Source organism: Sphaeramia orbicularis, chromosome 21, assembly GCF_902148855.1.
Source record: "Sphaeramia orbicularis chromosome 21, fSphaOr1.1, whole genome shotgun sequence".
Classification (NCBI taxonomy): Eukaryota; Metazoa; Chordata; class Actinopteri; order Kurtiformes; family Apogonidae; genus Sphaeramia; species Sphaeramia orbicularis.
The window spans coordinates 50,643,913-50,716,001 of NC_043977.1; the positions used below are offsets into that span (position 1 = coordinate 50,643,913).

Genomic DNA, 72,089 nt, shown 5'->3' on the forward strand with positions numbered 1-72,089 from the left:
CTGGTTAGCAGCAGTGTTGTGCCATGTAGTGTTGGAAATATGAGCCATTTGAGTATACATGTGCAGCTCAATGAATTAAAATATCATCAAAATTCAGTTTGTTTCAGTAATTCATCTCAAAAAGTGAAGATTGTGTGGCTCTGCTGAAGTGTTATGGAAGCCCAGGTTGCTCTGATAGCGGCCTTCAGCTGTTCTGCGTTGTTGGGTCTGGTGTCTCACATCCTGCTCTTCACAATACCCCACAGATCCTCCATGGGGTTTAGGTCCAGTGAGTTTGCTGGCCAATCAATCCCAGGAACACCATGGTCCTTAAACCAGGAATTGGTACTCGGACTCTGTGCCTCTCCTCCCTTCATCCAGACTTGCTTGAGGTCCAGTGTAAAGTTTCCCAGTCAGTTGTGGTTTGGGGAGCCATGTCATCTGCTGATGTTGGTCCACTGCGTTTTCTCAGGCCAAAGGTCAGCACAGCTGTCTGTCAGGAAGTTTTTGGGCACTTCATGCTTCCCTTTGCTGACCAGCTTCATGGAGATGCTGATTTCATCTTCCAGCAGGACATGGCACCTGCCCACATTGCCAAAACACCAATTCCTGGTTTAAAGATCATGGTCTTCCTGTGATTGACTGGCCAGCAAACTCACCGGACCTAAACCCCATAGAGGATCTGTGGGGTATTGTGAATAGGAAGATGCAAAACACCAGACCCAACAACGCAGGAGAGCTGAAGGCCGCTATCAGAGCAACCTGGGCTTTCATAACACCTCAGCAGAGCCACAGACTGATTGCCTCCATGCCACTCCATCCTTTCTGTATTAAAAATGTTGTTTTTTTAAAAAAAATTGGTCTTAAGTAATATTCAGCTTTTCTGAGATTTGATGGATTTTTGAGTTTTCATTAGCTGTAAGTTTTAATGGTCAAAATTAAAAGAAATAAATACTTGAAATGCATCGGTCTGTGTGTAAAGAGTTTTTGATTATGTGTGTTTATGTATATATATATATATATATATATATATATATATATATATATATATATATATAATTACATTATGACTGATAACTAATCATTATTTGCGATCATTGACCAGTGTGTATTTAACAATGTACATTTGTGCTTTTATACAATGTTATACATGAAATAAAATGTGGTATACTTCATTGTGGGATTGTGAGGAGATATCAGTGTCATTCCCACATACCCTACGGCCTTGTCCGAAACCATTCCTCAGTAACCAATAGTTTACTACCAAATAAACTGTTAAGTGCATATTAATTATGTAGTTGCTACTGAATAATTGATAGATAATGTAAGTGATTTTGGACACAAATGTTCTCGTTATATAGACTGCATATCAGGAACAGTACACTATATAGTATAAAAGGATCAATTTTGAAGAAGCTATACAGTATATTTAATATTACAGAATCAGAATATCATAAATGATCCAACAAAAAAAAATTCATAGGTTTACAACAATAACCATATTTGATTTATACACATACCCACCTTCCTGGAATACCCATCTATGCCGCCAAAAATAACAATGTTATATCTGCTGTGAGAGAGAGAAAAAAAAAAAAACATAAATTAACCAAGGTTAAAATGTACAACTTTTTTGCCTACATTGTATTATAACTGTATACACACAAGATCTTTCTTACCTAATCAGTTTGTGATTGGTGTCAATATGGACCAGAGACCGTGGACAGGGCACAGAATATGTGCGTCTTACAACACATCCCATTGAAGCCAGTCTTGTCAGCACACCTATGGTGTCCACTAGGTGCATTGCAGCCCTTACACGGTCCCACTGAACCAAGCAACCCCTGGATTCAAGGGCCCCTTTCATCATTCGGTAACCACAGTGTGGCAATGTCAACTTTATGTCTGCAACCATGGAATCCAACTCATCATCTGTCATTTGACTATACAGTGAAGTCACTGACATGTTGTTTTCTGACAGTCTTCTGTGGATTGTATGTCTTGACACTCCCAACAAGCTTGCAATAGTTGTGACGGATAAGGGTATTCCAAGAAGATGCTGAAGGCACTCTGGACTAAAATTAATCTTGGGACGTCCAGCATGACCTGTGCCAATTTGGACCAGAGGATTTGATTGTAGATTCTGGTCATATTCCTTTTCATCCCTGACCAACCGACACAGTTCAGATAGTGTGTCCATTATACACACTGGAATGTCAATGTTACTTGAAATGGCACTGCAGAACACAAGGTCTTGAGTGCACACAAATTCCATGCGGTCCAGATCTAATGGTCTATGGTTTAAAATTGTCATATCAGTACCGGACTCTTGTATGTTTTGTCTGTCTTGTGTGTCACTTCCTGTTTTATTTTGTTAAGTTTCCCTCATGTGTCTTGTCTGGTGGCTTTACTTCCTTTTTGTGTTCACCTTTTACCTGATTACCTGACTCATCCCTGATTGTCTCCACCTGTGTCCAATTGTCTTCCCGCCCTCTTGTGTATTTAAACCCTGTGTTTCCCCCAGTTAGTCGCCAGTTCGTATTCCTTCCTTGTGTTGTGATTACCTACCAGTGATTCTCTGAACCTGTTCGTCTGCCTGCCTGTTCGTTCCTGACCCGGATTGTTCCTCGTACCTCTGCCTGATTCTGCCTCACTGGTTTTTTCGACTTACTACCTGGACTCACGGTTAGTGCTTTTGCTTTTTCCCCCATGTACCGTTGCCTGTTTTTTGGATCCCCTGTGTATGACCTGGTCTGTCCCCTGACATTTCTCTGCTTATTCCTAGTCGGGTTCCCCTCGTGTGCTCCCGACCCGGGCAGAGAGATCCCCTTGCTGGATTCGGACGCTGTGACGAATTGACACAGTCTAATCTACGAGGATTCGTTAAAGAAACCTTTTTGTGAACTGTTTATCCTGTCAGTGTTTAATAAACACTCATTAACTTTATTCCTGTCTGTTGGTTGTGCATTTGGGTCCAAGTCTTGTGTCTCTGGTTCTAACAAAAATGTGTAGCAGTCGAGAATGTAGCCTCTCAAGAATGTTGCAGCGTAGAAAAACCTGTCAAAGATAAAGATCTGACATTAGGTTAACATACAAATCTTTTACAGTACACCTTTATGTAAACAATTTTGACAACTCCCAAACATAATAAGGCATGGTACACTGTTAATGAGAGCCCACTGAAGTCACTCTCTAATGCAGAGAAAAATTGTTACTTCATTATAATGAATTTATCCACCAACTAACTGTACAGCTAATGAAAGATGTAGATTTATTAGCCCAGTGTTTTCCAAAGCTGGTCCTGGGCCCACTGTCCTGCATGTTTCAGGCTACATTCATACTGCAGGTCTCAATGCTCAAATCCAATTTAATGCTCAGGTCTGATTTTTGATTGACTGTTTACAGTATATTTTAAATGCAGCCTGCCTTGTGTATAGATCACGCACCTGAACTGACCCACAATCACAGTCGAACAACAGCGCATGCACACAGGTGTTTACAAAGGTAAATATGGCTGGAGCCAGTGAAGTAAAGCCTAATTTACTCAAGTCAGCATAGATGCAACACCAGGAGTCAGCAACCCTGCCTCTAGGGCCACTATCCTGCATGTTTTAGATGTTTCCCTCTTCCAACACACCTGATTCAAATGATCAGCTCATCATCAAGCTCTGCAGAAACGACCCATTCGTTTGCATCAGTTGTGTTGGAGGAGGGAAACTTCTAAACATGCAGTATGATGGGCCCAGGACCAGCGTTGGAAAACGCTGCATTTGCCGTATTTGAAGTTGCAACGTATGTAGGCCTATATGAGTGTCACGAGTAACATTAGGTCACTTAATAATTACACCAAATTCACAAAGGATGTCATACAGTCATACATTTTTGTGCCTTCTCCTTTTAAAAGACCAAGAGTGAGGGAGTTAACAGCTAGTAGCAAATAGCTCTGTGCATTAGCGACATTAATTACCTAATATTAATCTATCCATGATAACTTCACATTTGTATTCCATTATAAATCTGTTACATTGAGTTTGTTTTTAAAGCTAAACATCGCTTACCCATGGATTATTCGTAGCCCCAAACGTCTGACCCGTCTCGTCGTTTGCAGCCATCTTTCCTTGCCCAGGTGAATCTTCTTCGATTTTTAGTGGGAGTTGGTGAACCTTGCAAGCACAACTCACGTCAGGTACAAGAACGAGCAAAGCCGAACGCAGCCGGAATGAGGCAGTCTGAGCCCAGGCACACAAACCCTGGTTTTACAGACAAATCCCACTACACATTTGTGGATCTCTCACGGCAGAAGTGTAGCAAAATTCACGTGTGTAAAGAGAGCCAATCGAGAAGCCGCTTGACTTGTAACCAATGATTTGTCTGTATTTCTGGGTCTTGTAGTGAAAATACTTTGACTTTTCAAATCTGATTACACACACACAAGTTGTTTTACACATTTGCAGATTGTTGTACAGACACACAAATCTCATCACGCATTTACAGATTCATTTACACATGTGCAAATCCGACTGCGCACAGACAGATTGAAATACGGACACTCAACTCTCCACAGGCATTTGCAAATAATATTGCTACAATAATGGCCCCATACTGATAGGTTTAACAGTGATGATAATAAGATGACTTCTTTATTTTTATGTCGGGAGGAGAGATTGATGACTATTTATCTTTGGAAGGAAACACATGGACAAGTTCAGCTTTACCGAAGTTCAGCCTCCAGACTAAATTTAGTTTAGTGCTAACAAGTAGCTTTCATTATGAAAGAACCACAGCGAAAAGGGAAGAAGACAGAACTGATCTACAGGTACCTTCATGTTTGGGTTCATAGCTTATCTCCTCTTGCCGGTATATGACTAGTGTGTGTGTGTGTGTTTGTGTGTATGTGCCCTTCCCGTGCGTGCGGCTGTGCGCGCCGCGGCCTTACACGGTTACGCGCCCGACTGCATAAGTGCTTTATTTGGACCCGTTTAGCATCTTATTTCTATCTGTGTGGTACAGTACGAAGATAAAACTGAATGAATGAGTAATACCCTTGGTATTTGCAAAGCCACTGTGTTTTAAATACCCTCAGAGAGTATCTGTGACGGAATATAATTTCTGTTTCAGTTGACGTAATTTCTTCCAATCAAAAGAGAACATGATATCGGCGGGGGGGCGGGGCACAGGGTTGTGGACGCAGGTTTGACGACGTACAGATTATTTTGGATAGAATATATGACATCATGGACACGTTTGTAGAGGAAGGTGCTGAAGTGGTAAGTACTGAGAGATGCGTGAAAAATAGATGGAGGTGGGTATGGCCTCTGCTCCAGGCAGAGCCTCCACCTCCTCTGCTCCAAGCTCCACTGTCCCTGCAACAACCTCCACCTCTACTGCTAAAGTGAAAGTTCTACTAATGTGCCATGTGTCTCTGGAAAAAAAACAGAACCATACATCCAGAATGACCAAGCTTGAAACTTTTGGTTTCAGTGCCAAAAAGCAGAAAAAATAAAAGATTAGTTGGTTAGGGTTACATTTACACAGACATTTTCCCCAAAATTCATGTGCTGTTGGAGTTGGAGTTATGTTTTAGGAGTTCCTAAATTGTTAAATAGTTTTTCACTCATTTTTTGCAGTAAGGTTTTCTTCTAGTTATTATTTTCACTTGCTTCAAAGGTTTTCATACCCTTTAAAATTAACCAGAGAGCACCAAAACTGACCTGAAGCTTTAAAAATTTTCTGGGGGAGGACCCCCAGACCCCCCACCAATACCACTCATGACATTTTTTCTATCCAGGTTACTAATCTTCTACACCTGTACACTCTCCCATTCAGTGTTTTTTACAGTATTGCCAAATTTGACAATATAAATTTGTACACTATAGTAGTATTGTATGGCATCATTTTTAACAGTGTCCAATGATTTTGACCAGAAGAAAATTTTCAGTCAGATGAAAAATGTTTGCTTTAATCCCTGACATATATGTATACACATACATACATATATACATACATACATATATTTATATACATATATATAACTTTTAAATCAACTACAAATTAGCTCATTTTAACAAATCATTTTAACAGATTTTTTCCATCAGTGCATCATTTTTAAGTGAGTATTTTTAACTAAAATATTTTAACAGTGTAATTCACAAATCTTGACAAGATCTTACAATAACTGGCCACAGATTGTTTTTTAACAGAAAGAAATTATAAATATTGTTTGATTAAATTAAATTAAACAGGTGACCCATTCAGCAAACAAATAAGATTCATCAGCATCTGGAGATTAAAATCACAGGCAGTCATTCTGGAGTCCTTTTCCTTGTACTGTTTCTCTGTTTCTTTTTCTTTACTTGCTTTTCTCATAAAAGTTTGTCCCGTCTGCCCCCGACACATGCACAGGCGACCGACCTGATCACAGTGTGATCGCAGATCTTATTCACCTGCGGAGGCTCGCTCACAGCGGAGCGATTGCCAGCACTCGCAAGTGTGCATGCGCTCCGCTGCACTCGCAGGTGAATACTCGCCGTCCCACTGAGGGGCAGGAATGGAGCACTTCGCGGTGCCTTAAACTCGCCGCAGCATTCATACATGTATTATTATATATAATAAGCCTTTTATAACCTCGTACCTCCGAGTTGAAGCTGAGCAGCCTGTGTGCTGAGAGCCGTATCAGAGTTGTGTCACTAATACATGGCTCCGCTTAACTGTTTAAAGGCATTAAAAGCTGTGGGTACTACAGTCTTGTACGGTGTCTTCATACTCGTTTGATGGTGACTGAATGAGCTATGCTACACCATGAGTTTTGTAAGTGCAGTACTCGAACACGGTTATCATACTAATAAGAATTCAAACAGTAATACTAACCATCGGAAATTTTACCGCGGTTAATCATTTTACCGGTAATCGTTACATCCCTAGTACAGATACAGCGGGTCTACAAATACACACAACATTTAATAACAGACTGAATATTGGAACTATTACACTGATTATATTCAGACAGTTGAGGTAAGTCAGATTTTATTTTAATGGATAGTTTGGAAAATTTTTCATGCAATGTTACTTTTTTACACTAAACAAAGAACAGTTTGAATGTGGAACCTGAACTAAACTGGTTTGAACATCATTCTCTTGTTCATTTCTTCAGTGTCATTTTTGGACCCGTGGGCCGGATTGGACCATCCGGCGGCCTGGTTTGGCCCGTGGGCCATATGTTTGCCACCCGTGTCCTAACCCGTCTGTTTCCTTCAGGATGATTCTGAGGTCCGACGTCAGACGAGGAGAACTGTTTGACCCAGGATGAGATCCAAGCCCTTATAGACCGGAACTGGTCCTTCTACAACAACCACCACCAGTACCGACAGCACCTGAAGGAGAAGTTCACCAACTACTGCCACGCCACCGAGACCACCACACCCACCTGCGGCCAGCGGAGGGCGCCTGTCCGCGGCAGCGAGTGGTTCTCTACCACCAGCGTCAACTAGGCACAGCGACGCCATCGTCTGGAAACACGAAAAAGAAAAGAAAAAAGACAAATCTTAAGTACAGTCGCTGTCTCGAATCATTTCTCCTAACAGTAAATGTGATTTGTACTTTTCAGTCTTTTTTTTTTTCTCTTTTGCACTTGTACACAACACGTTTCCATGTTATTTGTGTCTCACATGGAACCGTTGGACCACGCCTCCGGCCGTCTGTTGGTTCATGGGTAGAACCACGGTGGAGTCAGTTATCGCGCTTTGCAAACTGTGACTTTAGGGATATATTTAGGAGTCTTATTTTTGTCTTTTTTTATTTAGTTTCTTTCAGTGATACTTCAGTGTAGTCGTAAACATTGTTCTGATAAATGTACAGAAATTCTAAATATAAAGATTTTACAGAGAATAAACGTCCATTTGTAATAGGGACTTGGGTGTGACATAAAGAGCGCAATGTGCAAGATTTACTAAAGAAAGAATATTTATTAATATGCATCAGATGTTTGTCATGTGTTTATTGTATCACTGTTTTGAAGAGTCTTCAGATGGTTCTGTCTCACATTAGAATCCACACCACTTATCCCTATACGTGTCCTTCTGTCATCATTATGTCCACCAAAGGTTAAAAATTCATCTGGGAATGGCCAAAGAAGTATCACTTTATGGGTCTTTATGGGTTAAGAGCACATAGATACATGATTTAATGTTTTGTGGATAAGATTACTGTTATTGTTTTGTTTCTTGTGCAGCTAAAAATCAACGCCAAACTGAATAAGTTTGTTAAAACAGTTGCATTACCGAGGAAAAATGGAAAGATCCCAGCCAACACTAAGTGCTCTGTGAGTGGCTGGGGTAAAACTGGAGCCACTGCCGTTTCCTCTGATGTTCCGAAGGAAGCCACGGAGAAGCTGCAGTTCACCGAAGAATGCAAACACAAATGGCAGTAAAGTTTCAATTCAGCCACTACGATCTGCACCACATTTGACAAGAAAAATGGACGCATTTGTCAGGTAATAATCAATAACTGAAGAATGAATGAATGTGTCCATGTTGGTCATTTTTACCAGGTCACCACAAAAACTAGTTGTTCACTCAAATGCTTGTATTTTCATCTTAGATTTAATCCTATTTATGACTACAGTGTGGATGTACCAGTATCATTTTGTCCTTTTTCTTAAATATAATCCAAATAAGTGTTCAAAGAACGCAAACTTTCACCAAGCAGCCTGAATGGTGCACAGCAAATTTGTGGAGTAAAATAATCTGAAGTTAGGCAAAAAAGAGTGAAAGAGTTAAATTTCTGGAGTTCATTCTGTAAGTTTAACTTCAGCTGGTGTCTTTGATGGTGTCCTTTTTCAGGGTAGATTTACCAGGTGTTGAGGAGCATGATTGAACACCATAATGGGTGTTGATTTCTGGACAGAGCAACAGAGAAGACCAGTGTGCTCATGGACGTCATATGAGGCATCGTATAAGTACCATTTTACTTCTGAAACAAGGCTATTTATTAGGCTGGAAGTAACTTTTCTGTCAGCTCTGTCAGTATCATAATGTGTATATTTCTGTTCAGACCAGCTTGCTAACCAGCTGCTAAAATTAGCTCTTGCTGCAAACTTAGAACATCGAACATGCTAATTTTAGCTCGACGGCTTCTTGCATTGTAATCTTAGGTAATTCATACAATTCATACAAGAGCTGAGAGCAAAGCTGTTGAACAAATAGTGCATGTCATGGTGCAGTCCTGCATTGCCACAGACCCCTCCTTCAGACTCATTATTAACTTCACCTGCTGGCACCTGTCACACCTGGAGCAGATCTGCATGAGGAGTCCATAGAAGCACCTCCTCTGCTCTGGTTTGGTGCCAGATCATTGCTGCTGCTGTCACTGCTTCAGACCTCCATAGATGTTCATCCCATTTCACTTCAGAGCCATAACCCGCACACCTGGAAAGCACTTCATGCAAGAGCACTTTATAAGCATACAGCATGTGTTTGAGCACACTTAAAAAAACAAACAAAAACAACTAGTCATTATATGGTGTTTTTTGAGAGTTTCAGAGTTCACATAAAATTAATTCCAGGTGAGAGTTGTGTTTTAATCTACATGAGATTAGTTTTTGTAACTCCCAGAAGAGTTCAATTTTAACTCCTGAAAAGAGTTAAAAGATCAACTCTCTGAAAAGAGTTACTTTAACCCTGCTCTAGAGTGTTTTCAGTGGTCTCACATGTGCACTTAAAGCTATACCGTATGATGTGGCATTTTTACACTTTTCTTTTGTCATCTTAAAAAGCTCCTAATAAGTGTGTGTCAAACTAAAATGTAAAAGAAATCCACCAGGTATTGAAACTCAAAAATGTTTAATTCTCATATATTTCTAATAAAAGTCTGACCAATCATTTTAGTCGGTCCGAATGAAATAATTGGCCGAACCTGACTGAGCCTCCTGTCAATCATCCATTACGGCCGTCCAGCATCCGATCCATTATCGCCGTCTCACATCCGATATGTGTCCCTCTGAATCTGACGCTTCACTGGCGCTGCTTCTCCTGTCACTGACCACAGTCTACTGTCTGGGATGTGTTTGGATAAAACTGACATGTACATGTGGAAGGGAATAAATGGATGAACAGAAACACCAACTGAGGGGAACAAACAGGAGTCTGATGAATGAAGGATGGAGATAAAAGTCCAGAAGTCAGCTGTGCTGGACTGAACAGGTCTGCATAAAGCTCAGCTTTTCTGACGGTGGGACTCATACAGGTACATGTACATGGTGTCACACAATGTAAGATGATGTAGGATGATAATTGTATGGACTATGGAACTTCAAATGTCCACGGAAAATTCACGGAGGCCGCGTGTTCACAGTGCGCGCGCCCATCCCCTGGGCACTGCAGTGAAGACACTGACCCAGTACTGCACAGACCAGGTCTACTGATGGAACAGGAGCCGCGGGCCCACGGCAGGTGGATGATGCATCTGATTACTGAGGGAGGGGTCCGCGGACACGCCAAAACGGACCGGACCCCCGCCTCTGCTTCCTCCTCCGTTTCCATCGCGCATCAGATGAGAGGAGGAGAGAGGAGGAGGAGCCTCAGAGCTCAGGCAGAGGGAAGGGGGCGGGGCTTTGGAGGGAGGCGGGTTGTTCATGTTCAAACTTTTACTAAGTGCTGTGAGAAATGCCACATCGGTAGGTATAGCTTTAAACAAATAAATGTTACTCTTTAGGTGATTATGTCTTATTTTAAGTGTGATGAGATATTTTGACAAGAAATGTGAAAAATACACTTGGTAAGATTTTGATTTTTGCAGTGCATGCACCATCCCATACACTGCAATTCATACCGTTACTGTAACTTTACTGTTCTTGATAAACCTGATCTGTACTAACATGTTTGAGTGAAAATCAATTGCTAGTTATTGTAATTAAACTGTAATTAACACGTTTTTTTTTGGGGTTTTTTTTACTTTTTTTTTTTTCATATTATCTCCATGAAGTAAGTAATGACTGGTATTAGTGTATGTTAAAATGTGACAAAACATCAGATTATCTGCATTAAAAATGTTTTCATTTCATAGTTTTCACACAGTTCATCAGTAAATACATTTCTTTGCTTCAAAAATTTAAAGCATGGTGTCCAGCTGAGTGGACATTTTTGCAACTCCATGAAAAATGGGTTCATAAAAACAACTTCTATCGCATTGTTTTTTTAATGCCTCAAGGAATAAAAACACTCAGAAAAAAAAATCTTGATTACGGCTCTCACAATTCATACATGAAAGGGTTAAAATGGGGTCATGAGCCAAAAAAGGTTGAGAACCATTGGTTTAATCCCTTCCTGCAGATTTATTTACTATTACTGTAGTGCCCCCTAGTGGAGAGAGATATTTGAGTTTGAGTTCATGTGTTTTGTCCACTTAGGGGACTATTTTTTGGGGCATTTCACCTGGGGCAGGGTTACGTCCTGCGTCACTGATGTGTTTGATGATGCGGGTTCTTGTGTAGGCCCAGTGTCATAACCCCTAAAGGGAGCAGGTCTGTTTGGACCTTGGATGTTTTGGAGCATGAGACGGTTTGCATCCGGCCTAGATGTTTCAAACCCTGGGATTAAGACGTTTGGGACCAGATTTAGCGCACATATATAATATGTAAATACAAGAAACATGTAAATGTGTACAACAGAGAGATGGTTTGTCATTGTCAGTCTAAGGTTGGCTTCATGTGTCACTTTTCTTCTTCTAAATGAATTAATGTAAACATCTTATTATTAATAATTATTGTAGCAGCTATTTGTCATCAAAATTAAATCAACTTAAAGGTGACTGAACTTAAGACTTTAACAGAACTCAAATAACCACTAGATGCACCATGGGTTTGTGGTTTACACAGTCAAAAATATAGTGTCCATACCATTGATGTATTTCAAGTGGTTTATTTTCAGGATTTTGCAGGCAAACAACAACTAAGGCCTTTTGTGCTGTCTCTCCTGCTCATCCTGTCTGTCTGTCTATGAATGACTGGTTATCTGGTTGTCTGTCCAGTTGTCTGGTAAAAAAAACCCTAGGTCCACCCAGGTGCATGCTGGTCTAACTTGGTGCTCCCCGTTTATACCCAGGTGCCCACGGTCTAAACCAATAAGAAAACACAAAACAAAAAGGTGCTAAATACTAAAGAATGAAAGCAATAACCATGAAAATCTACATCTCTCTCTCTCTCTCTCTCTCTCTCTCTCTCTCTCTCTCTCTCTCTCTCTCTCTCTCTCTCTCTCTCTCTCTCTCTCTCTATATATATATATATATATATATTCTAAATATTAAACAAACAAAAAGCAAACAAAAAATAAACAATTAGCAAAACATACTAAATTAGTAAACAAAAAAGGCAAATTAACTTTGAACAAAAAAACTAAACAGACAAAGGGCTCCTACAATTATAGAAGTGCATGTTAGGTTTCTAACCAATTCCTTATTCAACTTTAATAAAATTATTGATATTTTATTTTCACATGACTGATTTGACACTGTATCATACGGGCAAAGATTAGGGCCACGGAAAAAAAAAAAAAAGTCCACTATATTTATTATTATTATTTATATTATTATTATTATTATTATTCTGAGAAAAAATAATTCAGAATTCGAGATTAAAATCAGAATTCTGAGGAAAAAAGTCATAATATTAATAATAATACTAATTTTATATATATACATATATATACACATATATACATATATATACACATATATGTATATATATATATATATATATATATATATATATATATATATATATATATACACATATATGTATATACACATATATGTATATATATATATATATATATGTATATATATATATATATATATATATATATATATATATATATATATATATATATACACACACAGGGTGGGGAAGCAAAATTTACAATGAACATTTAGTTGTTTTTTCTCAGCAGGCACTACGTCAGTTGTTTTGAAACCAAACATATATTGATGTCATAATCATACCTAACACTATTATCCATACCTTTTCAGAAACTTTTGCCCATATGAGTAATCAGGAAAGCAAACGTCAAAAAGTGTGTGATTTGCTGAATGCACTCGTCACACCAAAGGAGATTTCAAAAATAGTTGGAGTGTCCGTAAAGACTGTTTATAATGTAAAGAAGAGAATGACTATGAGCAAAACTATTAGGAGAAAGTCTGGAAGATACTATTAAAGAAGAATGGGAGAAGTTGTCACCCGAATATTTGAGGAATACTTGCGCAAGTTTCAGGAAGCGTGTGAAGGCAGTTATTGAGAAAGAAGGAGGACACATAGAATAAAAACATTTTCTATTATGTACATTTTCTTGTGGCAAATAAATTCTCATGACTTTCAATAAACTAATTGGTCATACACTGTCTTTCAATCCCTGCCTCAAAATATTGTAAATTTTGCTTCCCCACCCTGTACAGTTAATATAGGATATTTACAGATCATATATAAGATATATACAGATCATATATAGTATACATACAGGTTACATATAAGATATATACAGGCAATATACAGGATATATACAGGTCATATATGATATACAGGTTATATATATATATATATATATATATACATATGTATATATGTTCAGTTGTGTTAACATTTCATTGACTACAAATGTGTTAGAACACATTCATCTCAAGGAAGAGTTCGTTCAGAATCAGCTTTATCACAAATCAACAGACTCGATGTTGTTCACTTCTCATACATTCCTGTTGCGCTGTTTTCTCATACGATCTCTGCTCAGTGCATTTGACCGTAGACGCTCAGCGTGCATGCACTTCAGTGGAACTGAGTGGAACAGTTTTTTTCATTGCCTCACAACTGGACGGTAATAGGATAAATGCCACAATGTTGTCCCGCCCCTGGATGCCGGGCGCCTCTGGGGGTGAATGGAGCTGTGGGCGGAGCTCGGCCGGGCTGGATGCCAGGATTCCACATGCTGATTGGAGGATCGGTCGAAAGGCTGAATCCCGTTTGATTGACAGCTATTTTGTTTGAGATCTACTCTTTCACTGACACAGTTCAGTTTAATACCATCGCGCATTCTGCTGTGAAATCAAGAGAGAAACCACTACGAAATTACTTGTTCATTTCTTGCACTGTTAATAAAACACACTCATTCTACTTCCTTGTTTCAATTTAACATAATTTCAACGTTTTCTTGTTTACTTGGTACGATACAACCATTTTCTTAAAAAGGAACGGAGGGCCGAATTTATGTTTAAATAACATGACTGTTTTTTTTTTTTATGTAAGCCGACGATGAGCTTCCCCTCTCTGAAAGACGAGCAGCCGCCACAGCATGTAAAATGCTATAACGCTAATCAAATGCTTTTGAACTGAATAGAATCATAAAAAAGGCAGTTTTAGTTGCACAAGAGATGCTTTGATTTTCAATATCACATTACAAGCTGTATATACCACACCAGATGTTCAGATGACAGTGTTGCAGTCTATACAGTAAGGCACAAACATCCCAGATCATTTTGCCTCCTTCATTCAAGGACCAGATCTGATCAATACACTCTTGAATGAAATAATCTGGCAAGAGCAGAAAAAGTCCCATCTCCCAAATCTGTGTTGCATTGACAAATGACAGTGGAATTTAGTAGAAAACTAATACAAACATAAAGTCAAACATGAAACAATATCAATAACAATTTTCTATTTTCAGGTATTTATGATTAAACTTCTACTTAATTGTCATTTTGCTGAAAGATGTTAATGTTTTTATTCTTTTAACTATATTATGATTTTTATTTTCTTATTTATTTTCATAATATGTCTATTTTTTGTGATTTTACCTTCCTCTGAATGTTCCATTTATTTATTTATTTTGAAGCACAATAGATTGTTTCGATGCATGAAATCTGCCATATACTGGAAATAAACTAGGGTTTACCTAATAAGTGTAAGAAGTGCACCTAATTTAGTTAAAGAATGTATCGGCTGTTCTTTGGTGGGATTTCAGAGCAGTGTGGGAGTTTAAACAGCACCGAGGATCCAAGGGAGCTTCCTTGAAAAATTTTCAATGACCTATCTTTATGTAAATGAATCCTTGACCTTTAGAAACACCCCATGTACAGTATGACTCCTGGAACTTTTGTTGATGAGGTGATGATAAGCTCAGACCAGTGTTTACGATTCAGGTGCACAGTCAGACACTTTCTCACAGATCCAGTGGAAACCGTAAGTGCAAAAATGATCATTCCATTTGCCTGAACTTGCATAAATATGTGCACAGTCCTCTTTGATCATATATGATGGGTCTTCACCGTTGTCCGGCTGCCCTCGAGACCAGAACCTACAGCAGAAACAGACCCAGAAAAAGTCAGAAGACTCCGACACATTGACCAAGGCTCATGCAACGGCACAATACATGTCACAGAATGTTTTACATCTGTATTCGCAGTCTTTTCTTTTTTTCCAGGATCTTGTATTGATGATGCAGAGTCGGACCACTGTGTAAGGTCGACTCCATTACATCAGAAAGACCAAATGACCAATTATCTAATGCAGGGGTGTCAAACTCATTTTAGTTCAGGGGCCACATACAGCCTAATATGATAGAAAGTGGGCCGGACCAGTAAAATAATATAAATAATAGAATAATAACTATCGAGTGAAAAAAATAAAATTCTGTAATGAAAATGTTTACATCTAGGAATTGCACTCAAACTAACATGAACAAACATGAACAACCTGAACATTCTTAAGTAAAATAAGTGCAATGTGAACAATTTTATGCCTTAGTTTATAATTTATGCATGTGAATCACAACTTAGAGATCACAGTGGATCTAAAAATACACCAAACATTAAATAACAGGCAGAATATAATTACAATCCTACATACTTAAGAATTTTCAGGTTATTCAGGTTTTTTTTTTGTTTTTTTTTTTAAATAAAAGGCTAGTCTGTAAATGTAAACATTTGTGTAATTTTACTTTTTTTTTTTTACACTTAAAGAGAAATATTTACAGTTTTGATTATTTATAGGTTATTATGATAGTATTTTACTGGTCTGATCATTTTTAGATTGAATAGACCCAAAATGATTTTAACATCCTTGATTGTTAATATCTTCAGTGTAATTTTTGCATTTCACAGATTCATCCAAGGGGCCAGACTGAACCCTTTCGCGGGCCAGATTTAGCCCCCGGGCCACATGTTTGACACCTGTGATCTAATGGAACCACCTGAACTATCTGCCGAGTTAGATCCAGGTGGAGTCATGCTGTGTATTATATGGAGTTAAACCAAAGGGATAAACATTTCTTTCTTACGACAGAGTAAGTGGAGATCCATCAACCCATTTCCAGGTTCCCTCCTCATCCACATCGCTCAAACCAATCCAAGAGTTCTGCTTGAACCTTGAGATGAAGTTCTGTTATGTTAAAGAGATGCCACAGAAAAATACATGTGTATGTTTTAATGGTGCAATTAGAAATCCAAATAAACTGAAAACAAACAGGTTACATCTTTGTTTAATCTAGTGTTTTTCAACTTTGGGGTCAGGACCCCACGTGGGGTCACCTAGAATTTAAAAGGGGTCGCCTGAAATTTCAATGAATTGATAAAAATAACAAAAAAACTTACTAATAAAAATATATGGTGAGTTGACAGAGACAACCCCAATAAATAAAAGACATTACAAACTTTGAGTCTGAAACTGCAGCACTGTGGTTCTGTTTATCTGTCAAATGTTCATTGTGGTCAGTTTCAGATGCTGCAGCTCTTTCATAATTCACAGTTTGAGTTCTTGTTTGTTCAGTATTAATTGTCAGCCTTGTAAATCCAAGCTGGACTGACTGTACATATCCTGACCAAGGAAAATAAAAGTCTCCCTTTGTGCAGTAATCTACACCTGGCTTTTCTGCCTCCGTCCATAATAATATACATTATATCCTCCTGAGACCCAGTGAGTAAATATTTTCATCATTTTACATTAAATAATTGCCTTGATTGGAAACAGCATGATGCAACAGTTTTTTCAGATACATTTTTGATTTATTTTTTATTTTATTTTATACAATGCCCTTTTCAGTGGACTTTTTTTTTTTTTTTTTTCCCTTTCATGCATAGCGGTCACTACAGTGGACAGATGTTCAAAGGTGTTCTCTTGTATATTCATGGGTTTTGTTGTTTTAGTTCCATATCAGCCAACACAGTGGACACTTATGCATCATCCCATACACTGAATTTCATATCATTACTGTAACTTTGCTGTTCTAGATAAACCTGATCCGCACTAACATGTTTAAGTGTAAAAAACAAAACAAAATGGCAATTGTTATTAGACCGTAATTAACAGTTTTGTTTTCTGTTTTGTTCTTTTTTTTTTTTTTTTTTTTTAATAAAAAGTTTTTTTTTTTTTTTTTTTTTGGGGGGGTGGGGGGGTATTATCTCCATGCAGGTATGTTAAAATGTGAGAAAACGTCAGATTAGCAACATTAAAAGTGTTTTTCTTTCATAGTTTTCCCACTGTGTATCAGTAAATGCATGTTTCTTTGCTTCTAAAGTGAAGTGCATGGTGTCCAGCTGAGTGGACATTTTTGTAACTCCATGAAAAATAGGTTAATAAAAAAATCAATCAAATTGTTGTTTTCTCTTCATACCTAAAGATGAATAAAAACACTCAGGAAAAAAATCTTGATTAAGGTTCTTATAATTCATCCATGACAGGGTTAAGTAAAGCTGTGAAACTCTTGTCCAGTACAGAGGACAAAAATACATTGCTGGGTCTCAGGAAGATATAGCCTAAATGTCATCTAAAATTAATGTTTATTTGCAACATAGTATAGCAAAATAGTACATGATCAAAAACAAATTAATTTTAGCAGAAACATTTCTCCATTTTGAATGTCTGGGGTCGCTGTTCTCTCGCATATTCATGGATTTTGTTGTTTTAGTTCTATATCAGCGAACATAGTGGACGCTCACACTGCAAAAATCTAAATCTCACCAAGTGTATTTTTCTTATTTCTTGTCCAAACATCTCATCACACTTAAAATCAGACAGAATCACCTAAAGAGTAATATTTCAGTGAGATATAAGAACTGATTTATAGACAATAGATCTGCAAAATCTGATTTCAAGTAATCTTACCAAGATAATTTTCACTTGCTCCACTGGCAGATTTTTTTGCTTGAATTAAAGCTATACCGTATGATGTGGCATTTTTACACTTTTCTTTTGTCATCTTAAAATGCTCCTAATAAGTGTGTGTCAAACTAAAATGTAAAAGAAATCCACCAGGTATTGAAACTCAAAAATGTTTAATTCTCATATATTTCTAATAAAGTCTGACCAATCATTTTAGTCGGTCCGAATGAAATAATTGGCCGAACCTGACTGAGCCTCCTGTCAATCATCCATTACGGCCGTCCAGCATCCGATCCATTATCGCCGTCTCACATCCGATATGTGTCCCTCTGAATCTGACGCTTCACTGGCGCTGCTTCTCCTGTCACTGACCACAGTCTACTGTCTGGGATGTGTTTGGATAAAACTGACATGTACATGTGGAAGGGAATAAATGGATTTATGAACAGAAACACCAACTGAGGGGAACAAACAGGAGTCTGATGAATGAAGGATGGAGATAAAAGTCCAGAAGTCAGCTGTGCTGGACTGAACAGGTCTGCATAAAGCTCAGCTTTTATGACGGTGGGACTCATACAGGTACATGTACATGGTGTCACACATGTAAGATGATGTAGGATGATAATTGTATGGACTATGGAACTTCAAATGTCCACGGAAAATTCACGGAGGCCGCCTGTTCACAGTGCGTGCGCCCATCCCCTGGGCACTGCAGTGAAGACACTGACCCAGTACTGCACAGACCAGGTCTACTGATGGAACAGGAGCCGCGGACCCACGGCAGGTGGATGATGCATCTGATTACTGGGGGAGGGGTCCGCGGACACGCCAAAACGGACCGGACCCCCGCCTCTGCTTCCTCCTCCGTTTCCATCGCGCATCAGATGAGAGGAGGAGAGAGGAGGAGGAGCCTCAGAGCTCAGGCAGAGGGAAGGGGGCGGGGCTTTGGAGGGAGGCGGGTTGTTCATGTTCAAACTTTTACTAAGTGCTGTGAGAAATGCCACATCGGTAGGTATAGCTTTAAACAAATAAATGTTACTCTTTAGGTGATTATGTCTTATTTTAAAGCTATACCGTATGATGTGGCATTTTTACACTTTTCTTTTGTCATCTTAAAATGCTCCTGATAAGCATGTGTCAAACTAAAATATAAAAGAAATCCACCAGGTTTTGAAACTCAAAAATGTTTAATTCTCATATAGTTCTGATAAAAGTCTGACCAATCATTTTAGTCGGTCCGAATGAAATAATTGGTCGAACCTGGCTGAGCCTCCTGTCAATCATACATTACGGCTGTTCAGCATCCGATCCATTATCGCCATCTCACATCCAATATGTGTCCCTCTGAATCTGACGCTTCACTCGCGCTGCTCCTCCTGTCACTGACCACAGTCTACTGTCTAGGATGTGTATAGATAAAACTCAAATGCACATGTGGAAGGGATTAAACGGATTTATGAACATAAACAACAACTAAGGGGAACAAACAGGAGTCTGATGAATGAAGGATGGAGATAAAAGTCCGGAAGTCTTGTGTACTGGACTGAACAGATAGGTCTGCAGGAAGCTCAGCTTTTATGACCGCAGTACTGATTCAGGTACATGTACTTGGTGTCACACAATGTAGGATTATGTAAGATGATAAATGTATGGACTATGAAACCTCAAATGTCCACGGAAAATTCGCAGAGGCCGCGCGTTCACAGTGCGCGTGCTGGGCACCTCATCAGCTGAAGACACTGACCCTGCGCTGCACAGACCAGACCCTTAAATTCAGGGTCTACTGATGAAACAGGGGCCGCGGCAGGTGGATGATGGATCTGATTACTGAGGGAGGGGTCTACGGACACGCTGAAGTGGACCGAACCTCCACTTCCACCTCCGCTCCCATCACGCGCATCAGGTAAGAGAAGGGGAGCATCAGAGCTCAATGACACTGAGGGATTTACATGCAGTTCTATCAGGCTGCCCTCCGCGTCGAAATCCAACGCAGAAAGGGTACCCCCTGCGTCAAATAGTGCCGAACGGGGCTCTGACCATGCGTCCATTTCTGACGACTTGGGATGAGGGGGCAGGGCTTTGGAGGGAGGCGGATTGTTCATGTTCAAACTTTTACTAAGTGCTGTGAGAAATGCCACATCGGTAGGTATAGCTTTAAGTGTGATGAGATATTTTGACAAGAAATGAGAAAAATACACTTGGTAAGATTTTGATTTTTGCAGTGCATGCACCATCCCATACACTGCAATTCATACCGTTACTGTAACTTTACTGTTCTTGATAAACCTGATCTATACTAACATGTTTGAGTGAAAATCAAGTGCTAGTTATTGTAATTAAACTGTAATTAACACGTTTTTTTTTTTGTTTTTTTTTTACTTTTTTTTTCATATTATCTCCATGAAGTAAGTAATGACTAGTATAAGTGTATGTTAAAATGTGACAAAACATCAGATTATCTGCATTAAAAATGTTTTCATTTCATAGTTTTCACACAGTTCATCAGTAAATACGTTTCTTTGCTTCAAAAATTTAAAGCATGGTGTCCATCTGAGAGGACATTTTTGCAACTCCATGAAAAATGGGTTCATAAAAACAACTTCTATCGCATTGTCTTTTTTAATGCCTCAAGAAATAAAAACACTCAGAAAAAAAAATCTTGATTACGGCTCTCACAATTCATGCATGAAAGGGTTAAAATGGGGTCATGAGCCAAAAAAGGTTGAGAACCATTGGTTTAATCCCTTCCTGCAGATTTATTTACTATTACTGTAGTGCCCCCTAGTGGAGAGAGATATTTGAGTTTGAGTTCATGTGTTTTGTCCACTTAGGGGACTATTTTTTGGGGCATTTCACCTGGGGCAGGGTTACGTCCTGCGTCACTGATGTGTTTGATGATGCGGGTTCTTGTGTAGGCCCAGTGTCATAACCCCTAAAGGGAGCAGGTCTGTTTGGACCTTGGATGTTTTGGAGCATGAGACGGTTTGCATCCGGCCTAGATGTTTCAAACCCTGGGATTAAGACGTTTGGGACCAGATTTAGCGCACATATATAATATGTAAATACAAGAAACATGTAAATGTGTACAACAGAGAGATGGTTTGTCATTGTCAGTCTAAGGTTGGCTTCATGTGTCACTTTTCTTCTTCTAAATGAATTAATGTAAACATCTTATTATTAATAATTATTGTAGCAGCTATTTGTCATCAAAATTAAATCAACTTAAAGGTGACTGAACTTAAGACTTTAACAGAACTCAAATAACCACTAGATGCACCATGGGTTTGTGGTTTACACAGTCAAAAATATAGTGTCCATACCATAGATGTATTTCAAGTGGTTTATTTTCAGGATTTTGCAGGCAAACAACAACTAAGGCCTTTTGTGCTGTCTCTCCTGCTCATCCTGTCTGTCTGTCTATGAATGACTGGTTATCTGGTTGTATGTCCAGTTGTCTGGTAAAAGAAAACCCTAGGTCCACCCAGGTGCATGCTGGTCTAACTTGGTGCTCCCCGTTTATACCCAGGTGCCCACGGTCTAAACCAATAAGAAAACACAAAACAAAAAGGTGCTAAATACTAAAGAATGAAAGCAATAACAATGAAAATCAAAAAATATATATATTTTCTAAATATTAAACAAACAAAAAGCAAACAAAAAAATAAACAATTAGCAAAACATACTAAATTAGTAAACAAAAAAGGCAAATTAACTTTGAACAAAAAAAAAACTAAACAGACAAAGGGCTCCTACAATTATAGAAGTGCATGTTAGGTTTCTAACCAATTCCTTATTCAACTTTAATAAAATTATTGCTATTTTATTTTCACATGACTGATTTGACACTGTATCATACGGGCAAGGATTAGGGCCACTGATTAAAAAAAAAAAAAGAATAAGTCCAGTATATTTATTATTATTATTATTATTATTATTATTCTGAGAAAAAAGAATTCAGAATTCGAGATTCAAATCAGAATTCTGAGGAAAAAAGTCTCAATATTAATAATAATACTAATTTTATTTATTTATTTATTTTATTTTATTTTATTTTATTTTATTTTATTTTATTTTATTTTATTTTATTTTATTTATTTATTTTTCCAGCAGCCCTAATCCTCTTCCATATTATCATGCTTGAAATCCAACCTCAATTTGTTGATAAGATTAATAGTTTCATTAATTTGTCCCCAATAACTTTGAAAGCAACATTTTAGAGAGCTTGGTACATGTTTTCTTTTTTATGTGGATCTCAAAACACCATCAGATGGTAGTGTTAAGCCCCATACATCACGACAAAATGTTGTATGGGGCTTAACACTACCATCTGGTGGTGTTTTTTAGTCACTATCCACATAGGTTTACTTCCCACACTTCCTTTGACAGGTGGAGAAGTCCTGTTGGTGGAATACTTGGATACAGTCTCACATGGTACATTTGAATTTTGCTTGTCCCCCTGATGAAGGCCGGCCGGCTGAGACGCACTGGGGCTCAGTGAGGTCCATTAACACATGCCTTAACTAACAAAGGCATTTTAAAATGATAAGAGAGTGTCATGGCTTTTGTATTTTTGTACATGGGATATTTATGGCTGTTTTTTGCAGATAAACCTTCCTTGTTTCCACTGAAGCTAAATAAAACCTAAACTAAACTATAAATAGAAAGAACTGAAATTAAACTCCAAACCAAACTGTGTAGTACCTGCTGGAACAGAGGGTCATGTGACATGTACCTGTTCATCTTCACTGTTTATGATCACCAGATCTGCTCCTCTGTTTCTGCAGTCCTGTCTGGCTGTTTCCCAGTATCCTGTCTCACTTGAAAACAGGTAACAACTGTCCCTAAACAGCTTCCATCCTGCAAGACATGGTCCACCTGTAGGATCAGATACCAAAGCAAATATATACAGCCTGCAGAATATTTTAATATTAGGATTCTCAGTAAAATGAGAAGTTAAGAGCAGAGAACATGCAAAAGTAAAGTCAGATCATTTTCTCAGTTAAATAACTACATCTTTGATTTGTTAATTTACTTAAACCTTTATTTAACTGAGAAAGGTGCAAAGACTTAACTGTATTTTATAACTATGCACAGATTTAGAATTTGATGACTGTAATATAAAAAAAATACAGCTGGGACAGGTTTATATATGTTTCTATGTGGTTATATATGTTTCTATCTGGTTCATATATGTTTCTATCTGGTTCATATATGTTTCTATTTGGTTTACTGCTGGCTGCTTTGTGCATCTCCTCTCACACTTTGCACATCTTCGCATTGTTTTCACATAAGTGACATTGTGTATGGATCACCACCACCCCCCCCCGCCCCCCCCAACCTGCTATAGGAAGTTTATACATTGTACTGTACATGTGTTTGTGTCTGTGCTCAGCCAATGAGCCACCCTAACCTGACCCCCAAATAAAGCAGGGTAACCTGCTTGAAAAAAATTTGGGGAGGGCTCCCGTCCGCGTAATGTATTTTGATTTTAGAGGGGGTGCTGCTGAGTCATTTTGCAATATTTTTTCTTGGCAACTTCAAATAAAAAAAAAAATTTCACCGGGCTTGAATTTTTGGTCAAATAAAATTGACTTTTTGTTGACGTTCAGGGGGTCAAATTTGCGTTCAAAGTGGCATAGAATAATAATAACAGAACCATGTGATTTTAATAGGTCCTCGCTTTCATGTGGGCCTGGGCTCGGGCCTAATGAAAAATCCAAAACTATTAGAACCTTGGTTGTTGCTTCAACTGGAAAATGAATGGTCCGTAAAAGGAAATCGTAGAAGGGTAGTATGGATATAATCACTCACACTTTCTGCATCCATCCGTTTCGTTCTTGAATGACTGAGGCTGTAATTAATGTATGTGAAGGACATTTGCCTTTCCAAATAAAAATATAATTCCAACAAAAACTACTGTGTGGCTGGACCACCCTCCTGTGGGTCCTCCACCTGCAGGAGGGACTAAAACATTTTGTCTGTCCACAGAGTTTGCATCCCCTTTTGGATGCATTTATTACAGTAACAACCTCTATAAAAGTAGAAACACTTTGGTCAGCGTGTAGTTTTATGTCAGGTTATGGTGGAGTATTTGTGTATTTATGTCCACTCACTTGTTCTGGACAGATTCTGGAGCCTCTCCAGCTCCTGTGTCACTCTGATGAGCCTGGCATTGAGCCGGTCTCTCTCCTCCGTCAGGGTGGATATTTGGTCATGACTGGTCTGGAGACGTTCAGTCAGGTCGGCTTTGACAGACGACAGTTCTGCAGCGGAGCCATGTATTGACTTAGTATCTAAAAAACCCAACAAAAAAATAAAAATAAATAAACAACATAAAGCAACATGTGGTCTCAAGCCCTGCCAGGATTTTCGTATTACAACGAACTTCCCCAGCTATAGTCACCAACTACTAACCATTTCCTAAAGTAAAATACACCTTATTGTCCCCTGGGGGAAATTGATCTTGGGCACAGTGCTACATATCATTGCTTCACAAGACAAGATAAAAACATATCATCACATGGACACATTATAACAATGACAGTCTGTCATATAAAACAGACATGGACTACATTTGACAATCACAACACAGACCACATGGAGACGCCTAAAGTGCAGAGAGAAAAAGAAAAAGTAAAAAGTGTTAAGTGCTAAAGTGCTGTGTGTTTGTTGCACGTTGCTCTATTACACTAGTTTTAAACATTGTTCAGCAGCTTAATGGACATTGGGACAAATGATAATTTGAGGTGGTGTGATGTAGGCTGGCCGTTTAGTGGTTGGAGACAAGTGAAATGAGGAAGGAGATGAGGCAGAGGCAGGAGATGGTGTGGTCCACAATTTTTAAAATATCTTTAATACTCCCTATCTCAAACAAAGTGCAAAGGCTAAAAATAGGACCAATGGCCCTGTAGCTCACCAGCCAAATTAAAAGCTTTGGGAAATGTATCCAGATGCCATTTATTATCATCCAGTTCTGTGTATTTATTATATTACAGAAATAGCCCATGTTTTGGTCATATTCCAATCAGATCTGTAAAAAAATTCAAATTCCAACTTGATATCATTTCTATTTACTGATTTATTGGATCAATCCACTTCCTATCTCTTATAATGGGAAAATTGTTCAAAGTCACACCAAATCCAGAATCAGATCCAGATCCAAATAATTTCACTAACTTTTGTTGACATCATCATAAAGAAGCTGTATACCAAGTTTGAAGTCAATGGGAACTGTAGTTTCGGAGAAAAAGACGATTGAAGTTTTTGCAGCGGATGACAGACACCGATGACGACAATAGCTTACGGCCTGTCGGCCGGCAAGCTAAAAAGTGCAAATGCCAAAAAAAGTGCAAGTGCATATGGAGGCCAGAGCAGCAGCATCTTCTCCAGCAGCAGAACAATAGCTGATGGAAACAGGAGCCTTTTATACTGTTTAGCCCACTGGATAAAACCACTACAACTCAACAGGGGAGTTACAAATTTACATAAATTGTTAAAACTGATCTAAAACCTCCATAAACCAAAACCCACTAGCATAACCTATATAAAAGCCAAGCTATATATCTAAAAGTCTAAACCCAACACCAAAGATAAATAAAAACCCATAAACCAATAAAACACAACTCCTGGTCCCCCTACACATTTCCCTGCCTTGGTCCAGGCCAGAACCTTCTTTAGAGCTGTCGTTCCTGCAGGGATTTTTTTCACTGGCGGACCTGGACACAAGGACAGGGTAAGTACAAACACACTAAAACACCATTCACTAAACACTTTAAAATCCTCTGACACACAGACACTAAACAAAGTGAAACCTAAATATTGCACATTTCTATTGCACCACATTACTGTGGTGTGACATAATTTACATCTCCTTTTTTCTCCAGGGCCATGCAGTCATCAGTTAAAATACTAGTGCTACAGGATGTAAAAACTGCAAAGGAAAGACAATAAAATCAATAAACTACTTTTAAAACCAGTCATGTGCAATTATTTTTGTATGTGCAAATATGTTTGTTTAAAGTGCTGTGCTATGAAAAACTACATGTGCAAGTTAAAGTGCTCAAGTGAAAAAAGGTGCGTGTATTCATACTTAACAGTAACAAACAGCTGTTTGTCACAGGTGGTTAGTTTTGCACTTTGGCACACGAAATCTTCTTGCTGTTGGAAGAAGTTCGTATTTGTAGGACAATGGAAGAGTCGGGTCTGAAGAGATTTTTGTTGCTTGTTTGATGACCGACTGTTTATACAGGTAATCTATGGACTGATATTCTCTCATAAATATAATCTTCATTGCTGTTTTGTGCATATTGTCCAGCCTGTTCTTTAGCTGTACTGATAAGTTACCATACCAGGCTGTGATGCCATATCTGATGAGGCTCTCTAAGATAGCTCTGTAACAAATGAGCACAATCTGCTTGCTGACCTCCTTACTGAGCTTAAGAAAAATATACATTTCTTGCATCTTTGCATTCTTTATCTGAACCTGCTTTTAAAAAAGGGGCAACGCGGTGGTGCAGTGGATAGAACTTGTGCCTCACAGCAAGAAGGTCCTGGGTTTGATTCTACCATGTGACCTTTCTGTGTGGAGTTTGCATGTTCTCTCGGGGTCCTCCCTCCCACCATCCAAACACATACACTGACATGTTAATTGGACATCCAACACAAGCAATGCCAAAATATCCACCGATTTAAACTGTTATACAAAAATATGGTCTGGTCCCAGTATAAAGATGGAGGGTCTTAATACTGATGTTACATCAGTATTATCTATTATATTTTAATGTGTGCTTGTTGTTCCTCATCTAGTTGGTCTGGGTTGTCCTTTACCATCTGCTGTTGTTCTTACCATCACTGGTATGTGCTGCCCTTTACCATTAGTGCTATTGTAGTTTTTTTTTTTTTTTTTTCTTACCATAATTGGTCTGCAAATATTGCTGTTCTTTACCACTTGTGGTATTGTAGTTTTTGTTTTTACCATTGTTAGTATGTAATTATTATCATGTAAATTGACGGTTAACTGTTACCTGTGGTAACACCACCAGGAATGCACTTTGTTTCTATTTTTTTACACACATTTTGGTTATGCAGTGTAAATACTGTCAAATGAGTTCATTCTAATTTGGTTTAGGCCTGTTTTGTTCTATTTTGTTCATTGTTCTGGCTCAAAGTCAAAGGACAGGGGTGAGTATTTAAAATGTTATTATGTTAAGTTATTTGATGATGAGAATGGGGGTGGGATTAAATAAGTTTTCTTCTTCCCACTCCTTTTCAAGCATAAATGAATGATTTTTTTGGAATTTTGAATTTGCATGTATTTTGTAAATGCTCGAAATAAACAAACAAATGAAATGAATTAATGAAATGAATGAATTGGTTAATCTAAATTGCCCATAGGTGTGAATGTGAGAGTGATTTTTTGTCTCTATATGTCAGCCCTGCGATGAACTGGAGACATATCCAGCAAGGTTATTATCGTTAATGAAAACTAACGGAATGACAAAAACTAGAATTGAAAGAACATTTTCGTTAACTGAAATAAATAAAAACTATAAAAGAAAAAAAATTATAACTAACTGAAACTGTTGTGTGCTTATGTAACTAACTAAACATAAAGATTATGGATAAAATTCCTTTCGTTTTCGTCTTTGTCAATGTGAGATTGATACGAATGCGATTTATTTCGCTCTAGCAATTTTAGCTAGTGGCACCATACAACACTTCCTGGTCCATCACTTCTCGTCACTTGTGGTTTACAGTCGTCTTCTCGCCCCCACTGTACCTGGAAACATGGAGACTAAAGTTGGGAGAAAGCAGCAGAGTCCTGTATGGGATTTATTTGAATACGACAGCGAAGAAGAGACAAGATACGACAAAACTAAAATTAATACAAAAACTAAACGAAAAACTAAGCATTTAGGGAAAAAAATGAAAACTAATAAAAACAAGCAAACCTGCTCTAAAAACGAATTAAAACTAACTGAATTAGAGAAAGAAAAAGTCAAAACTAAATTAAACTATAATGAAAAATCTAAAACTATTAAAACCTTGACATCCAGGGTGTACCCCACCTTCACCCATAAAGTAGCTGGGTGTAGAGGACCAAACAGAAGGACCAGGACAAAGGTGGTAAAATTAGGAAAAATTATAATTTAACAAAGTTAGAAAAATGTTAATTAACAAATGAACAAAGATGGGCCCAAGTGAGGTCAACTAAACCAAACTGCAACAGAACAAAAACTGAACAAACCAGACAATGAACCAAGGTGGGCTTAAATAGAAAGGGTCTAACCCAAATCAAACACAAGGGGGAGGCATTGCACTATGAAATTAAACCAAACCATTAACTTAGTCAAAATAACATAAAAAAAACAATCATAACTAGACACAAAATACTAACTGTGTGAAACCAATGTGATTTAAACCAAGAATTTAAACAACTAAATTAACACAAAGTAACAGTGTTTCCCCCCTCTGCCTTGTGACATTAGTTCCTTCCCCCATCTTAAATACTAGCTGAACCCCTTTGTCTGGTCTTTGGTCTGCAACTGAAGAATAATGTGGGTAAATAATTCAAACATAACTCATATGTGTGCACCCACATTAGAATGTTTAAATAAAATACTTAAACTAAATTGTGTCATGTAATCATGAACTGTAACTGTAAACTCATGAAACAAGAACTACTAACACAAGATGGTGGTGGCAAGGGATCCACCACACTGGGATAGGCTTCAGCGACCCCCGTGACCCTAGTGAGTGCATCATTGCAGTTGATACTAAATATATGTTAATTTAATGATCTGCCATAGTACATTAAATACTTTATCAATGACTGATAACAAAAATATTAATAATAATAAAGAATTCAGAATCTGTATTTGTCAGTATATTTTATATCAGACATGTAACACACACGGAGACGTTCTGTATTTAACCCACTATCAATAGCTCAGTGTTTTTCAACCTTGGGATCAGGACCCCACATGGGGTCGCCTGGAATTAAAATAGAGTTGCCTGAAATTTCTAGTAATTAAGTTTTGTTTTTGTTTTTTTTTCATTAATGAAGAATATATGGTGAGTTGAGAGAGACAATCCTAATCCATAAAAGACATGACAAACTGTGAGTCTGAAACTGAAGCACTATCAGCACTCTCTGTCAAATGTTCATTGTGGTCAGTTTCAGATGCTGCAGCTCTTTCATAATTCATAGTTTGAGTTCTTGTTTGTTCAGTATTAATTGTCAGCCTTGTAAATCCAATCTGGACTGACTGTACACATCCTGACCAAGGAAACTCAAATTCTCACTTTGTGCAGTAATCTACACCTTATTTTATGTGTTATTTTCTTACTTGCTGTTTTTAATTACCTTTTACATGTTTCTTTTATAATGTTACAAAAATGTTTTTCTTTTTGTTTCTTTTATTTCAATGTCCTGTGTGAAGTACCTTGAATTGCCTTGTTGCTGAAATGTGCTATACAAATAAACTTGCCTTGCCTTGCCTGGCTTTTCTGCCTCCGTCCATAATAATATACATTATATAGACTAAATGTTGTCTAAAATTAACCCTTTCATGCATAGTGGTCACTACAGTGGACAGCCGTTTAAAGATCTTCTCTTATGGATTTTGTTGTTTTATTTCCATGTCAGCCGACACATTGGATGCTTATGCATTATCCCATACACTGTAATTCATACCATTACTGTAAATTTGCTGTTTCCAGATCAACCTGATCTGCACTAACATGTTTAAGTGTAAAAAAATTTGTAATTTTTATTAGATTGTAAAGTTTTTTGGGTTTTTTTTGCATATTATCTCCATGCAGGTATGTTAAAATGTGAGAAAACATCAGATTAGCAGCATTAAACATGTTTCCTAGTTTTAACACAGTATATCAGTAAATACATGTTTCTTTGCTTCTGAAATTAAACACATGGTGTCCAGCTGAGTGGACATTTTTGGAACTCCACGAAAATTCGGTTCATAAAAATTTTTCTATTTTTTTCACGCCTAAAGGGGAATAGAAACACTCAGGAGGAAAAAAAAAAAAAAACCTCTTGACTAAGGTTGTCATAATTCATGCATGAAAGGGTTACCATTTATTTGCAACATAGCATAGCAAACTATTACATGGTACAAAAACACTTTAATTTTAGCCAAAAAAATGTCTCAGTTTTGAATGTCTGGGGTCGCCAGAAATGTGTGATGTTAGAATGGAGTCATGAGCCAAAAATGGTTGGGAACCACCGGTCTAGCTGAACATGCAGGAACACACCACACACTGTGGACTAGGAGCAGTGGGCTGCAATGTCAGGTTACCAGGGTTCAAGGGCCTTGCTCAAGGGCACATCAGCAAACAGTGAACAGTTCACTGCCTGTGTGGGGAACTGAATCGGTGACCCCCCACACACACACCAAGGTTATAATAGTTTTGGATTTTTCATTATAGTTTTATTTATTTTTGACTTTTTTTTTCTCTAATTCAGTTAGTTTTAATTTGTTTTTAGAGCAGTTTCGCTAGTTTTTATTAGTTTTCATTTTTTTCTAAATGCTTAGTTTTGGTTTTAGTTTTTTTGTATCTTTTTTCTTCCTCGCTGTCGTATTCAAATGAATCCCAGACAGGACTCGGCTGCTTTCTCCCAACTTTAGTCTCCACGTTTCCAGGTACAGTGGGGACGACAAATCGACTCTGAACGTAAAAGTGACCAGAAGTGACGGACCATGAAGTACTGTATGGTGCCGCTAGCTAAAGTTGCTTGAGTGAAATAAATTGATTTCGTATCAATCTGATTTTGACAAAGACAAAGATGAAAGGAATTTTATCCATAATTATTACCTTCGCCAGGAGGTATAGTGATCACTTTGCTTTGTGTGTTTGTTTGTTTGCGTGTTTGTTTGTTTGTTTGTTAGCAACTTTACGGGAAAACAATTACAACCATCTTTACCAAGTCTTCCCCACAGATAGGCCTAGGCCCTGGGACCAACCTATTAAATTTTGGGCCAAGTAGGCCAAAGTTCAAGGTCACAGCAAGGTCACAAAATCTACAATTTTCCTATCTCTCAACATTGAGCAATTTTCGAAAATTCATAAAAAATTAAAAATGACTCCGATCAGCCTCCAGTTTGATCCACCCGTAGCTTATAACAATATCTTGTATCTGGCACAAAATTATCCACTGTGGAATGAAAATCCCATTTACCACACATTTTTCATTATAACTCAACAAATGTTAATTGGAATTGAATATAATTTGACATACACAGGACTGGTACCAAGCTTCAACTTTTTCTGCTGTATGGAACAACCTGGAAGCTGTTTAATTTAAAAAGAAATAGTCGATCCACACATGCACACCGTTCAGGGTGCTTGGCGGAGGTTTTTTTTTTCTCTGAACACTTGTTTTTATATGTTTTAGTTTGTTTTGAAAGCACACAATACAGTTTCAGTTAGTTATTGTTTTTTCTTTTAATTGTAGTTTTTATTTCAGATAACAAAAATGTTCTTTCAATTCTAGTTCTTGTCATTTCGTTAGTTTTTGTTAGTGATAATAACCTTGTCCCACACACACATAATAACAGAGTTTGATTAGTTTGGTGGTTTGACTCACAGTAGACACCAAGGATGATGACTCCACTCAATAAGGAAGCACAGACCAGCCCCAGAAAGACCAGAGCTCCATATAAACCTGTCTTTGAGCCCTGAGGAGCTGATGTGGGAAAAAAAAGACCAGTCAGTGCATTCGCTGTTACAAGAAGAACATTGAGACAAGTCAGTCAAACACATCTGTGACTCCAGGCTGAATATCCTCACCTGTCTGAGGAGGCAGGGGTCTGCACTGGTCAGATTTGATCGCCCTCATATTTTCATAGACTCCTTCCATCTCTGAGTTGCTCAGTAAGTTCTTAAAGGAGCGGCGCTGAAGCACTGGTTCCACGTTAATGTCTAAACTCTTGCTGGTTAACTTAAGAGGAAGTCTGTTGCATTTTGACAGCAGATTTTTTTTTTTTTTTTTTTTTTTGTCAGCTTGAAGTCATAACCTCAGCTGGTGTGGTGGCCTTAGTTCTAGTGAGGACAGAACATTGAATTATCTGTTAGAAAAAAAAATATGTCAGCTTTATCAGCATGTACACATAACTGGTAATGATCAGTTCTTATTGGGGAATCAATTACATAAAATAAATCCCAAGTAAAAATCTTTAGTCCTACATAACCTATTTTATTTTGACAGTCAAACTGACCTTGTTTGTTGGTCGCTCCAGTATCTCCTATTTAACTCATAAAGACCCAAACATCCACCATCCACCAAAATCATCTACTGTTTAATCCCTGTCGATCCACTAATACATGTAAATAATTGGTGTAAAATACAGTTTGTCATCTTTTCATGGTCATCAGATACGACCCATTTGGACATTCAGAGGCTCCGTAGAGAACATGGAAACACCGTCATCTTCTACAACTTTGATTCACCAGTAAAACCCATGGAGTTGAATCAATAACAGTGGATGGACACACTTGGTTTATGTTCAGTGAATGATAGATTTTACTGAAAAAGTCACTTTTTCTTCAATTTTCTCTATTATTGACGTAATAATCCTTGACTTTACTCTGATCCTTTATGAACATCTACATGATTAGTAAATTAAATGTTGGAAAATACCAGAATTTCATTGAAAAAAACACAAAATACAGAATATGTTATTACAGTAAATGGTGATAAACCAGTTAAGGACGGTGAAATATAGAGAAAAAATCCTTCTGGAACTGCCACAAATGTCACACTGGGTCCTTATGGATTCTTTACTCCCCTCTCTCTTCATTTTTTGGTGGCAATCTGTTTTAGTCATGTACAAAAATACATATTTGAGTTACATGTACTTAAGTATGTCCATTTTATGCATCTTCACTCCACTACATCTCAGAAATATTGTACAGAGACATTTCCTGAAATGCAATCAAAGCTCAATTCTGTGACTTGTCATGATAAATACATACACCCATGGTCTCGGGAGGACTTTCAAACCTTTAGGGCAGTGGTTTCCAACTTTTTTTGGCTCTTGACCCTATTTTAACATCACACATTTCTGGCGACACCAGACATTCAAAATTGAGACTTTTTTTTTTTTTTTGCTAACATTATTTATTTTTGATCATGCAATGGTTTGCTATACTATGTTGCAAATAAACATTAATTTTAGATGACATTTAGTCTGTATAATGTATATTATTGTGGATGGAGGCAATAAATCCAGGTGTAGATTACTACACAAAGGGAGAATTGGATTTTCCTTGGTCAGGATATGTACAGTCAGTCCAGCTTGGATTTACAAGGCTGACAATTAATACTGAACAAACAAGAACTCAAACTATGAATTATGAAAGAGCTGCAGCATCTGAAACTGACCACAATGAACATTTGAAACATAAACACAACCACAGTGCTTCAGTTTCAGACTCACAGTTTGTCATGTCTTTTATGGGATTCCCTCTGTCAACTCATATTTTTTATTAGTAAGTTGTTGTTTTTTTTTGTTTTGGTTTTTTATCAATTACTGGAAATTTCAGGCGACCCCATTTGAATTCCAGGTGACCCAATGTGGGGTCCCAACCCCAAGGTTGAAAAACACTGCTTTAGGTCCTAACACAGTCCACTCTTATATTCAGAAGTGCAACAGTGCAGTGAGGAAGACATGATCACACATATCCATTATGTGCAGAAACACCACCAAACTCTCTGGGCCTGAACTTATCTCAGATGGCCTGAAAAGTAACAGAAACAGAGTCTGCATTTCTGCTTGTCACCAGGAAAAGCTGACATCAGGTTGTACATGTAAAAGACCATCCACACTGCTGTTGGTGATGGTCTGGGAGTGCATCAGTGAAGGTACTGTCGATGTCAAAGTTTATGTCTAGAGTTGATTTGGGTGTTATTTTACACTCCTGAGGGCGAAGTTTGCTGTATGAGCAGCACCACCTTTCATGAAAGGGGTGCTTCGATGAAACTGGGCCCTAAAAATGGAACATATGGGTTAAAAATTCAAACCAGATGTAGACTAATGTTATGAAGCAAATTTGAAAACACTATGGGTATATATTAATAAGAGATAAAAGAGAAACTATTTTTCAGACAAAACACATTTTTAGTTTATTTTACATTATATTTAATACACAAATCTGCATGTAACACGGTCAAAAGGACACAAATATTATGGGCTCCTATTTTTTTTTTTTTCAATCTCTTTTTTTCTCTCACAGGTGCATTTTGAGAATTTAACTAATTATTCAAGACAGAGTGTTTCACAAAAATGACCACTGTTGCAAAATTATTTGTGATTTATTTGTGGCTAAATGGGAAGGTTCTGCATGTAACGCAAGTGGACACGATGGGTAACACAAAATCTGAAATGAGATTGAGATTCATGAAAAATTCATATGTCTGGATTAGAAAAACCACTAGGATCATCAAATTTAACACAGTGTCTTTATTTATAGCGCTATACGTATAAGACCATTTACAGCCATGTGGTACAGATCAAATGCACTGACACTGAGGTACCGTTTCATGTCCCAATTTTGGTCCTATTTTGGCCCCAGTATGTTATTAGAAATTCATTAATTTTGGGATGGCTCAGAATAGGAGTATAATTTTTTTTTCTGCATTTATCTGAGGTCATCATTAAGTACATCCTGGGGAGAAATATGTCAAAATTTCTCTTTTATTATTGGGTCTAAAAAGCTGGAAAAGTGCCAGATTACAAAATAAACCCAGTTTCATAGAAGCACCCATATAGGAAAGTGTTACAGAAGAAAACACTCATGCTATCGTGAAGATCATTTTGGAGCTCCAGGTGTCAACAGGAAGAGCAGGTCATCACATAACATGTTACAGGAAGGGAAGACTGTACTAAAGTTCACAAACAGAACACATCGACTGTCAAAAGACCCTGCCTCAGAGTCGGAGCTCAAATGATTATAGGAACTGAGACTCATGGTTACGGTCTGAATGCACAAAAAATGGCCTAGTTCCTGAAAAAAGTCCCTACAGTGCAAAAGGGCTCATGAAATGCAGACCAGTCTCAAAGGCTGGAGACTCTGGGTGCAGCTTGGAGACCCTGACCCACTGGGATCAGGAGGCTGGAGCTGACTCAGGGGTCCTGCACCGCAACAATCTAAATCTGACCAAGTGTATTTTTCTCATTTCTTGTCAAAATATCTCATCACACTTAAAATAAGACAATCACCTAAAGAGTAACTTTTCAGTCAGATATAAGAACTGATTTTTAGACAATAGATCTTGAAAATCTTATTTCAAGATATCTTACTAAGATAATTTTCACTTGTTCCAATGGCAGATTTTTCTTTTTTTTTTTTTTGCTTAATTCAAGATTTTTTTTTCTTAATTCATGCAAAAAAAAATCTGCCAATGGAACAAGTGAAAATTATCATGGTAACATATCTTGAAATAAGATTTTCAAAATCTATTGTCTAAAAATCAGTTCTTATATCTCACTGAAAAGTTACTCTTTTCAGGGGATTATGTCTTATTTTAAGTGTGATGAGATATTTTGAGTAGAAATGAGATTGACTGCAGTGCCAGTTAATATTTTAGTTTTTTTTTTTTTTTTTTTTTCATGATAAAATATCAACATTTGTCAAGATGCTGCTCCTCTGGTTTGAGCATTGGATTACTTAGTAAGTATCAAACCTTCAAATAAACTAACTTTGTATTTTGGGTTGATGGGTAACATAGAAATGACCATGTTGTGTTCGACTGTGGGAAATGTTCATAGTTTTTTTATGCTGATATATATTTACTCATGAAAGATCTAAAATACAGAACTCTGTGGGGTTACTTCTTCTTTTGTGTGAGAATGTTTGGATTCTGTAGAACAGTGTTTTGCTTCATCCATCTACCACAATGTGACAAAAAAAAAAGAAAAAAAAAAAAGAGAAGTATTAAGCAGTGTTCTTATCTGATGGCAAATTAACTTCTCTTTTTTAAGTTCCTTGATCTAAAGTTATTTTTCTACCATTCTCCTTTTCATTATTTGCTCAAAGTATTGCAGCTCTAATATAGTATTATCAGTATTATCAGTTGCCCTGCTTATTTATTTCATTATTAAATGTGTATCTGGGTGAGTTCAGTATGAGCCCACTGCTCCTAATGTATGAGTATGGGTTAAATACAGAGGTTGAATTTCACTTCAGAGACAATAAACAGCAACTAAACGTATAAAAGCATGTGCAAATGTTACAAATAACATTTATGTGTTCTTAAAAAAAGCTGGGCTTTTATAATATCTATCTATTTTTAATGAATTAAACCTATCATGCATGAATTATGAGAACCTTAACCTCCTAAGACCCAGCTATGGGTTTTCTGTCCACATTTGTGGACAAGAGTTTCACAACTTTATACAAAAAATAAATAAATAAAAGTAAACTGTCCAAAACTATGGTGGCCCAGAGGTGCAACAGGCCAAAAAATTATCCACTAGACGAAAAAAATTATCTACTACAAGAAAAAAAAAGGAGAACAGCCTAAAAAAATTATCCACTTGATGAAAAAAATTATCTACTACAAGAAAAAAAAGAGAACAGCCCCAAAAAATTATCCACTATAAGAAAAAAAAAGAGAACAGCCTAAAAAAAAATTATCCACTAGATGAAAAAAATTATCTACTACAAGGAAAAAAAAGAGAACAGCCTAAAAAAATTATCCACTAAACAAAAAAATTATCTACTGCAAGAAAAAAAAGAGAACAGCCCAAAAAAATTATCCACTATAAGAAAAAAAGAGAACAGCCTAAAAAAATTATCCACTGGACAAAAAAAAAAAAAAATCCCCTATAAGAAAGAAAAGAGACCAGCCCAAAAAATTACCCACTAAAAGAAAAAAAAAGAGAACAGGTGAAAAAAAAATTATCTACTAGCCCAAAAAATGATTTACTATAAGAAAAAAAAAAAAAAAAAAAAAAAACAGGTGAAAAAAATTATCTACTATGAGAAAAAAAAAAGAGAGCAGCCCAAAAAAATATCCACTATAAGAAAAAAAAAAACATCATACACCTTTTCTATGCCTAACCTTGAGCAGACACTGGAACCATATTTAATCATTTAACTGCTTTGCAAACTATATTAATGTAAATATCTATGTTTTAAAATAACTTTATTTTTTAGCGCACGACCTCCACTTCCGGTGGGGTACTTCCTTAGCATTAGCCACATTAGCCGAAAGCCTTAAAATTTTTCAGCCTATCCTTTTATTTTTTGTGGTGGCCTTAATTTTAAAGCAAGGCACCTTTCGGGTAAACAGCGCCCCCGTAATTGAAAAGGTGGATGATGGTTTTTTTTTTCTTATAGTGGATATTTTTTTGGGCTGCTCTCTTTTTTATTTTCTCATAGTAGCTAATTTTTTTCACCTGTTCTTCTTTTTTAGGCTGTTCTGTTTTTTCTTGTAGTAGATAATTTTTTTTGTCAGTGGATAATTTTTTTAGGCTGTTCTCCTTTTTTTTTGTAGTAGATAATTTTTTTTCGTCTAGTGTATAATTTTTTGGCCTGTTGCACCTCTGGGCCACCATAGTTTTGGACAGTTTACTTTTATTTATTTTTTGTATAAAGTTGTGAAACTCTTGTCCACAAATGTGGACAGAAAACCCATAGCTGGGTCTTAGGAGGTTAAGGTTCTCATAATTTTTTTAGGCTGTTCTCTTTTTTTTTTCTTGTAGTAGATCATTTTTTTCGTCTAGTGGATAATTTTTTGGCCTGTTGCACCTCTGGGCCACCGTACAAAACAAAGGACATTCCATAAAAATTTTAAAGACTGCATCTGAAAAAACTTTTGCATCATGATGTTTCCAATATAGGCACTTATTGAATAAAAAACACAAAAAATTTGTACTTTGCTGACATTTCCTGGGTATCAGAAGGTTAATCAAGATTTTTTCCTGAGTGTTTTTATTCTTCTTTAGGCATGAAAAAAACAATACGATTGAAAAATTTCTTATGAAAAATAAATAAAATAAATAAATAAAAATTATAAAACATAAAAAAACATAAAAAAATAATAATTATAAAAAATTCTTATGAACCTATTTTTCATGAAGTTGCAAAAATGTCCACTTGGACACCATGTGTTTAATTTTTGAAACGAAGAAACGTGTATTTACTGATAAATTGTGTGAAAACTATAGTGGGGTTTTTTAATTCTGTGGGTTTATGCTCAGGGGTGATCTACACAATATTACCAATTCATATCAGGAAAGATATGAAGTGTCTTAAAACTTTAATAAAGATATGTGTTACAAAAAAAAAATCCATGAATATACAAAAGAACAGCTGTAGAATAGCTGTCCACTGTAGTGACCAGTATACATGAAAAGGTTAATTACATAATTATTTTATCTATTTTCACCACCATGGATAAATACATTAGCAGTGACAGCTGCTCGAAGAAATAATGTGAATGTGCACCATTACAAAGTGTGATCATTTTTTTGTGTGTGTTTCTCGTGTTTCAGCATTGAACCTTAAAGGAGGTATGAGGCATATTACAAAGCACGTTGTGAGTCACTAAGTTAAAAGAACAATTCAATTCAATTCAGTTTTATTTATAGAGCCCTATATCACAACAAGGTTGCTTCACAGGGATTTACAGAATTAGTTGGATATGAAAACAAACCAAGGTCAAATAAACAGTAGATGAAGGAAATGAATTAATGTCCCGGGCATCCCCTGTCCTTAGACCCTCCTTCTCAGCAAAGAAAAAAAAAAAACAGTGGGAAAAGAGAAACCTGAGGGAGAACCACAGTGAGGGAGAGATCCACTCCCATGGATGGACAGACTGTATGTAGATCAGGGGTGTCCAATCCTGGTCCTCGAGGGCCAGTTTCCTGCATATTTTAGATACTCCCTTTTCCAGCACACCTGATGGTCGTTGTCAGGCTTCTGCAGAGCTGGATGATAGGCTTATATGAATCAGGTGTGTTGGAAGAGGGACACATCTAAAACATGCAGGATACCGGCCCTCGAGGACCAGGATTGGACACCCCTGCTGTAGATGAACTAGGACTGATGGACCAACGATGGACGTCCATTTGTGAATGTAACACTATAACATTAGCAAAATGCTGTCTATTCATCCATCATTGAAGGGTTATAGAGTGAAATGTAGAGTTTACCCATAGATACATTATACAAAGACAACATCCATCCATTTTCTAAACTTTGTGAGGGTCCCTGGAGTGCTGGAGCCTATCCTGGCTACCTATGGGTGAAGGCGGTGAATATTGTGGATGTGCCACCAGTTCATCACTGACACATACAGATGAACAGGCATTCAGTCTCCAATTCACACCTACAGGTACTTTACCAGTGATAAAAGTGTTCCGGTTTTTGCCAGAAATCCATTTTTTTCCGAAAACTGAGCATACAGTATGTTCCGGTAAATTAAACATGTCTGGATAATTTCCGTCTGGTTTGGCAACATTTCAGCCGGAAAATTACACATAAATCACTCCGAAAAGTGTAAATTATGTTTATTTGGGTCTGTCTCATGGGTGCGGCCATATTGCTTTCTTCTCCATTCGTCTCAACCAATGAGATGCTCGTTTACAACGCGGAACTTGTATTGACGGCTCTGATTGGTCCGTTGATGACACATGGTCCATTTCGCGTCTCTGGAGACAAAATGGCAGATTCGCTTTGAGTATTTTACTGCCAATGTATTTCGTGTAAATATTCCATGAAATCATGTCAGAATTCATCGTCCTTCAGCGTGGGGACGAACTGAAGTGTGAGGCAGGAATCAAAAATGAATTCAAGTGGTCCTGGCTCGAAGAAACTGATAGAAATGGTGATTTTCTGTCGCAGTACGTCCGGAAGACAAGCAAACCAGGTTTGTTACTCATTGAAGTCATTCAGTAGATTGTAGTATTTCACCACCTGGCCGTGCTGTGTACAGGCATACGTTATTTCTTTGTCTTCTGTATTGCATAATTAACATTCTTGATGAGCCTCTTTTCTCATCTTTGTAAGAGACCAATGTTTTTACCACAGATACTTAATCTGTCCATAATCTACCCATGACAATGTTTGAAGTACATCAGTAAGAGAATTAGTGCAACAGAATGTTTAAGTAGAGATAAAGATTTGATAAAATGTTTGACCATATTCCTGTGTGAGATGTATTTTTTATTAATTTTGAACCTTAATGCTTCACAGGTTTTTGCTCCCAAAGTGCACTGGAATGCACCTAAGAACATGCAGAATGAAATGCTCAGAAAAGTGCAGTTTTTTTTTTTTTTTTTTTTCTTCTTTCCTCACTTTCATCACTGTTTACATTGACCACTTAACCTATTAAGTGCTTGTGTTTGGACGGTGGGAAGAAGCTGGAGTACAGATGCAGACATGTAATACTCATAAAAACTGAACCTGAATAGAAGCTAAATGTGTTAGCACTTGCTTCTGAAACACGTACAACGGAGGACCCAAGTGCAGTTTAAGGTGCTCAGTGAGCACAGTCTTTATTAACAAGCAGACAAGCAACAGATGAGGAGCAGGCAGAAGGTGAATCGGGGACAGGCGAGGGGTGGATAACCGATAGAGCCAGACGAAGCCAAAGGGGAGCAGACAGGAGACGAGGTCGGGGGCAGAAGGTGGGTCGGTCATTCGGGGATCAGGCGGAGAGACGTGGTCAGACAAGAGCTGGTCAGTTACCGGGGGCTCAGACAGGCAGACGCGGTCAAACAGGCAGGCAGGTGTATCTCCAGGCAGTAGTGATGGCCGTTTTGAACCGGGCTTGTGACACCCGTTCGAAGTCTCGAAGCGCATGCGCTTCGAAGCTGTGCTCCGAAACGCGAGTCAAAACACCGGTCACGTGACCCAAGTGTTTCATGAACTGCGTGATGTCACCCAAACTGTTCATGAACCACTGCTGTTTCGAAGGCGTTTCACTAGAGGGCTCTCGTGTCGAAACCTAAGTTTGATTGACAGTGTTTTCAACGAACCACACAGTCGAACGCTGTTTCAACCTACTTCCACAAAGTTTAAAAGAGAGGCTGGCGGTTTGCCAATTGTGGGTTTGTGAGAGGCGAGAGACAGGTGTTTTTTGACAGTGAGATATTGAGATTTGAAAGACTTAGAGACTTTGATTTAATTGTTAGATAGTTAGTTTGTGCAGATAGTTGAGATCACAATTTAGATTTATATAATCACACTGACACATAGCAAAGCTTAGTTCCATAAAAAACACACAGCATCACACTATAGGCAATTTGCTAGGTAAGTTAGGTAAGACTAGATTAGATTTGTAGGATTTAGAATCTAGATGGATGTTCCAGTAAGCAAGAGACGTCGTTCTGTAGCTTGGGAACATTTCCATTTGGAAACGCCTAACAAAGTGAGATGTAGGATTTGTTCTAAGCAGCTGGCTTATTGCAATAATACATCCACTATGATCCGCCATTTGACTAGAGTTCATAAAATGGAGGATGAAGAAAATGCTGATGCCCCCAGTTTTGGAGGTGCCACTTCTGCTGGCACATCTGGCCAAGGTATGTATAGTATATAATTCACAATGCACACTATGATAATATTATAAAGTGAACACCCTCATTTAGTCCAAAGCACAACTCAGTTTAGTTCAAGTATTAGCCAATATGTCTTGAAATCTTTTAAACCTTAAGAAGCCACACATATTATATATATGTATATATATATATATATATATATATATATATATATATATATATATATATATATATATATATATATATATATATACACACATATGTGTGTGTGTGTGTGTGTGTGTATATGTATATGAAAGGTTAATTTGTTGCTTCTTATAGCCAGACAAAAGAGTTTGGATGAGTCCCTGGTGAAGATGGTGGTGAAGGATTTGCTGCCCATTTCTGTTGTGGAGGATGAAGGCTTCAGGGCCTTTGTCCATGACCTGGACCCAAACTATGTCCTCCCAACAAGGAAGGCTGTGGCTGCAATGATCACTGAGCTGTATGACAGGACCAAGGAGAAAATCAAGGAAGACCTTAACAAGGCAGATGCTGTTTGTCTTACCACTGATATGTGGTCTTCCATTAACATGGATGGCTACCTTGGGGTGACGGGTCACTTTGTGACACCAGACTCAAAGCTGGCTACTGTTTTACTGGGAGTGAGCGGCTTTGAGCAGTCTCATACAGCTCAACGCATAGCGGAGGCCCAAAGGCTCCTGATGGCAAATTGGGGGATCACAGGAAAAGTGCACTGCATGGTGACTGACAATGCAGCTAACATGAAGCTGAGTGTCCAGCTCCTCAACCTCCGGCATGTGTCTTGCTTTGCACACACCCTAAATCTTGTAGTTAAAAAAGCCTTGGACCAAACACCCCCCATCAATGAGATAAGGGAAAAAAGCAGGAAAGTGGTGGGGTTGTTTAGGTCCAGCTGCAAAGCTAAAGACAGACTCTCTGAAATGCAACAGCAGATGGGCCGGCCAACCCTTAAATTAATACAGGAGGTGGACACAAGATGGAACAGCACCTTTGACATGTTTCAAAGACTCTATGATCAGAGAGAGCCTGTGGGGGCGGCTCTCTCCAACTTAGAGAATGATGTCTCTCCTCCGTCCTGTGCAGAATATGAAATGATTCATGAGGCACTGTTTCTGTTGCAGCCTTTTAAAGCAGCAACAACTGGTACGTAATTCAAGTTTATTGTATTTATTTGTATTTACTAAGATGAAACTAATGTATCTTTTCTTATTCTAACAGAGCTGTCAGAGGAGAAGAGAGTGTCAGCATCAAAAGTCATTCCTCTATATCGGATGCTGCAGCACAACCTGTTAGAAAAATTGAGGCACTCAAAGCAGCCAGCAACTCAGCAATTGGGTAAGAAACTCTTATAATAATTGTAACAATTGTAATGATACTCAATAGACTATTTTAATGTCAATATGTTTATTGATATGAACAGGCACATTCTTGAAGGATGGACTGCAGGCAAGGTGTGGTCAATATGAAACTGTCCGACCACTGGCAACATTACTGGATCCACGATTCAAAAACCTGGGTTTTGGCAACCCAGCAAAAGCACAGGAAGCAGAAAAGCAGCTGATACTGGAGTGTGCCACTTTGATCCAGCCTGCTGAAACATCTGGTGGGACTTTAAAATCTTGTATATTTTGTCAGCTTTCACTGTTAACACTTTTATTTAACAATGATAATAATGATAATTATTATTGTTACTTTAGATCCCCAAATTGCACCTTCATCATCATCCACAGCAGACAACAGTCTCTGGGACATGTTTGACCAAAAAGTGAAGAACAAAACCACCACACGCAGCATCACAGCAGACGCAACAATTGAAGTTGGAAAATATCTTCAAGAGCCCTTCATTCCCCGATCTGCAGATCCTCTTGCATATTGGAAGGAAAGGGCAGTGGTCTTTCCACATCTGCATAAACTTTCAAAGAAATTCCTTTGCATTCCTGCGACAAGTGTACCATGTGAAAGAGTTTTTTCCAAAGCTGGAGAGGTGATAACAAAAAAAAAGAAATCGGTTGCACCCCTCCACTGCAGAAAAAATAATCTTCTTAAATAAAAACCTTGAAATCTAAGTAATGCATATTTCCATGTGTTCATTTTATTTTAATTTCATTTCATTTATTCATTTAGCACATATCAGTACATCAGTGGTGCAGGGATGGAACAAAGCCCAATGGGCTTGTACAGGAGTTCCACCCTTAACAGAAATTACAGTCAACTTAGATTAATAAGGCTAACAAATAAACTTTGAAAAATCAGGAGACAAAGTACAAAATAAAGCATTACTAAACAGTAATATACAGTGTAAACAAAATTCATAATTCAAGATACGCAAGATACATGGATGAAGAAGAAGCAAATAAAGTAGTAAGGCAGTGGAGAGGGCAGGAAGTGACTAGCTGTGCAGTAGATGTTTTTTTGAGCTGCTTTTTAAAGAGTGAGAGGGACGTTAAAGATGTAGGTAAACTGTCCCAGAGCATCGGACCTTTGTATGACAGGTTGAGTTGATTATGTGAAGTGCAGGTTAAAGGTGGATATAGATTATTATTGTTACTGTGTCTAGTTCTGTGTGAGTGTGTTTTAGTAACACAAATGAATTTGACACACATGTACCCACACACAAACTTTATTACAAACCATGTCAGATCAGGACGTGTTTTGTTGAGCCACTGTGAAGTACTAAAACATCACCACCAGAGGTCACTGTGGAGAAGTGTTTCGAACAGTGGTTCAGAGCCTCGAAGCATTTGTTTCAAGTGCTTCGTTGTTTCATGAGGCTTCGTTTTGCCCATCACTACCAGGCAGCGAGCAGGGCAGGTGAGGAACAAACAGGATCAGGAGAAGAGCAGGCAGAAGACAACTCTGGAGAGTAACACAGAGGTAGATACAATCCAGCAGAGAACAGAGAGAGAGAGGTGAATATTTATCCTCTACCTGATGAGCCCAGCTGTGCTCACAGGTGAGGGTGTTCAACTGATGAGGAGGTGTGGCAGGCAGAGTAATGGGGAGGTGTGGCTGAGAAGTGAGAGAGAGAGGGAAAGAGAGAGAAAGAAAGAGAAAGAAAGAGAAACAGCAGAACAAATAGACAGAGATGTTACAGCTTCTTTGATTGCTCGCAGATGTATCTTCCTACATTGGAAGTGGCCTAAACCTCCAGCAGAACACACCTGGATAACAGACATAATGTCTTTCTTGAAACTGGAAAAAATCAAATTTTCTCACGGGATCAGCCGAGAAATTTTACATTACATGAAGCCTTTCCTCTTTTACTTTGAAAAGTATCTATAGAAAACAGAACAGAATAGCTATAACACTCGTAATTAAGTGAATGTGGACCAGTGTGAGTGGGTGGGTGGGGTACTACTTTTCTCCCTTTTTTTTTCTTTTTCTTTTTTTTTTTTTTTTTAGTTTAAGTTATTGTTTGTTGTTAGTATTTTTTTTTTGTTTGTTTTGTTTTTTTGGAAAACTGGAAAATTGGACATATGCTTGTACCTGTGCTGAAAGGATATGTGTACTGAAAATGTGTCCTAATGAAAAGATTAATAAAACAAACAAAAAAACAAAACAAAAACAAAAACTGAACCTTAAACTTTGTGCTCAGTCATTCTCTCCTTAACTTGGTATCAAACATTATATGATTTATATTATGTTTGTTCACGCTTGGAAAAACAGGTGATAATTCACACTCTTTGAGTAATTCCATCTGGCAGCATCAACCTCAAGGCTCGGGCATGTTTTACCTGATAACACACTCACTATGTCTACATGCATATAAAGGTTCAGACATTACACATATAGCAACATTGTGCATTTGAATGGTGTCATATCAACTATTTGTATATTCTGAATGAGGCCTTTTTATGAATGGAGTATTTTAAGACACAATTAAGACATGTGGGATGCGGTGATATTATTCCAGTTTTAGGTGCATTCAGATTTGCGTCTCAGTTGGTTTTAATCACAGGTTTCAACACACAGCCTCCTGTTTCCAGGCTGTTGTAAAGGTAAAGATCCTCTGTGGTAGAGATCAAGGCCCAAAACAAAAGCCCACATTGTGAGGTCGGAAGGAGAACCAGGCCTACTTTTACACATCATAAAAGAGGATTTCAACAGGTCTCCCAGGTGGCTTACCTGGTCCAGATAGGCCTTATCACAGCGGCGGGGGTTTGATTCTGGCCTGGTACCATTTATTACACGTCATTCACCATACTCTGGGTCCTCCCACTTGTTCTCTCTACTTCAACTATAAAAAGAATGCACTGACATCTGATTCTAAAGGGTTTTGGATGTGAGCATCAGAACACAAACCTTTTCATAAAGATGGTGGAAGGAAGGAAAGAAGAATGTTACATTTACACAACTGAACATCTGGACCCAGTGGAAAACTGTCAGCATAATATACTTATGTTAGAAAAATATTTTTGACCTTGTATGTGATTCAAAAATGATCATATGATTAAGTGTGCTTAAAAACATAATAAATGCACAAGTGTTTTTCGAGAGAACGCTTACACAGGAAATGATGGAGCAAAAGTCAGAGCGTAGGAGTGACCAGATGATTTTCCGGAGTTTGACGTTCTGCAGAAGAAGGACCTTCGCAACAAGCATTAGAAGAGGAACTGCAAGTATAACTTTGTGTTGTGTCTCATGTTTTAGGGGCGTTATCTGAATGTATAAGAAAAGAGAGATGAGGCGGAACCTTTTAATCAATGCTCTGTCATTCTCATGAATTGTATTGGTTCCTTGCTGCAAGATCAGTGGTGTAGTGGTCCCTAGAGAAGTGGGTATACTCTCAATTTATGTCCAAAGTCGTCCAGAAAAACAACATTTTAGAAATAGTGACGTGTCAGACTACTCTATTTAGTTTACCCAAATATCCATCAGTAGTATTTGCTCACTATCATAAAATGATCATGACTTGATCAGGAGCAGTTTGTAGGTTTTACTGGAAACACAAGCAGCTGCATGAATGGAAATGGATTCAACATGATGCAAACATAGGATAATGTTAGTCTTTCATAATGTTAGCCTCTCATAACATTAGCCTTTCAGAATGTTAGCCTTTCATAACATTAGCCTTTCATTACGTTAGCCTTTTATAACATTAGCCTTTCATAACGTTAGCCTTTCAGAACGTTAGCCTTTCATAACACTAGCCTTTCAGAATGTTAGCCTTTCATAACGTTAGTCTTTTATAACATTAGCCTTTCAGAATGTTAGCCTTTCATGATGTTTGCCTTTTATAACATTAGCCTTTCATAATGTTAGCCTTTCATAACATTAGATTTTCATAACGTTAGACTTTCATAACATTAGCCTTTCAGAACGTTAACCTACTCACACAGTTTAACTATTGGTGACTCCATCTCCTCTCTAAATGTACAGTCATTTGGTCAGTAGTTTAAAACAGTGACTCATTCTGAAACCACCTTAAAACTTACCTCAGAATTATGTATTCCATGAAAGTAGGTTCTCTCAATATGTGTCAGACAGTTGAAATATGTTTATTCTGCCTTTCTCATTTGCGTTTCCAATAATCGCACTTCTTTCAACGAGACGTGCAGTGACCTGTCAATCAACTGGGGTGGCACTGGCACCTGAGGTGTCCAATCAGGTTCCAGAGGTGGACAGCGCTAAGCAGAGCCCTGGCTCTGGTGCTAAGTTAGCCATATTTTCCTCGGCATGACCCGCCCTACTCTGCCTCTGATTGGCTCATTAGTACTCATGCCTAAAGTTAACCAATCTAATCAGTGAAGGTACTGAGTATAAGCCAATTAGAGGCAGAGTAGGGTGGGTCATGGCTTCACCATCCGAAGGAAAAACATGGGCAATTTGGCTCAGATACTACTGAATTTTTTAAATTGAAAACTAGGGGGATTTAGAAGTGGGTATACCCAGTGCTGACTGAAAAATCAGTAGGTATACTGTGTATACCCCCGTATACCCCAGACTACGCCACTGTGCAAGATAAAGCTTTCAAACCTAAAACAGTGCCTCCGTCATTCTTCGTCAGACCACACAGTGAATTTCTTTAACACTAGCTCCATGGAAACAGGCAGATTAGTGGCAAAGTCATTTCCTTCAGCCATTAAAAACACATTATTAACAATAAGATCTTTGTGAGACTGGAAAACTAAATGTTTTATTTAATTATAAAATATCACTGTTTACAATATAAAACAAAAACAATATTCAGAGGAACTGCTACATAAGATAAGATAAGATAAGATAAGATAAGATAAGATAAGATAAGATAAGATAAGACTTTATTTATTTCACTGTGGGGAAATTTCAGTTAGCAGCAGCAAAAATTCAACAAACAAGTGCAGATAAAAAGACAGGCAGAAAAAAACCCCACAAACAAGTGAAAAAATGAAAATATAAAGAGAAAAATAAGAAATCTGGAATTTATATAAATATTTATATAAATAAGAATTAGAAGTAAAGATTAAATGTTATTTATGTTGCTTACTTATTTACATCATCATGGCTGCACATGTACATGGTGTGATATGGGGGGGGGTGTCACTGTGAACTGTGATATAGTCTGATGGCTGTGGGGGGAATGACCTGTGGAATCACTCCTCCTTCCACAGGGGATGTAAAAGTCTCGTGCTTAAGGAGATTGATTCTATTGCGCAAATGCAGAGGCTTTGCTCTGATCTGAAGTTGAGCAGTAATGGCAGGTTAACCCATAAAGGCCCGGTGCTACTTTTATGGCAGATGTTGGCGAATGTTTTTTTCCTCTATATTTAGCATTTCCTAAGCGATTTATGACCATTTATTATCAAATAATCCTCTGTATTTTGTATTTTTCTACTGAAAACATTAAATTTCCAGTATTTTTAATTTATTGATCACATAGATGTTCATAAAAGCTCAGATTAAAGTTGAGGGTTATTACATCAAAAACAGAGAAAACTGAGGAAAAAGTGACTTTTTCATTAAAATTTATCATTAACTGAACATAAACCCAGTGTGTCCATTCACTGTCATTGATCCAACGCCATGGTTTTTACTGGTTTAGATGTTGTAGAAGATGACAGTGTTTCCACGGTAACTATGGAGCCTCTGAACGTCCAAATGGATCATATCTGATGACCATGAAAAGATGACAAAGTGTATTTTCCACCAATTATTTACATGTATTGATAAGATTAGTGGATGAACAGGTATTGATCGGTTTAGCTCAGTAGATGGTTTTGGTTGGTGTTGGAGGTTTGGGTCTTTATGGGTTAATAATAAAGCTAAATGAACTTAAACATGTTTTTTTTTTGTTTTGTTTTTGAAAGGTATTCTCTCTATTTTATGTAAATATCGCCACATCACTGGTACATGTGTCCTCAAATACACGAGTTCTGACCTCAGTCTATTGCAGGTTATACAATGACACATCTATGACTTTATATTTGATGTTTGCGGTGCGTGTTTATTACACAAATCAGTCAGGTGTGATGCCATGGTTTTTATAGCTTTTCATTTTCCCTGTTCACACAGATACACATAAACAAAAGTGAAAAAAAAAATAATCTCAATTTTAGTAACTCTTTCAGTGGTGTTTATTGGGGGATGAAGTCGGTAGAAAAGAAATGTTCCTTTTGCTAAATATCCATATTAATTCTTTAATCATTAGTGCAGTGGTTCCCAACCTTTTTTTGGCTCATGACCCCATTTTAACATCACAAATTTCTGGTGACCCCAGACATTCAAAACGGAGACTTTTTTGTTTTCCTAAAATTAATTTGTTTTTGATCATGTAATAGTTTGCTATACTAGGTTGCAAATAAACATTAATTTTGGATGACATTTAGTCTATATAATGTATATTATTATGGACGGAGGCAGAAAAGCCAGGTGTAGATTACTGCACAAAGGGAGAATTGGATTTTCCTTGGTCAGGATATGTACAGTCAGTCCAGCTTGGATTTACAAGGCTGACAATTAATAGTGAACAAACAAGAACTCAAACTATGAATTATGAAAGAGCTGCAGCATCTGAAACTGACCACAATGAACATTTGACAGATAAACAGAACCACAGTGCTGCAGTTTCAGACTCACAGTTTGTCATGTCTTTTATGTTTTGTGATTGTCTCTCTCAACTCACCATATATTTTTTATTCGTGAGTTTTTATTTTTATTTTTATCAATTACTAGAAATTTCAGGCGACCCCATTTGAATTCCAGGCAAGCCCACATGGGGTCCCAACCCCAAGGTTGAAAAACACTGCATTAGTGTGTTCTCCACCTTATGTGTGCATGGACTGTGGGGAACGGTGCATAATGCTTTAAAACCTGAACTTTAATCTTTCTGTGAAACAGATCCACTGACCATTTAAGGTTACAGAATTTGAGTAAATGTTTGTCAATGACAGAGCTGCACAATATACCGTTTGAGCATCATCATCGTGATGTATGTGTGTGCAATAGTCCCATCGCAGGTCCTGCAATGTAGGAGGCAAATGAAATCAACGTCTTCTCATCTAATTTCAAGGGTACCTGACACACACTGCACGCAGCCATCCACCAATCACCATCGTTCTTGATGAGTATGGAATGAATCGCTGGTAACAACATTGAAAAATGAGCAATGAACAAGAAGGAATCACCGTAAATGAAGACTTAGTGCCAACAAGAAAAGCAACATCAGTTATTTGGAGTTATTTCAGCTACAAGAAGGATGATACTGAAACATGTGTTCTGTGTCGACAGCGTCTTGCAATTGTTGCCGCAATGAGAGGTAACACAATTAATTTGTTTGACCAGTTACGTTGGCACCACACAGCTATTATATCGTCCTGAGTATTTTTTCATATCGCAGGGTTGAAAAAAATCACAATGTCAGTTTTTTCCAACATCGTGCTGCCCTAGTCAGTGATTTCTTGCTTGACATTCGGTTCATGTGTGTTAACATTTCCTTCTGATGGTGGGGAACAAATAAAACAAGTTGCTGAGTGGTTCAGTAGATGAAAGCCTGTGGGACACGTGTAGAAATCTTCAATCACTCAAGTACGCTGATCTGACTGTGGTAGTATTCATGAGGGGCAGAGTGGGCACTTCCACACCCACCTCTTCAAAGAGCTGATCTCAGATGAGCTGTCACAGCGTCTCTGTTTTAACTGAAAGTCTGTCAGATCTCCATGTAACAGTCAGTCTCTAACCGAGGCAACAGGATCTCTGCTGACAGGCTGTGCAAACTAAATACACCACAAGATGGCAGCATGAGATCACAAATACATCAACGGTTACATCTGCAGGTTCTGAATATTACGGTGGTCCTGGTGGAGGTAGTTCAGCCGCTGTCTTAGAGCTATGACATTCACATGTCCAATGACAAAGTGGATCAAGACCTTTAACCCTTTAACCCAGGGGTGTCAAACATGCGGCCCGGGGGCCAAAACCGGCCCGCGGGATGGATTTGCAAAGTGCAAGTTAGGGCATCAAACTCAAAAATATTATCATAATAACCTATAAATAATGACAACACCATTTTTTTCTCTTTGATTTAGCACAAAAAACATTAAATTATGAAAATGTTTACATTAACAAACTATCCTTTAACAATAAAATGTGAATATCCTGAACAAATATGAGCAACCTGAAATGTCTATGTCTAATGACATTTAAGTGTAATTTTAACAATTTTCTGCCTGTTACTAAACGTTTTGTGCCTTTGTAGATTTGGATCTGTAATGCATATGTATAAATGATAAGTTGAGGCACAATACTGAAAAAATTGTACTTATATTTCTTAACAAATCCAATTTTTTCCAGGTTATTCACATCCTTTTTGTTTGGATAGTTTGTATCCTGGTCCGCGGGATGAATTAGTGAAATACAGAAATTACACTGAAGATATTAACAATCAAGGATGTCAAAATAATTTTAGTTCAATTCAGTCTAAAGTTGGTCAGACCAGTGAAATACTATCATAATAAACTATAAGTAATGAAAACCACAAATTTTTCTCTTTGTTTTAGTGTAAAAAAAAAAAAAAAAAAAGTAAAATTCCACAAAAATGTTAACATTTACAGACTAGCCTTTTCCAAAAAAAAAAAAAAAAAAAGTGAAAAACCTGAACATATATGAACAACCTGAAATGTCTTAACAGATTTAAGAGTAATTGTACCAATATTCTGTCTGTTACTAAATATTTTGAGTATTTGTAGATCCACTGTGATCTGTAAGTTGTAATGAACATGCAAAAATAAGAAGCTGAGGCCAAATAATGGCATAAATTGTTAAAATTGCACTTTTTTTCTTAATAAATTTCATTTTGGTCATGGTTTGTTATGTTTTTCCACATTTTTTTTAAAGGATACTTTGTAGGTGTAAAAATGTTGATAATATAATCTTACTTTTTTCACTCTAAATCATAGAAATTAGACACACAAATTTTGAAAATTGATATTATTTATGTATTATTATGTTATTATTTTAATGATCCAGGCCACTGCAGGTCATACTGGGCTTTAAGTGGCCCCTGAACTAGCATGAGTTTGACACCCCTGCTTTAACCTTTTATAGGGCACTCATTTTCATTTTCTGAACCCACTTTATCCTCACTAGGGTCACGGGGGTCACTTGGAGCCTATCCAAGCTACTTGTGGGCAAAGGCGGGGTACACCCTGGACATGTCACCATTTCATAACAGCTTATGACATGCATACATACAGTGGTGTGCAAAAATATTAGAACACTCGTCAAATCTTAAGAAACTGGTGGTTTATTTATTTTCCCAGAGCCTGAATTTCACTTTTTTGCCATTGCAAAAGGTAAAGGCAAAGGTACTGAGAATATTTCACCTCCAAATTGATCTGTCCAGTCCTTTTTTCACATTTTACTCTAACATTTAGTGTGCCCCCCCCTTCGCAACAATCTAAGGAAACTCTCTGGAATGAGCTTCTGAGAGCGTGGAATGACACTGGGGTTGAAACTCTCCGAAAATACATCAATACAATGACAGAAAGATGCACTGCAACAACAGTGGTGCAATTATAAATTTTATTGATAGAAACATCAATATTGTAACAATACTTTTTTCTTTTCCTTGAATAATTTGTTGTGCAAATTAAAAATAACTTAGATTTTTGCTTGAATAATACAAATAAACTCAGCCAGACTGCTGCCTGCAACAATGTTTTTCCAAATAAAAATAGGAAATGTGCAATTATCTTACAACTGTGACAATAAAGTTACCTTTTTTAGAACAACAAATACATTTTGGTAACAAAGATGATCACTTAAACAATATCAGTGGCTGTAATGAGCCCATTTCCATTGTACATCTCAGAACAGTAAAGCACAAACTGTGCAAAAACAGGAACATGGCACATGTTTCTTTTCCAGTCCAAACCTTGTCCATTGTCCAAACCTAAACTCTTTGTCTAGTCTACTGACAGATCACCATGGCAGTAGATTGGTTTGTTGTACGTCCCTAAAATGAGTCCAGGGTGCTCCAACGCTAAAACATTAGTTCCACCTGCTACATGTTCTAACCTGAAGAAAAAAAAAACACTCAGGAGTGATCCCACGCCTCCAGTGGCAAGCTTTCGCACCTTCCCTAGGGGGCCCGATCCACTATTTGAGAAACACTGGTATACAGAGATGACAGTAAAAATCCTTATATCTGAAGACACTATAAAAATAGTGTGTAAAGACCTTGTAGGACTGGAAGTTTTATAAAAGTGCAAACATAATTGACAATAACCAGTAGTAAAGATTAACACACCAACATCATGTATCAGTATTCAGTTTTTCACTAATCTGCAAAGTAACACATGCAGTTGAAAGTTTCATGCAGCAAAGGCTCTGTTTTTTGTTTTTTTTTGTTTTCTTTTTTTCAAGAAAAAGAGTTTAAAATTTTGACATCTTGTGAGAATCTGTCTCCAAAGCTTGCGGAGATGCTCCTGTAATGTCCGCCTGAAGGCAGTGATGTAAAAAGCTCATGTATTGGATGACTGACACCTCTGAAGATGCACACCGGCCTCTTCAAACAGCAGGTGGAGTGAATTCTCTGGAGTCCACATATAACGTAGATGCAGGGATCCTGAATACAGTCACGGTAAAACTTAGCTGCAGATTTACTTGTGTTTACACCATGATGCATCTCTCCAGGGTACTCTCAGTTGTGTTGTGTCGTAGAGGGGGGCGTTTTTCAATTAATTATAAATAAAAAATGTGTTTACTTAAAATAGGAACATTTGCTTTGCAGACTAAAATACAATTGTTCTCATGATTGACTGATAGCCCAGGTAATTTTACACTCACTCCTAGCACAACATATAAAGTATACAATTTCCAGACACAAAATACTGTTTGAAGCATTAAAAAAACTGTTTAACCCATAAGGACCCAGTGTGACATTTGTGTCAGTTCTCAAGTGATTTTCTCGCTATATTTAAACTTTCTTATGTGATATATTACCAGTTATTGTAATATTATCCTGTTTAGTTGGAGTTTTTTCAGTGTAAATCATATATTTTCCTATATTTAATTCACTGATCATGTAGATGTTCATTAAAATTCAGAGTAAATTCAAAGGCTATTTTATCAAAAACAGAGAAAACTGAAGAAATAGTGAATTTTTCATTTTATTTATTTTTATTTTATTTTATTTTATTTATTTAGACAGGGACAATGCACAATATACATTAACCTTAAAAAGGAGAGATGTAGTGTGCCAGGTTCTAGCACTAGTGCTAATTTCCACCTGTAGTCTCAGACATTAATAAAACAAAAACATTAAAAACAGTAAAAAATGCATATTTATAACTCCATCTGCATAAAATATTCATTCACATCCAACCATTCACTCTTATGTCCCACTGCAGTCCATCACACACACTGAGCATGTTTACATTACATTATGGCCACAGGTTTGGTTTGAGAGTAACTGTTTTCTCTGTTTTCTCTGGGTCGGTGGAGAGTCTTAACCCCAAGTGGAGGAGTTCAAGTATCTCGGGGTCTTGCTCATGAGTGAGGGAAGGATGGAGCGTGAGATTGACAGACGGATCGGTGCAGCGTCTGCAGTGATGCAGTCGCTGTACCGGTCAGTTGTAGCAAATAAGGAGCTGAGCCGAGAGGTGAAGCTCTCGATTTACTGGTCAATCTACGTTCCTACCCTCACCTATGGTCATGAGCTTTGGGTCATGACCGAAAGGACAAGATCCCGGATACAAGCGGTCGAAATGAGTTTCCTCCGCAGGGTGGCTGGGCGCACCCTTAGGGATAGGGTGAGGAGCTCAGTCACCAGGGAGGAGCTCAGAGTAGAACCACTGCTCCTCTACATCGAGAGGGGCCAGCTGAGGTGGATCGGGCATCTGTTTCGGATGCCTCCTGGACGCCTCCCTGGGGAGGTGTTCCGGGCATGTCCCGCCGGGAGGAGACCTCGGGGAAGACCTAGGACACGTCGGAGAGACTATGTCTCTCGGCTGGCCCGGGAACACCTCGGGGTCCCCCCCAGAAGAGCTGGAGGAGGTGTCTGGGGAGAGGGAAGTCTGGGCATCCCTACTTAGACTGTTGCCCCCGCGACCCGGCCCCGGATAAGCAGTGGATAATGGATGGCTGGATGAATGGATGGTAGCTGTTTTTTCAGTTTTTCTTAAATCTATCATTAACTGAACATAAACCCAGTGTCCATCCACTGTCAGTGATCCAACTCCATGGGTTTCACTGGTGAATCAATGTTGTAGAAGATGACGCCATTTTCACGGTAACTACAGAGCTTCTGAACGTCCACATGGGTCATATCTGATGACCATGAAAAAATGAAAAACTGTATTTTACACCAATTATTTACATGGATCAGTGGGTTAACAGGGATTAAACAGTTACAGTGAATGATTTTGGTAGATGGTGGATGTTTGGGTCTTTATGGGTTAGTTTACGGTGTGACAGTGTCATGACAAAGGGGCGAAGACCTCAGCTCCAAAATGAAACCAATGCAGTGGTATCACAAAGCTGAAATACCACTGACAGCCACAGGGGGTGACCCCTATAGACGTACTCTGAACTGGTCTCTAAAAACAAGTCAGTTTATTATTTATTTATTTATTTGCACACACCCACCCCTCCACCCAGGGTTTCATCTGTTTTATCTGGATGCTTTAATTAGTGGTGTGGTGGTCCATCTTTAAAATTTTCCCTTTTAATAAGATTTCAAGTCAAATAGAATAGCTTTGCTGTAGTTGTGGTAAACATTTTTAGGTTAAAATGTCTGTGTTGCTCAGTTGTTGATGAAATTTACCATTTTACTAAGTCATTAAGCTACAGTAACTCACCCATGAGCCCACATAATCCAGCAGCTCCACCCCTTTTGTCCAAATATGATCACCTATGGCTCCAAAAACCAACAACATCCCAACAACCAACATCAAATTCCAAACTTCTGGCTTCAAAATGACAGGTCAGAAACCAATGGATGACATCAGTGTTCTTCCATTCACTAATTACTTACAGTTTATAGTCAAGACTGAGATTTGGTAAAGGTACAAAAACAACTAAAGCTTAGGAGAAGTTGAATAACAACACTGTATTTTCTGGACTACAAGCCACTGCTTTTTTCTCACACTTTGAACCCTGCGGTTTATACACCGATGCAGCTCAAGTATAGATTTTTATGGGCTAACGGCCTCCAGGGGGCGCTCTAGCAAGAAGCGACAAAGAGATGGAAGAGGTGATGAAGAGGAGAAGTTTTCAGCTTAACTTTTAGCAGTCATTTTGTGTGTCATGCACAAACACTCATCATGGAAACACATGAAGAAATGCATATGACACAGCTTTGAAGTTAAAAGCAATCAATATGTCTGTCCAAGAAGGAAATAGAGCTGTTGCACGTAAGTGACAATGAGAGACAATGGAAGAGAGACTGAGAAGGTGTGTGACGGAGCCTTTCTGAGGCTGTTCAACTCCGACACCGAAGAAGACGACTGCAGTGGTTTCAGTGAGCAGAAGGAAGATGAGGACAATGACTTTTTGGGTTTTTGAACTAGCCGTGTTACTGCCATTTTACTGCCGTGTTAGAGGCACTGTTTGGAAAAAAGCAGTTAAGGCACAGGTGTCAAAAATGCGGCCTGGGGGCCAAAATCGGCCCGCCAACGGTTCCAATCCAGCCGGTGGAATGAATTGGCAAAATGCAAGGGCATCAAACTCAAAAATAGTATCATAATAACCTATAAATAATGACAACACCAACTTTTTTCTCTTTGATTTAGTGCAAAAAACATTAAATTATGAAAATGTTTACATTAACAAACTACCCTTTAACAATAAAATGTGAATAACCTGAACAAATATGAACAACCTGAAATGTCTGAAGTAAATTAAGTGCAATTTTAACAATATTCTGCCTGTTACAGAACGTTTAGTGTCTTTGTAGATCTGATCTGTAATGCACATGTAGAAATGATAAGTTGAGGCATAATATTGAGAAAATTGTCATCACATTTCCAAACAAATTCCTTTTTGTTTATCTTCAGATTATTCACATTCTTTTTGTTTGAATAGTTTGTAAATGTAAATATTGGCATAACTGAATGTTATTTTTCTCGCTAAAACAATTTGGAGTTGTCCTTATTTATTGGCTCTCCTGCTATTATTTTACTGGTCCAGCCCACTTCAGATTAAATTGGACTGAATGTGGCCTCCGGAAGAAAATGAGTTTGACACCCCTGAGTTAAGGTATGGAAATAAATATTGTATATGTGTAAATATCTCATGTTACAATGTGGACACCTGTGGCTAGTAGTCAGGTGCGGCCAATATACTGTATGTACAAATATTTTTTTCTTTTAAAATTTGCTGCATGCAGCTTATATTCAGGTGCGCTCAATAGTCTGGAAAATACGGTGACTACAATAACTACAACAGTAAAGTGACATGGCAGTCATTGATACGGCAAGAGAAATGGATGCACAGTTACAATACAGAAGTCTATGTTTAACTCCACAAATTTTGTTGTTCCACCAACTGAACTCTTAAGGATCATCCATATTTAAAAATGTCACCTGGCCTTGTACTTATTTATACAACCACAAGAGCTCCATTAACATGGGTTATAGCATAGATCTTCACTTATCTCTCTATATTGTTGTTTTGTGATGAGGTGAGGTGCTTCTTTTTTAATGGTCCAAGATACGTACAATAAATGCAAACACTACTTGAAATCACAATAAAATAACTCAGAAGTTGTATCAACACTAAAAGTAAGGTTCACAAATTAACAGTAAGATAATAAAATACCTGCAGGAAAAGGTGTAGAAACAGCTGGGGTAAACATGACAAATTCATGGGGCCCAGCATTTGTGGGGGGCCCATAGAGCAGTGGAGGGGGTGCAGTGGAAAGAGGTTTGAAGTTGTGAAAAATTTGTGTAAGATCCGCTGTATAAGAAGTCTGTAGTTGGACGTTAAAAGCATGCTAAGTTTCAGTTTCGTTTTCACCCTAGTGCAATGCTGCATTCCAGTCCACCCATAACTCGTGTTTTTTCAACCTTCTACCGATGAAAAGGCACTGGAATGCCAGTCAAACCTGTGACTTCCTACCTGTGAACTCGTACTAGATCGATGTACTCTCAGTTCCGAGTTCTGACGTCACGTAGCAATGGCAGCCCCCGTGGATGCGGTGTTTATGGAGATTGTTTTTTAAAACAAGGTGTTGCTCTAACGTTATTTATCTGCAAATGTTCTGCATAATCAGCAGCCGCTTTAGCGTTAGCTAGTTTTCAGGCCATTGAGTACAAGAATAAATTTAAACAGCTTCTCTTGCCTTATGCACCATTTTTCCTCCTCTGTTTCCCTCAAATAACCAAGGAGCAAGCACCTTTGGCCATAGAAATAATTGTAAATGAACATAACGTACGGTCCACCATGCTGGTTTGTTTACATCTAGCTACCACACTTCCATGCACCCAGGCAGTTTGGTGTGACTTGCTCAGAACGCTACAAAGTCATGAGTCGTGGTTTGAAGTCATGACTTACGGGCTCAAAAAATGGCCTGGAACGCAGCATAAGTTACATTATGTATGGACGGCACCCCCGCATACAATACCCCACCCCCACCCCTGCTCCGACAGTTCGACAAGGTACTGAATTTTATGAAAGGGTTCATAACATTTACCTTTCATGGCCCCTTAAGAAACTGTAACAAAGAAAGTTCCCCCCCCACCCCCACATTCAGGGTGGGCTGCTTGGTCTGGTTTCATTTATGTGTGATAAAGCATTTTCTTTTTTAATGTTTCTTATTTTATCTATATTCTTTCTCTCTAAAATGAAAATGATCTGACTGAACCACTGCTTTCAATTTGCCTCGGGCTTGTGTTCAGTGTTCGTCTTCTTCTACCAAAAAAAAGCTCTGTCACCAACACAAAAAATGAACTGACAGATTACACAGTATCATCCCCCATTATAGCCGTAACCTGACCCAAAGTTGACAGACGGGGTTTTGGTATTGAAAATGAGCGTCAGTGCCCTGTCAGCCACCACGACTGATCGTTTTATCCTGTGTAGCCTGTCACAGTGAAAAATAACTGATGCCACATCTGGGACACCTCACGACTTCCCAACAAAAAGACTCAAGTGTCAAAAAGCTATGGTTTGTCAGGCAGCGCCAGCGGAGACTGTGATGTGTTTCAGCCAAGTGCCAGCAAGAATTTACAACTCTGTGTTCGTCTAATCTGACATCATGACCTTATTACTGAAAGGGATGTCACATTCAGATATTGCACAACTTTCCTACATTCTGACTATTGAGCAATTGAAAATAGTGTTAAAAAAGGGAAAACTTGAGGGTCAAAGTGTAGAAAGTGCACCTGTGGACTCCTGGTTCACAATCGGGTGTACCATGTGATGTTTTTTATTTGGCCTTCTTCGGCTTTTTCTATGTTGGGTTGGATCTGAATGCTGCTCAGGTGGTTGAACTCAAATTCACATTTAACCTTCAGCCAACTGAAATCACATAACTACAAAACCAGAAAATGATTTTACAGCACAAAAAATACAAGAAGAGAAAAGAGAAAAAAAAAATCATTGGATAAGGCTGACAACCTGCACTTAGAGAATAGTTTAGCTAGACACTAGTGTTCATCAGTAGATTTTGGATTTCCTTCAGATGTTAATGATGAAACCTCAGTGACCTCAGTGCCTCTGGATACTAACCTACAACCAGTCAGACCAATGAGATTTGGGATGTTGAGCCAGTTACCACATCACATTGAAGGTTTTAACAGCAGCTGTTTGTTGAATGCCAACACAATTATAAATAACTGCCAGAACATAATCCAAAAATGCCATTTCTTCGGACCCATTACTACAGTGTTTTCAACCTTGGGGTCGGGACCCCTCATGGGGTCACCTGAAATTCAAATGGGGTCACCTGAAATTTCTAGTAATTGATTAAAAAAAAAAAAAGTACTATTAAAAAATACATGGTGAGTTGAGAGACAATCCCAATCCATAAAAGACAGAAAGAAACTGTGAGTCTGAAACTGAAGCACTTGTGGTTCTGTTTATCTGTCAAATGTTCATTGTGGTCAGTTTCAGATGCTGCAGCTCTTTCATAATTCATAGTTTGAGTTCTTGTTTGTTCACTATTAATTGTCAGCCTTGTAAATCCAAGCTGGACTGACTGTACATATCCTGACCAAGGAAAATCCAATTCTCCCTTTGTGCAGTAATCTACACCTGGCTTTTCTGCCTCTGTCCACAATAATACACATTACATAGACTAAATGTCATCTAAAATTAATGTTTATTTGCAACATAGTATAGCAAACTATTACATGATCAAAAACAAATTAATTTTAGCAAAAAAGAGTCTCCGTTTTGAATATCTGGGGTCGCCAGAAATTTGTGATGTTAAACTGGGGTCAGGAGAAAAAAAGGTTGGAACCACTGCTTTACTGTTCGTCAGTCTTGTAAATCAAGATCCCACACTTGTGGAAACAGTGCAGAAAGCAAACTTGCTTCCACTGGGCTCCACTGATACAACTTTGATGCAGCTGGTGAAGCTCAGACTTTTTAAAAATGCTGAAATTCTTCTGTCCTTAGAACTACCTCAAAATGCTGAAAAGCAGAAATAGAGGCAAAAATCGAGATCCTCTGAACAAATATAATGTCTCAAGGGAAACTGCTGGCAGCAGATCTAGATGTTCTCACGATGGAGCATTTGAAAAGCAGTGGACAAAATGTAGTAATGTTTCGGTGGTGTTTACCATCGCTATCTTGAATATTTTATGTTTGAGATGGTGTGCCAGGTGGCTTATGAATGAACATGACGTCATGTTATTTGTTCCAGGTGAGTACTGAGAGACAAACTTGCAGGCTTTAAAAAGACAGCAGCACAGCCCAGCAAAACTAAAGGAGTGCAACAAATTGTTGATCATAATCGCTAATTGCTCAGAAAAACCCATGTGCTTGCTCTATTATGGAAGTTACAGAAGGTCATTCGCTGACGGGTGGTTGTAATAAACATTTTATGGTCATCATTTTACTCATTTTAATTTTCTTTCACAGAACGTCAGCGTACAGGATCATATTCCTGACCCTTTTACCGCTCACATTTCAGGCCCTGTCATACTCATTTTGTCTTTCTGATACTGTTGCCAAATCGCCAATTAGGAACAATGGCCAACCTGTGGAAATTAAATGAATTGAAACTGAGCCTGTAATTAACTTCAGTACAATGAGAACCTTTAATGTCATAAGATGTGCTCCTCACCCTGTAAGAACACAGCTGTGGACTTGGAAAATGCATCCACATGCTCAGAAAAGCTCCATTCAGAGGCTGGTGTCATCAAAGCTTTATACGCCTTGACTAAAAATCAAAAAAGCATGTTCACTGAAATAAATAATGATATAATGATTCTTAGCTCACTTTACCTCACTGTAAAAAATGTCTTGCTGATGACATTGGAGGACAAGAAAGTTCTTTTTTTCTAAGTTATGTCTTTTCAGTTTTAATGGTTTTAAATTGAGGGACTGACTACACTGTTTAATACAGACTTATTCAGACATATTACAGGAGCTGAGGCTGACCTTTTTTTAAACAAAGGAAAAAAATCCTATAATAACAATCAAATCATAATAGTTTTTATGGCATTCCGGGGCTGGATTATTTTGTTTCTAGCATGATGTAATCCAAGTAGTCTTAGGCTAGGTTTACGTGCAGCCGGGTATCTGGAAAAACTGAGATTTTTCTCTGCGTTCATGCCTGTTGTTTACATGACAATGACATGCACATGCACAGAAAATGATGGTTTCCAAAAACTCTGACCAAAGTGGACATTCAAATCTCTGTTTTTAGCTTACCGGCTGAAAGGCCGTAAGCTATTGTCATCATGCGGCGTCCATCGTCGTCTGTTTCAAAAATTTCAATTGTCTTCTTCTCTGAAACTACATTTCCGGTTGACTTCAAACTTGGTACACAGCTTCTTTAGGATGATGTCAACAAAAGTTAGTGAAATTATTTTGATCCGGATCTGATTCTGGATTTGGTGCGACTTTGAAAAATTTCCCCATTATAAGAGATAAGAAGTGGATCGATGCAGTAACTCAGTAAATATATATGACATCCAGTGTAAATTTCTACAGTCCAGCCCTGATGGGGATATGACCAAAACATAATGGCCACATGCTGATCAGGATCTTCTTCTGGATCTGGGAACTTATGGAAAATTTAACATGGGCTCTTATGGGGAAAACATTTCAATTGTCTTTTTCTCCGAAACTACAGTTCTGATTGACTTCAAACTTGGTATACAGCTTCTGTATGATGATGTCAACACAAAGTATGGAGATTATTTCAATCCAGATCTCATTCTGGATTTGGTGCAACTTTGAAAAAATTTCCCATTATAAGAGATAGGAAGTGGATTGATCCAATAAATCAGTATCAATGATATCAAGTTGGAATTTGTTTTTTTTTACAGATCTGATTGGAATATGACCAAAACATGGGCTATTTCTGTCATATAATAAATACACATAACTGGGTGATAATAAATGGCATCTGGATACATTTTCCAAAGTTTTTAATTTGGCCGGTAAGCTACAGGACCATTGGTCCTATTTTTGTGTTTGCGTGTGAACAGAGGGAAATGGAGATCTCAAACGGATGTCAAAATTTTCTAAGGAAATATTTTACTACTTCAAATGTGATGTTACAGTATAGAGGAAGAGGATGGAGCTGATAAGTGAAGTTACAAGTATGAAATGAGAAAATACGAAAGTTTGGTGCTAGTGAATGTTAGCATCTTAGCTAATTAGTGCCCACTACATCTTAACAAGATCTTCACGTATTTACTTGAGATAGAATGAGGCTTTTATGAAGTGTTTCCGCATCTTCATACTTCAAATTTTGTTTATCAGTCCTTTATCTATTCGGTCCAGTTCAGTGGAAGGTAAATGAAGTAATAGTTTACGTCCATGCACAGCGGTCTTCATGAACTAAAGACAAAACATGACTGAAAAACAGACCACAGCTGGTGATGACTACAGAACTAACATGATTCGACTCAACAGAGTTCAAACTCTTTTTCACCTGCTCCAGTACATCAGAAAAGGAGTTTGTGATGGTAAAAAAAGGTCATCGGTTCATCCATTTGCATTTATTGGTTACACGTCTCAGATTTGTTTGGACCCAGAGCCAGGAAAACTACATCTTCATTGGTTAATAGCGGAAGTAACATTTTGGCATGATTCCTTCCAGGATTCTGATTGGCTAATGGTACTCGATTGTTTCACTACACTGCCATCTACAGGCCTGGAGGTGAAAACATGCCACTTTGAGCATGTAGTCGTAGCTCAGAGGTCTTTGCTCTTTTTTTTTTCTTTCCTTTTTTTTTTTTTAGAAGGGAAGGACAATGAAATGATCACCAAATGAGAGGAGAGTATGAACCAGTCTACCCGTTGGCTTTTTACCGAAAGCTGGTAAGTGTTGAAATTTACCCATCATGTATTTACTTCTTTAGAATTCCTTTAAATTCACTTGAGTGAGAGGCTATCTGTCAGAATTTAACTTGCCACAGCACAAGGGCCTGACTTGGGTCTGATGTGACTCTGTTGATTTTCACTCAGTAAACTACAAAGACCACGGTCAAGCTGAAAAGAAGAAGCAGGACATCAAGGTTGTTTTCTTTATCTTTCGGGGGGCTGAACTTGGAGGAGTCAGGAAAGGAGAAGAGCGGAGATAAAAGCGGCTGAAGTCTGAGAGGTTGTGCAGAGAGAGAGAAAGATAGAGTCCAGGAGGACGTATCAAGAAGAGATGGCAGGTAGAGATGTGGAGTGTGATAGAGGCCTGACACGAAGGATGCATCCACTCCTCTAGTGGCTGAGAGCAATCAGGTGAAAAGCAGAAAGGAGATCACTCAGAGCAGATCTGTCATATTCACTTCATCACTACCTCTTTCATCTTTGACAAATGTATCCGTTTTTTGGTTTGTTTTTCCTAAAGCTGTAGATGATCATAATGCAGGTCCTGTACACATCAGATGAGAATGGATTTCATAAAACACATTAATGTTTACATCAATCATTACGTTTACTACATTAACCCTTGCTGGTCACTAGAGTGGACAGTTATTCTACAGCTGTTCTCTTGTATATTCATGGGTTTTGTTGTTTTAGTTCCATATCAGCCGACACAGTGGATGCTTACGCACCATCCCATAAACCAGAGTTTCTCAAACTGTGGGGCAGGCCCCCCAGGGGAGATGTGAAGACTTGCCAAGGGGAGCATGGGATCACTCCTGGGTGTTTGTTTTTTTTTTCTTCAGGTTAGCACATGTAGCAGGTAGAACTAATGTTTTAGTGTTGGAGCACCCTGGGCTCATTTTAGGGATGCACAACAAACAAATCTATTGCCATGGTGATCTGTCGCTAGACTAAACAAAGAGTTTAGGTTTGGAGAATGGACAAGGATTTTACTGCAATGTTTCTGTTTGCATAGTTTATACAGTTTGCACTTCAATGTTCTGAGACGTGCAATGTAAATGGGCTCATTGCAGCCACTGATATTGTTAAAATCTTTGTTACCAAAATTAGTTTATTGTTCTGAAAAAAGTTATTTTATTGTCATAGTTGTAAGCTAATTGCACATTTCTGATTTTTACTTTGAAAAATGTTGCCTCAGGGAGCAGTCTGGTTCAGTTTATTTGTATTATTCAAGCAAAAATCTAAGTTATTTTTAATTTGCACAACAAGTTGTTCAAGGAAAAGCAAAAAGTATTTTTTATGATATTGGTGTTTCTTTAAATAAAAGTTGTAATTGCATCACCGTTACAATGTTGTTGGGGTTGAGGGGGGCCTGGAGATTTGTCGTCCTCCAAAGGGGGGCCCGACAGAAAAAGACTAAGAACCACTGCCGCAAACTAACATTCATACCATTACTGTAACTTACTGGAACATTACTGTTCTTGATAAACATGATCTGCAGTAACATGTTTGAGTGTAAATCAATTGCTCACTGTTATTAGAATGTAATTAACAGTTTTCTTAAACAAAAAGGTTTTTTTTTTTTGCATATTATCTCCATGAAGTAATAACTAGTATTAGAGCATGATAAATTGTGAGAAAACACCAGATTAGATGCATTAAAAATGTTTTTGTTTTCACAAAGTGTTTCATTTTCTGTTATTGCGTTTTAAATACATGTTTCTTTGCTTTGAAAATGAGTGGACATTTTTTGTAACACCATGAAAAATAGTTTTTTTTTTTTTTTTAAATCAATTGCATTGTTTTTTCTCATGCCTAAAGAGGAATAAAAAGGTTCTCATATTTCATGCATGAAAGGGTTAAACCCAGGATAACATGGATGTGAACATATATCTAAGGGCTACTCAGAGGCTACTGATCCTGTAGCTGTTGGTGTTTTGTATTATATTTCTAACAGAATGCTCATTTATTCAGAACAGCCTGTGCTCATATGCCAAGGTAATATCCTTGGCAAAGCAGTAGCATTTGCATAAGGACGTTAATATGTTTGGCCACTGATAGCAGATCAGGCGTAGGTGGGTACTGAGTATCTCCAGGAGGTGAAGGTTCAGTCCTGCTCAGCTGGCAAATGTACACATTTATGACAGGGTGGAGCAGATGGTCAAGCTGACCTCAGAGAGCACTTCCAAATGCTTAAGCTGCATTTTTAAAAACAAAGGGCATTATGGGATGTCATATTTCAGTGGTAGTCTGGCAAGATTTTAAAATCTGTTATATCTGAGATATCTGTGGACCAAAGCTATAAAATACTATGATCTGATGTTATGAAAAACAGGATCTCATTTTTTTTTTTTTTTAAATTTTACTTTTATTTAACCAGGAAGTCCCATTGAGATTAAGAATCTCTTTTGCAAGGGAGACCTGGCCAAGGTAGCAGCCATACAAAGTCCAAACAACATAAAACACATACATGATACACAATGAACAATAAAACACAATAACAACTATTCAATCATAATGGCATAAAAAAACAAAAAACAGTGATATTCCTCCTTTACTGCATTCTCCATGAGTAATAAGACAAATAGTGTTAAGTAAAACTCTCTACAACACTACTATCTAAGTATTCTGAAGTATTAAGCACAAAAATAGACAAATGGGATAAGCACATTTTAAAGCCTGGGCCTGAAAACCTCAAAAAATACTAGAATATGTGTGTGTGTGATCGAGCCAGGGCATGGGGTGAGTGGGGTGGGGGGCAGGTTTTTCTTTTTTTTTTTCTTTCTTTTCCTTTTTCTGTTTGTGTTTCTTAATGTTCTAAATTTAAGAATTAATAAAGATAAATGGAAAAAAAAAAAAAAAAAAAATATTTTTTTCAGAGCAGCATTTATCAAGCGGTGGTTATTCTGAAAATACGGAACAACCTTTTTAAGCTTTTAGTTCTTTTTGCCTAGCTGCATTTGGTGCATTTATGGTGGCAGATCTTTGCTTGGGGTGAGAATGGCTAACATGTTTCCTCAGCTACATGCAGTGAATAGCACTGTCACAGCAAGAAGGTCCTGGGTTTGATTCCAACACCAGCCGGGCGGAGCTTTCTGCTTGGAGTTTGCATGTTCTCCCACTGTCCAACAACATGCACTCATAGGTTAATTGGTTAATCCAAATTGGATTGAATGTGAGAGTGATTGGTTGTTTGTCTCTATACATCAACCCTGTGATGACACGTCCAGGGTGTACCCTGCCTTCACCTGGGATAGGCTCCAGCACCCCCATGAGAGGTGGTTCAGAAGATGAATGAATGTTTCCTTTGATTTGTTGCATTCCAAAAGTATATAATTATAATAAAAGCGTATGTTTTATCCAGTTTGTACTGCGGCCGACAAGGGCCAAACACACTGCAATGGCCCAATGCATCTCATTTAAGAGAAAACAGCTGCAAGTACAGAAACGATCCAAATTCACAAACTCAAACAGAAGTCTTAGCCAGGCAGAAAAAGAGGAACATGATGCAAACGAAAAAATGTGCTGCAAGGAAAAAAAACGCATGCATAAAAAATGCATAATCATCAAATGCTCTGAAAACCACTGCATAACCAGTCACTACAACAGAAGTGCTCCAAACCTGCAGGGGGCAGTGTTTATAGACAATAGACTAGTGTCAAATAGAATCAAATAAAAGTCACATGACCGCGCTACGCTGTAACTTCCATTTGTTCCCACTGTAGTTTGACACACTGTCAGTCAGCTGTTCTCCGTCTCTCTCTCTCTCCATCCTGTGTGTCTCTGCATTGAGCTGTTCTGCTGACAGCGTCACAAAGACAACTCTCTGAGACCAATCAGTGTTCTGCAGTGTTTATACGCCACGTTTTAGTATCTGGTCCCCAGTCCTGGAACCTCAGCGGAGGTGATACCAAAAAACTAGTACCGGGTACCAGACTCCAGCGGCCTCATGTACGAAGACTTGCGTGGATTTCATACTGAAACCTGCCGTACGCCCAAATCCAGGAAAGTCCGAATGCACAAAAAAATCCAGATGTATAAAACTGTGCGTACGCCCGAATCCAAGTACATTTCCTTTATACATCCCAATCAGCGTGGAATTGAGCGCATATGTGGGAGTACCTGACTCCTCCCTCTCCACACCCACATTTAAATATGCAAATCAGCATAAACAGGGTCTGCAGGTGGGATTCCCTCTGGGATTCCCCTGTCTGCAGGATCAGACGATGACGTCAAGGTGGACGCGAAACGGAGGCCAAAACAGGCGGAAGGAGAAAAGAGACGAACTGAGACTGTTTGAGGAAAGAGTCGCCAATATTGTGACACTTTTCTTACAGGGCTGATGCGGATCACCCCCAAGATAAATATAGATTTAGTATTTGTGTATCTCACACATTAGTTCATTCTACGGGTCATACAATAGTCTGATCACAGCCAAACAGGATAAAGGTTCATGCGTAGTCATGTCAGGAAATCAAAGAGGAAATCAATGACTTTGACTCATTTTTAATCACTCAAATTATTATTTTCCAACAATCAGACAGCAGACGGTCAGACGCAGTACCATCCTCCTGTCACAGAGATTTCTGTTGACTCCCTGGTGTTAGCCGGTCCTCTGGTCCGCCACAGCCCACTGCTGATGCCTGTCCGACTGGCATGGGTCTGTACTGACCCGAGTCACCAGAGGACATCATGAGGACAATCGGCGGAGTCAATGAGCGACTGGACCGACTAATAAATGTTCTCACAGACATGAACACTATATTTATCAACCAATGAATTTTATGTCCTTGTCTCTTTGCTGTTGCTGAATGTCCATCGAGGCAGGATTGGCATTGATGGGTCCAGGGTCTAATTGGTTCTGGTTCTGGTTGTGGATGTGCTGCTCTGACAGTAGGATGACATGCCGGTGTGTTCATTGTTCATCTGTGTATCTCCGATGTGCACATCAATCAGAGGAATGACCTTTTTCACATTATTAACAGTTTCTCAGTGTCACCTCTAAGTGTCGCCAATGGTTCCAAAGCACTAGAAACATGCGTACGCCAGCTGTGGACTTGGCGTGAAGGACCGCACATTTCCACGGTCATTTCAGTCTTTATACATCTGAACGTGAGCGTGGAAAAGGGCGTACGCCAGGTTTTTGTGCGTACGCACGCTTTATACATGAGGCCCCAGGTCCTTTTTCATAATGGAAACACAAAAAGGCCGAGTCGAGTTGAGTCGATACCACGTAGTGGCAACGCGGCACTAGTCAGATGAGACAGGTGAGGGAGATGAGGTCCATCCAGGCAAGTGAGGGTGGGGGAGGAGGTCCGGGGTCACATGTCGGGAAAGGATACTAATGACTCACCTCAGATCCTGTCGTCATTGGGTCCCAGGCGGCTACAACTGGAACAGTAGCCACTCCCCCACAGGAGAGTGGGGAAAAGGGACACCAGGTTAATGGTGATGAAATGTAATGATGTAATGATAGAAAGGGTATCTGAGGTCTTAACTTTGACTTAGATTAAATGAAACTTCTAAGTATTATAGAATGGCATTAAGGTTTGAATGCGCAGTAAACATACATTTTACTGATGTTCTTTCAAACACAAATGTATCCTTATTTGCCACAGGTTTCATTAAAGGGCATCTCAATTACAAAAGAAAAACAATGAGAGGCAGAGTCCTACTTTCCCCGGCTGAGATGTGCATTAATAATGACAAACTGCACATGACATTCTCCATGAATTTGAAGACTGTAAAAGCAGCAGTGCCGTTGGTACATAATAAACCAACTGAACTATAAATAGTGCTCACCTGAAACTACTTCAGTGGCTAAAACTGTCAAAATCATTTCAAAGGATGTCACATATAAGGCCAGCAGGGATTTGAACTTGGTATCAGGAAAAATGGAATCCTATCCTACTATATAATGCACGATCTGTGTCTGTCCAGCATACAGTGAAAGTGAAACTAAAGATGCTTTATTAATTCCTCTATTGCCGCATTTCCACTACGTGGAACCGGTTCGACTCTGCCCCGTCTCCCGTTGTTGTGCACCTCATTTCCTTTCCCCTACCTTCGGAAACTTGTATTTGAGGGGGTACGACGTTTGTTGCCCACACCGGAACCAGAACTGGGGCCGGCATTCACTCTGCTGCTACATTCACAAGCGCCGCAAATATGTGACATTCCTGTAAATGAATCACATGCTGTGGACAAATGTTTGAACATATTGGAGGGATTCCACCCTTTTAAAGAAATGGAAGCTCTGACAGAGTTAAAGTGGACCTGGTGTCGTCTTTTTAGACCGTTTCTGCCTCAGCGCCATGTTGGATACATTCTGACCAAAACAATGCAGCGACCGGGTGACGTCATAACGCACGTGCAACGAAGGTGGAATCAATAAACAGAATCATTAAGCAGGCAGGCAAACGATTCCAAGGAATCGAGCTACTGGGGTCTGGTCCTCAAAAAGAACTGGTTCTCGATTCTTATCCTTATCACTACATCACCATAACTACAGTAACTAACGCTGGTGTGAAACGAAAGTGAAACTTTACATACTTTGAACATCCAACTCCTGGTTCTATTCCTCTGTTACACAATGGATCTTACACGAACTTTTCACAACTTCTAACCTGTATCCACTGGACCCCCTCCACTGCTCTATGGGCTCCATGAATTCGTCATGTTTACCCCCCCTTTACATCGCCCTAGTGCATGGGGACGTTTGCGAATTCTGAGACTGCCGACAGTTCAGTTCAGGTGAATGCTAGTGTCAGTAATGTAGGACATAGGTGGAAGAAAACTGTCACAACCTGCTGTTATTTACATTGGTTGGTTGCCCCCTCGCCAATGAAATTCACTGAGCAAAACAGGGATGAATAAACCAGAAGGGGGGTTGATCCCTAACCACCACCACCCCCGCCAACAAATCGGAACCTGCATGTAAGCACACGAATCATACACGCTGAAAAAAATAGATTATTTTCCTAATGTAAAACAGGATTATTTTTCATTTTAGATTCAACTCTTACCTTATTGAAATTCTTTTTGTGTTTGTTGTCAGTAATTTGTCTTCATGCATTGACCTGTTTCTCAGTACTTATCACCTTCCCTATCCCTACCCAACCCCAACCCCATTTTTTCACGATCATTATTTTTGAACAAATAAGCAATGCATTTAAAGAGTACAGGTAATGTGAAAGGGGTTACTAACCCTCAGAGAATTATCACCCGCTATGCTGTTTTCGCTCTACAGTGTTTTTGCAGATTTCACATTATTTTGGTTTCATGGTCTCGGTTTAAGTTCAACCATTCTCAGGCTTTTTTCCAGCTGCAGCAGCAAACAGTTGGGAGCGGAAAAATCAGCTCTGATAACGCCATAGTGAGCTGCTCGCCTAGCAGACGGTCAAAGTTGAAGCACAGTCAAAAAGTACCAACTGATGCAGCTTTAAAAATCATTCATAAAAAAAATAGTCAAAGCCAAAGGACACTGTAGTTATTTGTCTTTGATTTGTGGTTTTCTAAACTCTGCTTAATTGCTCCACTTAACCTACACTATAGAATACAGTATGGCTTTTACAGTGCATCATGCTGTGAAGTGCCGCCTCAAAGGTGGAAATGCCAACTTCTCTACATAATGGAAGTGATTTAATTACAAGTACAAAACTCTGCTCTCAAACTGGGTCATGACAGATTCATGTTAATTAGGAGCGCTTCTAGGCAGTAAAGCGGTCTGCATATCAACACTTTGATATGCAACGTCTTAAAAGAAAGCTAACAGACCTCTAATTAGTTCTAGTCTTCTGCTCAATGTGCATGTTCAACTGGTGCAACCGCTGATTATTTCAAGGCTACTGCCACTCAGAGCTTTTCCCCAAGACCTGACAAGTGTTTGTATAACTTCAAACATTTAAATTAAATACACTTATACAACACTAATTCATGTTTTATCGCAAATATAATGAAAATCATGCCCTAACTGTCACAATATACTGTAGCTGCTGCAAAGGCCAACAATGGAGAATTACATATGAAAGTAGCAGATGCCAATAGTTTTGACAATCCCATCATCAGCCAGATGATTTGTCAGCTTGTGTTTTGGTGCATCATCACCATCTGTTGGATATGAATATTCACATCAATCTTACAACTCTGATTATTACCTCTGCCAAGGAGGTTATGTTTTTGTCAGTGTTGGTTTGTTTGTTTGTCTGTCTGTCCATGTGCAAGATAACTCAAAAAGTTATGGATGGATTTCGATGAAAACTTCAGGAAATGTTGATACTGGCACAAGGAACAAATGATTAAATTTTGGTCGTGATTGGGGGGGGGGGGTGATCTGCCTTGGCGGAGGTCTGAGCTCTCTGAGTGCTTTTCTAGTTTAAGATATATTAAACAGAAATTAAGAAAAATAAAAATAAAACACCAAAGTTTCAGAACCAACTTCCTTCTTTTCTGTCCTAAGCTCCTCCCACCCACTCTCTAACCACTTGAATTACAATGTGCAACATAAA

The 72,089-nt window shown here is 38.3% G+C and overlaps 2 protein-coding genes across 2 annotated transcripts; one reads left to right on the top strand and one right to left on the bottom strand.

The window, feature by feature from the left end:
- Positions 1 to 14,218: 14,218 nt before the first annotated feature.
- On the bottom strand, positions 14,219 to 32,049 carry LOC115412651 (CD209 antigen-like protein C). Its single transcript, XM_030125267.1, has 6 exons — positions 31,919 to 32,049; positions 31,716 to 31,814; positions 24,223 to 24,402; positions 22,842 to 22,984; positions 16,290 to 16,390; positions 14,219 to 15,308 (listed from the first exon to the last, which is right to left on the bottom strand). Exons 1-6 carry the CDS (start codon positions 31,986 to 31,988, stop codon positions 15,143 to 15,145), a joined length of 759 nt encoding a protein of 252 aa, XP_029981127.1. The 5' UTR covers positions 31,989 to 32,049; the 3' UTR covers positions 14,219 to 15,142.
- Positions 32,050 to 41,591: 9,542 nt separating this feature from the next.
- On the top strand, positions 41,592 to 44,528 carry LOC115412069 (zinc finger BED domain-containing protein 4-like). The gene is made up of 6 exons (XM_030124363.1): positions 41,592 to 41,661; positions 42,745 to 42,804; positions 42,880 to 42,996; positions 43,082 to 43,264; positions 43,359 to 43,645; positions 44,457 to 44,528. The coding sequence occupies exons 1-6, from the start codon at positions 41,592 to 41,594 to the stop codon at positions 44,526 to 44,528; spliced, it is 789 nt and encodes a 262-aa protein (XP_029980223.1).
- Positions 44,529 to 72,089: the final 27,561 nt, after the last annotated feature.

Excerpts from the sequence above, each read along its gene's own strand:
- LOC115412651 (XM_030125267.1), bottom strand. The coding sequence starts at position 31,988 with ATGGAAGGAGTCTATGAAAATATGAGGGCGATCAAATCTGACCAGTGC. Across the intron at positions 22,985-24,222 it reads CCAGAATCTGTCCAGAACAA|GTGGACCATGTCTTGCAGGA; the intron begins GTGAGTGGACAT and ends CTGATCCTACAG. Across the intron at positions 16,391-22,841 it reads TAAACAGTGAAGATGAACAG|AACTTCATCTCAAGGTTCAA; the intron begins GTACATGTCACA and ends TTAACATAACAG.
- LOC115412069 (XM_030124363.1), top strand. The coding sequence starts at position 41,592 with ATGGAGGATGAAGAAAATGCTGATGCCCCCAGTTTTGGAGGTGCCACT. Across the intron at positions 42,805-42,879 it reads TTTTAAAGCAGCAACAACTG|AGCTGTCAGAGGAGAAGAGA; the intron begins GTACGTAATTCA and ends TTATTCTAACAG. Across the intron at positions 43,646-44,456 it reads TTTTTTCCAAAGCTGGAGAG|GCAGCGAGCAGGGCAGGTGA; the intron begins GTGATAACAAAA and ends CATCACTACCAG.